Here is a 56,526-nt window from a genome sequence, read left to right on the forward strand (position 1 = left end):
GGACTACTATTCCAGAAGAGTGCTAAGAATATCATATTAATAATTTTAGGAAAATGTCAAAATTTTGTGCTTTATATATCTTTGTCTGGTTTTCATTGCTTATTTTTTATTGTTTGTTAAACATGGATGGCTTCTGAAGGAAACGGCAAGAAAGTTCGTACTTTTTCTCCTCTGGTAGAGTTCCTATTTCAGCTGAGTGAGAAGCTTTGACCACAAGTTCATTTTTGTCCCCTGTACTGTTGAGTTGACAAAAGCCAGTATCTTCCCAAGCTGCCATGCTAACTCCGTTTCTCTCATTCTCAAGTAAATGCGTTTCTCAGTCGTCACATGCTCAGCTTCCTCTTGATTTAAAATTTACTTTCTTATTTCATCACTTTTAATACTCTCAGGATTCCCGCAATTGTAGCGGTGCGGGGGCGCCGCGGCGTGCTATTTTGCATATAAATTACCCAGGATGCTTTGAGCCAGAAGGTATCCGGAAGCCCTGTAAGTTCATTGAATTGGAAATATATTTTTCTTATAAATTAAATAATTTTCCGTGTTTTTATTCTTACGTGTGAGGCTCATATTTGGAATACGTACACATATTTTTAAGTTTGTTTCCGTAATCCACCATGACTTATAAAGGATCAATATTGTAAAGCTTATATATCTACAACCACAAGAACAACCTTCGGTTGGTCCGCGAGTAGTGGTGTTTACAACTAATTGATCACAACCAGTTACAGATTTCTTTGTTCCTTCTCCACTCCCACTGCTTCACTTGACCAGCCTTTTGTTGGATGAGCGTTAATACCGGTTCCATCCTGTCCGTGGACAACCAAACATTTTTTTTTTTTTTTTTTTTGGTTCTTTTTTTTCGGAGCTGGGGACCGAACCCAGGGCCTTGCGCTTCCTAGGTAAGCGCTCTAGCACTGAGCTAAATCCCCAGCCCCAACATTTTTTAATCACTTTAAGAAATACTTATAACATCACTATCTGCCAGAATAATTAATTATAAGCATATCATCTACCGCGTTGAAAAGGAAATATTTATGTCAGATCCTCCTGTTTACTGAAAGCCTTAGGTTTATGTGTCAGAATGACCCATATTCATGCACCTCCCTGTCCCCAGTGTCAAAGAGAGGGCAAAACAGAGCAAACTGTAGAGCAAAATTTGCAGGTTGTAAAGTCATGTGCATATTGGTTTGCTTTCACTCCACATAGGAAATCAGTGTGTCTTCTGCATAAGTCTATTTTGAAGCAAAGTTAAAAAGATGAGGGAGGAAATGTGCAAGGCTGTTAACCTAGAAATAATTCTCCTTTCTCAATAGCAGGGAAACTGTGGTTTCCTTCTTTATTTCTTGGACTCTGATTCATGACCTTGGCGTCTTCCAAGCTTTTCTTTTAAAATGTTAACATCCTGAGACTGAAACAAAATTCCACTTCTGTTCTGAAATGATTGGCTTTTGCAAATCAGAATTCTTGTTTCAAGCTATTTTGTGTGCAACAATAGCAGGATATCTACTGTGCAACATTTGGGACATAATTATACTAAACATACTATTATTAACTGAAATGCAGACTCAGCTGGTGTGTAGTCTGAATGTGACCCTTTTTACCTTTGTGCATAGGAATCTTAGTCGCCAGTGGGAGAGTGTTGTGTATTGGGAGGAGTCCTGGGTATTTAGACTTTGAGACTTCTATTTCCTTGGATTGCTAGTGACTGTATTAAAAGAGCTCCAAGCAAAAGGTTCCCTCTCTTTTACCGTGCGAGCACACAGACTCCATCTACCTTTTGTCTTTCCAGCAGCTGCTCTGTGAGAACCCAGAAAACACATATCAGATGTTGTGCTTTCATTTAGTACTAGAAAGTTATATTCACATAAATTATCCAATCTAGATATTCTGCTAAAGTGACATAAGACACACACACACACACACACACACGGTATGCATCTTGTATTTTATCTGTTGCCCCTGTCTTAGTCTGGGTATGGATGGTGTCACATACCTTTGATCCAGCCTTTGGGGTGCAGAAGCAGACTGATCTCTGAATTTCAGGTCTGATCTGCATAGCAATTTCCTTCTTAGCAAGGGCAACCAATTAAATCAACACAAAGTTCTTTACTTTTCAGAGTTAGCATATTATATTTTGGGGTGACTGGATAATGTTATTGCAATGGCCACTCAATGTTTTATGGACATCATTATTTGATTTGTTATCAAGTCTAAAGGGATTATGCACTCCCAACTGTTATAAATTAGGCACTTTGCCAACTCTCAGCTACTCAGTGACAGCAGCGAAAGTCACAATCTGCTACCTGACAAGTGTCTGGAGTTTCCACTGTCCTAGAAGTTGCATATTTTCCCTATGCAGGCAGGTATCTCCCACCCTAAGTGTCTCTGTTTGTCTTTGTCTTTCTCTGTCTACCCCCACCCCTCTGTGTCCACACAAGGAGATGGCCTTTCGCTCTCCCTCTCTCTCCAATTATCCTGTTGCGTTAGATTTGTTGTATAGCGTGACCTCTTAGTGACACACCTTGGACCTGGATGGCTAAAGGTACCTTTTCACCACTTTATCTTAACACCAACACCTGAAAATTTCATTGCTCTTAATATTTTAGTGTTCCCTCTAACACACACACACACACACACACACACACACACATACACACGCACACTGGAAGTAAAAAGAGCTATTGAAGAAGAGGTTGTTACATATTGTGAGTTACCAGTGTAGTCTCTCAGAATCATAGTTTCTCATTTGTCCTACTAACCTCACTAGATTGCAAATAAGATTAGATTATGGAAGTAATCTAATTACATAAATATTAGATTATGGAAGTAACACGAAGGTATTCTATACCTGATAAAGAAAAATACAGTTATAAAGATTTTTCTTACTTTAGCTGGCACAATTATTTTCTCACAATCATCATCCTTTGTTAATTGTTAATTGATCATACAGCCATTAGCCAGCTTTCCTTTTGATATAATCTAGGAGGTTTTGTTCTCTGTCAGCTAGAGAATTATAAGGCAGGAAATGTCCTTAGCCCCACAGTGGTATCATAGAAATCTCAAATACCTCAGACAGCAGCAAACAAAATAAACAGTTGACAAAAGGAGTTTGTTAAAGTTAAGAAGCCACAGACACACAGCAGACACACACAGCAGAAAAAGGGCTGTTGCTGTTGTTTTGGTTTGGGGGGAAGGTACTGTTTTGTTTTGTTTTATTAGTCTCTGAAGACTTAATTTGGGTTAATCAGTTTAAAGAAAGATGTCCTCAGGATTGCTACTGGTGGAAGACAAGTGCTTAAAAGGCCTTTGCTTTAAGTTGCCAGGCTTTTGTCTTAGTCAGGAGGAGGAGGGAAAAGCAGGCCATCTTGGAAATTCACCACCTTTATTAGCTAGCCATGGCTCCTTACCCTATCTGTCTGTCTGCCCACTAGGAAGTCTGTGGAACTTAATCTTGTTTAAGTCTTATTAAATATCAGCCTTTGACCCTACTGATACTACTTTAAAATTCTTAAATGTCTGCAAAGCTTTTCATTTTGCTCTTTACTTTTCCTAAATGATTCAACCATTGTAGAAACTAAATGAAGCAACTCTTACCTTAAAAAGTGAGCAGGAAGCTACTCATAGTCACCCAGTCTCCTACCTTAGCTATCTTGGGACATGTAATGTCTTTGTCAATTGTTGCTATTGTATGTCTGTTTACTAATCTTGGTCTGTGGTTGGTTTCAACAAATTCCTTTTGTTATCTGTCTTATAGCTGAACAATCATGGAGTATTTTCATGTATGCCTCAACGATATCATAAATATAATGCCATGACTAGTGCAATTTTAAGATTAGAAAAATTGTCCCCCGCTCCCAAAAAAAGAAAAAAAAAAGATTAGAAGAAAGACACGTTTCAAAAGAAGACTAGTCAAGTGCAGTAGTGAGAAGGGGGGAAAGTGTAGAACAGGAGTTCAATCTGTAACTGACTGTGAACAATCAATTGAGATAACTCACTACCTTCGGACCAGCCAAGATCTCTCTACTCATTCTGAGCTAATTAAAGCCCAATTTATTCATTACCTTTCAGTTATGGTAATTTCTCTGTTGGGAGGGAATTGTGTATGTAATTTACATTCAAAATATAAATGTTATGTTCATATGTAAAACTCTAGAAGTATTTGGTCATTAATATATTTGGTGACTATTAACCATAAAGACTTGAAACCGATGATTTTGCTGAGCATCTTGGGAAAGACATGCAAATTTAGCATTCCGTCACTAGGGCGTTTCTCCTGGCCTGTGAAAGGTTCAGCGTCGTGCATTCCCAGATGACGTAGGGCAGATGGCCTCCTTTGTTGCTGTGGGTCTGCCAGGATCGGTCTTCCACTGGGGAGGAAGCTTCACTGGGCAGACCCTCGAGCTTTTTGCTCTAACTCCTTCAGCAGAACTGTGTGCCCTAAAACTAACCACTTTCCCGCGTGGGTAGTCTGCTTCCAGAATTACCACTACCTGCCCCTCCCCAAGCCCCATGTGACCAAACCCAAATAAAACAGGCCCCACCAAACCAGAGCAAGGCTAAATACCCGGGCACCTTGGATGCTTCTGAGGATTTAAGAGTTGATAAGGTCAGAAGGCAGAAACAAGACAGAAGCCAAGGCAAATGGAATCAATTGGGGGCGTGGGGGCGACCCAGAGAGGGACAGGGACAGAGAGATACAGAGAGAGAAAGAGCTCTAAAAGATCGGAGGTTCATCTGGATGCAAAAATTAGCCAACTGGACAGTAGGGGAATTTTGGAGCGAAGACAGAGTTGTAATGAAACAGGCTGAAAATTGTCAGATTGCATCGGTCATTCCAAATGGCAACACCATAAACGAAGAAGGTTAGGGACTCCTGTCTTATAACGAAGACTCTGTTGTTACAAATGTCCTTTTCCCAGAAATGTCCCTGGGACTCTTCAAACACCTACCTCAGCCCGAAACGGAAAACAGTGTTTCTTAGTCCAGTTAGGTGATGTCAGCAAACTTGTCCCATTTCCTGGAGACACAACATCCTTCATCTATCTTTACTTCCCTCCCAGGCTCTGCTCTCCGCTGACCCTCCTGAAACTTTCTAAGACCCTTCATGGTGCTCTGCAGTCAACGCTACTGTTTGCTTAATAAACCTCACTGTTCCGAAGCAGTCACAAATAAACCCTTCGCCTGAAGGGTGGTCTCTGCCTCTCTTGAACCCCCACCCTATCTAAAAACTCAACAAAATCGACAGGGAAAATATGAATGAATTTATAAAAATGATTTATTCAGGTGGGGCATTGTGACAGTCTCCATTGGTCCAGCATCCGAGGGAGGGAGAGAAATAGAGAGAGAGAGAGAGAGAGAGGGAGAGAGAGAGAGAGAGAGAGAGAGAGAGAAAGAGAGAGAGAGAGGGGCAGGCAGATCTCTGTGAGTTTGAGGCCAGTGTAGGGATTTTCAGGCCATCCAGGACTTTTTAATGAGAGCTTGTTTCAAAATAATAATACTAATGCATTATTTTATTTATTTATTTATTTATTTATTTATTTATTTATTTATTTAAGATCCATGTAGTAACAGGTAACCTGTTCTTTGCTGGGCTGCTGGGCTTTCCCTGGTAGTGGTAATGAAGCCCGCCATACCCATCTTCTTCCCTTATGTCTAATCTGTAACGCCCTATCCTCACCAGCATCTAAATTCTAGGGAGGCACGGTCACTGAATCTTCTTCCTTTGCCCAACACAATTTTTCGCTTGCAAAATCAGTGTGTTAACAGAGACTTGGGAGAGTAGGGGCTGAGGGAGTCAAAAAAAAAAAAAAAAAAAAAAAAAGAGCAAGTTTCTCTACTAGAACTCCTTCAAAGCTTCTCCAGCCTTGGGAATCAGCTTCTCTGAGGGCAGGATCTTTTGCCTGTTGCCCCATGAAATCCCCAAGAGAATGTCTCATTGCAAAAACAGGTAATGCTTTTAAATGGAGCAGTCTCACCTGGACAGTGGTTGTGTGTGCATTTAATCCCAGCACTTGGGGACAGAGACAGGCAGTCCTCTGAGTTTGAGGCCAGCCTTGTCACCACAGGGAGACTCTGGGACTGCGGGGCAGTTTCTACCCCATTTCCCTAAGTCCAAGCTTGATAAACCATCTCCCCACCAGTATCAGCATTTTAATAGAAGGAGCAGGGAGCAGAACCTGAGGGGCTGGGGCCATTAGAATGTCAGATCCAATTTGCTTCTGATGAAAAATCTTCTTCATTGTGCAAACAGCTCTCTGAGGACCTTGGGAAAGCAGAATTGCAGATTATATGGTACAGGCAGGTGTTCAATAAACATGTTGAAGGAATGAATGCATAAGTGAGGTTAAGGGATGTATTCATTATTTTTTCTTTTGTTGCTATGATAAACTACCATGGCTAACACAGATTACAAAAGAATGGTTTATTTTGGCCTATGTTATAGGGGGCTAAGAGTAGTCCCTCATGGCTGGTTCATTCACACTGCTTTGTGGGTGAAGCTTGAAAACATTATGCTATGAAAACCTGATACAAAGGACATGTGTTGAATGAAATTGTGTGCATTTCTGTGAAATATCCAGCATAAGCAAAGCAGAATGGAGATTGGTGGCAGAAATGGCAATTGTATAGCACTGAAAATTTACTGAATAAATGTTCCTGAGTTGTATGCCTAAAAACTCTTCATTTGGGACTGGCAAGATGGCTTAGCAGGTAAAAGTGAAAGCCCAATGACTTGAGCTCAATAATCCAACAAAAGAAGAGAGACTCCTGACATATTTCCTGGGGTACTGGCTGGTTTTATGTGTCAACCTGACACAAGCTGAAGTTGTCACAGAGAAAGGAACCTCAGTTGAGGAAATGCCTCCATGAGATCCAGCTTTAAGGCATTTTCTCAATTAGTGATCAAGGGTTTGAGGGCCCAATGTGAGAGGTGCCATCCCTAGGTTGAGAGTCTTGGGTTCTATAATAGAGCAAGCCAGTAAGTAACATCTTTCCATGGCCTCTGCATCAACTCCTGCTTCCTGCCCTGTGTGAGTTCTGGTCCTGACTTCCTTTGCTGATGAACAGCAATGTGGAAGTGTAGGCTGAATAAACCCTTTCCTCCCCAACTTACTTCTTGGTCACGATGTTTGTGCAGGAATAAAATCCTGACTAAGACAAATTGGTACCAGCATAATGGGATATTCCTGTGACATCTTTTTTTTTTTTTTTTTTTTTTTTTGGTTCTTTTTTTTCGGAGCTGAGGACCGAACCCAGGGCCTTGCGCTTCCTAGGCAAGCGCTCTACCACTGAGCTAAATCCCCAGCCCCTCCTGTGACATCTTGACCATACTTTGGGGAGGACTGTGGAAGGATTTTGGAACTTTGAGCTAGAAAAGCTATTGGAATGTTAAGAGCTCTGTGTGTGTGTGTGTGTGTGTGTGTGTGTGTGTGTGTGTGTGTGTGTGTGTGTGTGTGGGTGTGTGGGTGTGTGGTGTGTGTGTGTGTGTGTGTGTGTGTGTGTGTAGGGGGGTGTTGAGGATTTAGCTCAGTGGTAGAGCGCTTGCCTAGCAAGCGCAAGGCCCTGGGTTCGGTCCCTAGCTCTGAAAAAAAAAAAAAAAGAAAGAAAAAAAATATCCAATTTAAAAAAAAAAAAAAGAGCTCTGAGGGATGTTCTGTAGGAGCTAGGACGATAATGTTGAGAACAGTGCAGAAGATGTAGGCCTGGCTCATGAAATTTCAGAGGAAAGATTAAAGACTCTTATCAGGGTTGTTGCTATCTTGATTGTGACGGTTCTGTGGTTTTGGTTAGCTGGGGCTGAACAAAATTAGTTGTGATTAAGAAGAGACCAGCATTGGGGATGGGGATTTAGCTCAGTGGTAGAGCGCTTGCCTAGGAAGCGCAAGGCCCTGGGTTCGGTCCCTAGCTCCGAAAAAAAGAACCAAAAAAAAAAAAAAAAAAAAAGAAGAGACCAGCATCATGGAGGTGAAATCTTCTGGGAAGTGTTTTCTGAGAGCACAAAGAGTCTGTGTTCCAGAGATAGCTGTGGCTGGACTTGGTAATGTGTCAGGGTCACCAGGTGGTACTGGTTTTGAAGGCATAAAGGGGTCATGAAGAGTTGCTGAGTGAGGCCTGGCACTGTGAAGGCCATTGGTGAAGGTACAGCCTCAGTTGCAATTGATGGCCCAGGACTCAAGGGGTCATGCAAAGGAGTTGAGTCTTGGCACCATAAAGAGAGCCTATGAGAAGCTATTGGTGAAGCCTAGTTACAGCAGAAGACAGCGGTGTTTTGGAGATGCCAGTACCATGAGATGACCAAGAACAGCAGCAGCAGTGGAGAACAGACATCTGGAGCCTAGAAGACAAGGTGTGTGCTACAAAGGGCAGAGCTGGAGAAGTGACCCGACATCTGGAGCCTAGAAGACAAGGTGTGTGCTACAAAGGGCAGAGCTGGAGAAGTGACCCAAGTCCTTCTGGAGCCCAGAAGATCATGCATGAGTGGATTCCAGACATTGGATGGTTAGAGTTTGATTTTTTTTTTAAATATGACTGTGCCCTGATATTTTTCCCTCTTGAAGGAGTAAAGTATTTTAGTGAAGCCCACAGTTAAGAGACTTTGAATTGTAAAAAGACTGAATTTTAAAAGAGATTGGATATTTTAAAGGGATTGAATTTTTAATATGTAAGAATTTATAAAGACTATGGGACTTTTAAAGTTATTTTGATCTTGGGGATGAATCAGAAAATAAGGGTTGAGGTTTAAGAGTGATGTGTTTGTGTGTCAACTTGACAAGGGGTCAATTATACTGGCTGGTTTTATGTGTCAACTTGACACAAGCTGAAGTTGTCACAGAGAAAGGAGCCTCAGTTGAGGAAATGCCTCCATGAGACCCAGCTGTAAAGCATTTTCTCAACTAATGATCAAGGTGGGAGGACCCAGCCCATTGTGGGTGGTGCCACCCCTGGACTGGTAGTCTTAGGTTCTATAAGAAAGCAAGCTGAGCAAGCCAGGGGGAAGCAAGCTAGTAAGTAACATCCCTCCATGGCCTCTGCATCAGCTCCTGCTTCCTGCCCTGTGTGAGTTCCAGTCCTGACTTCCTTTGTTGCTGAGCAACAACGTGATAAGCTGAATAAACCCCTTCCTCCCCAACTTGCTTCTTGGTCATGATGTCTGTATTCAGGAATAGAAACCCTGACTCAGACACCTGTGGTATCCACAGAGTGCTGTAGCATGTTTTCACTCACACACATACCATATACCCCTACAACAACAGTAATTAAATCATTTTTAATTTTTTACCTTTTTTAAAGATTTAATTATTTTATTTAATTATTTTATATAATTATTTAATTTTTTTAATGTATATGAGTACACTGCCGCTGTCTCCAGACCAGATGAGGACATTGGACCTCATTACAGATGGTTGTGAGCCACCATATGGTTCCTGGGAGTTGAACTCAGGACCTCTGGAAGAGCAACCAGTACTCTTAACCACCAAGCCATCTCTCCACCCCTTTTATCTATTTTTCAGTTGTTGGGTTTTTTTTTGAGACAGGGTCTCCCTGTGTGATAGCCCTGGTTGTCCTGGGCTCACTTTATAGACCAGGCTGGCCTTGATTTCACAGAGATCTGCCTACCTTTGCCTCCTGAAAGCAAGGACTAAAAAAAGGTACGTGCCACCACACCTGACCCTTAATGTCAATTTTTAATCACTGGTCAATTTCATCTCAATTTTTCTTTGAAAAATTCTATCACCTGGCTGGGAGGTTTCCTCAGTTAGAAAGTGGTGGCATATTGGATAGGTCTCTAACAAATACTCGATTTCAGTTGAGTATGGTCTCTAGTGCCCACCCTACATCCTCTCGGTCATCTTATCTATCCATCTTTAACATCTGTTCTTTGGAGTTCTGGAAGTCCTGCCCTGATGGACGCTACATTGTTGCAGGAAGCCAATCTCTCTGGCTCCTAGTCGGGGTTTTCCTACCAGGAAGGTACAACAGTACAAACCAGACCTGCACTCAAATTCTAGCTCTCCTCTGACCAGACAAGCCCTGAGCTACATTAGTCTCACTCCTCTCTGGCTTCAGCCTGGAAGATGAACGAATACCACAGAGCCTCTCTACCAGATCACTTAGCCCTTCTCCAACACCAGGTCTGGCTTTTGCTAAGTGTCCTACGTTGTTTCTCTCTCTCCTGCTGATTGTATTTCTTCCCTGCCAAAAATCATTAGTAGTTCTCCACTTGAGGTCAAACTTCAGACTTGTAGTAGAAGTATGAAGATGACTTAGAAATTAGGATTTGTACTTTAAAATTGTCTTTCTTGGACCAATGAGCTAGTTCAGTGGTTAAGAGAATTTGCCGCTCTTCCAGAAGACCCAAGTTAAGATCCTAGAACCCACACCAGGTGGCTATAATACTAGCTCCAGTGTATTCAACACCCTTTTCTGGCCTCAGTGAACACCCACACTAATGTGTACATAAACACATGTACACACCTAAGTAAAAATAAAGTCTTTTAAAAATGTGCGTGTGTGTGTGTGTGTGTGTGTGTGTGTGTGTGTGTGTGTGTGTGTGTGAACTGTGACATGTGTGCCTGTGCCTGGTACCTGCTGAAGTCATTGGACCCCTGAAACTGGGGCATGGATGGTTGTGAGCCACCATGTGGGTGCTGGGAACAGAACCTGAATCCTCTGGAAAAGCAACAAGCACTTTAAACAGCTGAGCCATTTCTCCAGCCCCCCAAGCAAAATCTTTAAAACAAAGTTGTCTTCCTCAACTCTAGCTCTCAATAGGAAATAGCACGCTAGTAGTGAAAATGTCCTCCCCCACATTGATTGGCCTTTGGCTCCAGGAGTGTTGATATCAGTCTGTGCCCTGCTCTAAGTAACTCTACTGTATAAAACAGCAGTTTTTTAAAAGATTTATTTATGTATATGAGTGTTCTATCTGCATGTACACCTGAATGCTAGAAAAGGGCATCAGGTCCTATTACAGATGGTTGTGAACCACCATGTGGTTGCTGGGAATTGAAATCAGGAACTCTGGAAGAGCAGCTGGTGCTCTTAACCACTTAGCATTTCTCCAGGACCCTGTGGAAGGCATTTTTATCAGTTACTGTATGAATATGCCGGGTGTGGTGCACATGAGCCATGGCATGCCTGCAGAAGTCAGAGGACAACTTGCGAGAGTCAGTTCTCTCCTTCCACTGTGAGGATCCTGGGATCAAACTCAGATTGATACCAGGTTTGTCAGCAAGTAATTTTACCTGATAGGCCATCTCCTTGTGACTTCATTTTGAAGATTGTGTGCCTGTATAGGATAGCACTATCTGCCTAGCACTACCCACATGGCACAAACTAACAAATGACTTACTTCTGGGAGTAGAAAGAGTGCCATCTTATAAGTTTAGTGGAGGTGAATTTGGACTAGAGGAGAACATTAAGTGTACATATCATATCAGGGAAACCAGGCCCAAGAACTTACTGGACACACCAGACTAAGGGAAGAGCTTAACTCTTCTACCTGGAACTCATAGAGATGGAAGTACCTAGCACTGTGATGCCAACAGTCCCCACAAACCTGTGTGTTTGTGGTGTGTCCCAAGAAATAACAACCTGGGCCTGGAGAGATGTATCACAGTTAAGTGATAACTGAGTTAACTGCTCTTCCAGAGGACTTAGGTTTGATTCCAAGCATCCAAGTGACAGCTTAAAATTGTCCTGTACCCTCTTCTAGCCTTTGTTGGTGCCAGACATACACATGGCACACAGATAAACATGCAGGCAAAGCACCCACACACACAAAATAAAAAATAAATCTGCCAGTGTTGATTTTGACATGGCCTACTGAAACTGGTGTCTCTCCAGTCTCTAGCTCAGCTGCTTGGTCCATGCTGTCCATACACCGACCTGTTCCTTTACCTAAAGTAGGACTGGGTGGGTCCTGCCCTTTCCCTTTGAAAGACCCCAGCTTAACAGCAGTAACGCCATTTTGCAAGGCTGTACTTAAGATGACTGGTTCAGGGAAAGGTTAGAACACTGAGTACACAGCAGCTGCCAAGCAGGATGTGTTTGGTTGAAGGCCTGGCAACAGGACGACTTCGGTTGAGCACCTGACAATAAAAAAAAAAGCCCCGGGAGAGGTCCCACACCCTGGTGGGGGGCCGAATCAGTCGTTATGTTCCAAGAAGGTAGCTAGGAAACTTGCCCCCGGGCTGAACCCTTGGGGGGCCGAGTCAGCCGTTATGTTTCAGGAAGGTAGCTAGGAAACTTGCCCCCGGGCTAAACCCTTGCCATATTAGAATCCACCAATTATATCCCTGTAACCATGCATCTGCTTCTGTATGCTTGCTTCTGCTCCCCAAAATCCTATAAAAGCCCATCCTTGGTTCCGTGGGGCGCGCCAGTCCCCCGAGTGACTGAAGCGCCCACAGGTGCCTGTGCCTGTGTATCCCGACAATAAATCAAATCCTCTTGCTGATTGCATCCTGTGGTGTCTCGGTCTGGTCTTTGGAGTTGGAGGATCTCCATCCCGAGGGAAAGTTCTCCCTGAGAGCTTTTCACCTTCTGCAGCTTGCTCACAAACCTGCCACACGTTGCAGTCACTGCAGCTGCTCCAGGGTATTTGACCACACTGTGAACCCTGAGACTGCGGTATTTACTGGGGGAAAAGACTTTCTAGCTACATGGCTTAGCCCTTAGCACACACCTTTTATCCCTCTGACTGGAATACAAATACACCCTAAGTACACACCTTTAATCTCAAACAATGAAGGTAAAGTTAGTTTGTAGAAGGATGCACCCATGTTTGAAAGTGATGTGTAATTGAGTGGCAAAGTGACAGGTTAGAGAAAGATTTCACAGAATAAGCTATGGCCAACTCTCACATGGAGAGGAAAAAGAAGCTATTTAAGGGACATAAACAGAGACAGGTTGCAGAGTACAAGCTAGACACAGATGAAGACAGAACAAGCCAGAGAATGAGGAGACAGAATAGAACGAATACCTAAGAGTTTGAGGTCAAGCAGAGCAATTCAGGAGAAGCTGAGAGAGAGGGAGAGGGGGAGGGGGAGGGGGGAAGGGAGAGAGAGAAAGAGAGAGGGAGAGTGTGTTAGTTTGTTTGGAGAGGTGTTTGAGCTAGAACAGCTGAGTTGAATCAGCCAGCCAGAGTTCAGACAGAACAAGAAAGGGTGAACTTATTTAGCAGCAAGTTTCAGAGGCTGAAAACATATTAGGCCTAGATTAGATTAGTACTAGGCCTAGGTTAGCAGAGAGACAGTAAGCCTTGAAGACAACCATTACTTCAGGTGAATAAGACACTTTTACAGATTCTTCAGATCACACATACATTGCATTCTTCTCATTTCCCAGCTTTGGTTTGGAGGCCTCTTCAAAGCTGCTTTCTCTGTTACTCTTTGTAGCCGTTCTTCAACCCACATATATACATGTATACAGCTATCTATAAATTTAATGTGATGTGTAATGTATAGTCTGAAAGTTCTAATTAGCAATGAAGATTGGAAATAAAGAATCTGCATTCACCATGGCCAGGGCTACCAAAGAATGCAGGACTATCTAGCTAACTGCTGTCCTTGAACCTATGTACCTTGAAAATGTGTTATACATTATGACACTGTGGAAAGAAACAAGCATATCCATGTTCATGCTTCTGTCATAGCACACTCACAAGGGAAAAGGATGCTTGTGTGTGTGTGTGTGTATACATATACTCACCAGAACAAGGGGCTCTGAATCAACTAAGCAAGGTCCATAGGAGCTCAGAGACTGAAGCAGCAAGCACATGATCTACAAGGGTCTGCACCAAGTCCTCTGTGTATATATTATACATTAGCTTAGTCATTTTTGGACTCCTGACTGTGAGAACAAGTGGGTCTCTGACTCTTGTGCCTGCTCTAGGGATTCTTTTCCTCCTGGTGGGTTGCTATGTCCAACCTCAGTATGACAGTTTTTGCTTCATCCTTTATTTTGTTACTGTAGAATTTTAGCAGACCCATTGTTTCTGCCATGAATTCGAGTGATGGCACCTAGGCTTTGAAGTAACCTTTTGTAAATAGTGATTGTTGTCTTAGGTTTTATGGAGTTGCTTTTCCTGAAAGATTAACACACCCTTTGTGTAACTTAGTCTGGAACATTTCTGGTGAACCAGGAAATCTTGTATGGCTGAGAATTCCTTAGGTAATGTTTCCTTCAGACAATTCCTAGATCAGGTAAGAGATTTTGGTATGTGGAAACTGACTTGCCTTTTGTTTAACAATAAAGAGCCTCTGTAGGCTAGAGTGATGATGGCTCAGTGGTTAAGAACATTGACTGCTTTTCCAGAGAGGTCCTGAGTTCAATTCCTAGCGTGGCTCACAACCACCTATAATGGGATCTGATACTCTCTTCTAGTCTGTCTGAAGATTATGTATTCATAATAAATAAATTAAAAAAAAAAAGGCCTGCAAGGCAGTTAGTTCATCAGAGGCTGATCTGCCCTGCTGCTGAGAAGCAGTGTCTCTCCCTGATCATGCTGTGTACCTCAGAATCTCTTAGAAGCTGGCTTTTTGTTTTTTGAGACAGGATTTCTCTATGTAGCCCTGGCTATCTTAGAACTCACTCTGTAGACTGGGCTGGCCTTGAACTCAGTTCCGCCTGCCTGTGCTGGGATTAAAGGTGTGAGCCACCACACCCAGCTTTCTATCAGTTATTGGGGTTATCTTATCTGCCCCTCCCCCCCAACACTATTAGCAGCCTACTACAACTTTTCTACCACCCCAAAGTTTCTAAGTTGTGTCAGATGATTTTATTTTAGCAGCGGAACTGGTTGGAGGAACCAGCAGTGGCCATACTCATTACTACCCGACATCCTGGTGTGTCAGAAGCTGGAATGGCTATGTCTGTCCAGCATGAGATACTGTTCAGTCTGGACACAAACATGGCTCTAACATCAGGCAGAAATACCATGCTAGCCAGTTGTCGGGGGTGGGGGTGGGGGTGGGGAGTGAGCCTGACTTGGTGTCATCAGCAGGGAGAAATCAGAAACAAACATACTGAGAGTCACCTACTTTTAAGCTAAAAGTTGTCTGAACAAGAAAATAAAAGGCAAACAACATGGTTTGGCAAAGACTTTTAAACTTTAAATTAAAAAAAAAAAAAAAAAGATTCTTAAACAGAAGATCCAAAACTTACTTGTTTGAAGAAATATTAAAGCAAATAGTTAAAAAAAAGACCCAAAATGATAAAAATAGATGTATCCTCCATAAAAATCTGATCTAAACTATCAAGTCATTCATGGCTATTCAGTATCAGAGCATGAGGTGGCATTAATAAAATATAACAAAAAAGGGTCAAGATCCTGCCATTTCAGTGACGGCTTGCTTGCTTGGTGGCCAAAGCTGTCCACTACAGTGTCTGATCCCTCCACCTTCTGCACACAGCCAGGCCTTAAAGCTCTTCCTTGGTCCTGCTCCTCTTTGTGGCATGTTCATCGATAAACTTGCTCAAATGCTCCAGATCTCTGTTGCCACCCTCAAACTTAATTGGGTTCTTTTTGTCCCCACTGGGGGCAAAATAGATGGTGGGGAAGCCCTCCACCTTGTATCGGTCGTTGGTGATGTCATTGGCAGTAGCATCCATCTTGGCGATGACCAAGTCCTTCTGGCCCTTGTACTTCTTGCCTAGGCTGGTGTAGACAGGCTCCAGCTGCTTGCAGTGCCCACACCACGGTGCATAGAATTCAATGAGGACGTCCTTTTTGGGGTCCATCACAATGGCATCAAAGGTCTTCCCCACTACCACCCTGACTGGTCCCTTGTTGTTCTTGGGAACTGGCTGTGATTTGATAACTGGCTTTAGTTTTCCTGCCAAACACAAAGAGAGGAGGAGACGTCAGTACACACCACACCATGGATCCTGCTACTCTGTAAGAACAAGGCACAGAGGTGATTTGAATTACTGGCTACCAGAAGTTATTAGTCCCACTCACGGTGGGGAATTAGTCCCTGTAAAACTGGAGAGATGGCTCAGCGATTAAGAGCACCCGACTACTCTTCCAGAGGTCCTGAGTTCAATTCCCAGCAACCACATGGTGGCTCACAACCATCTGTAAAGAGATCTGATGCCCTCTTCTGGTGTATCTGAAGACAGCTACAGTGTACTTATATATAATAAATAAACAAATCTTAAAAAAAAAAAAAAAAACCTTCCCCAACAATGGGCAATATTCTATAATAAAACTATCTTCTATTCTCCCAGTCCCTACAAAGTCCAGTCTAACAGAGACACTGACCGATGCAGGAGAGCTACTGAGAGCTCTAGGACTGAGTCCAAAAACCCTGTGGGGAAAACATCAACTTTGTGATGCCAAAATTGAATACCCAAAATGGATAAGGGCTGTGGTATACTACCAAGTGGCCAGCAATGAGAATTAGGTGCTTTGCTCAGCCAGAACAATAAAGACCTGGAATCCCATAGCAAGTGTTCCTTGTGTTCAAAAGCTTGTTACAAAGAACTCTGAAAAGTTTCCAAGTCATACTTGCCCCTTTTCCTAAAAATAAAAGCAAAACCTATTAACTAAACCAAAAACAAATGAAAGGAATCATGAGGCACAGTGACACATAACTACAATGACAGCACTTTAGAGCTCAAGGCAGAAAAATCACAAGTTTGAGGCCAACAAAAGATACAGTGAGGCCCTGTCTCAAAAAGCAAAAACGATCAAAGAACAGAGAATCTGTCTTCATTCTCCCAAGCCTGAGGGAAAGGAGAGGGAAAACCTAGAGTGAGACTCCTGAGTACAAGTGGTGGGCAACAGAGAGGCTCCAAGTCAAGTTCTGAAGTCAGAGGCTTTAGCTGTACCCGACTCTGCATTATCGGGGATGGATCTGAAGGTGCCTCCTGGAATCCTCGTCTCACCATAGGCTGATGCTACTGAACGAGCCCTCATCTGGCTTTTGCTTTCAAAGCAAATACTAGAAGACTTGCCAAAACAAGGAAAAACTATCCTCCCAAATGTTCAAAATAACATTTAAATTGTCTCAGTTCCTCAGAGTTTGGGGGGGCATATTGGTCCTTCTTCAGGTTAAGTCAGAGAATGAGTTAGAGAGGACTTAGGAGTGGGAGGGGAGTAACAGGGACCTACTGCGCCTTTTCTGTAGGCTATGGAGAGATTAGGTGTCTCGGTGTCTTCCTCTATTGTGTGCAACCTTCTTTTTTAATCATTCATTCTTGACAAAGAGTTCTTTGCTGGCTTGGAAGTTCCAGGAAGTCACCTGTCTTTGTGATACAGACATGTGTGGCCCCAACTTACCTTTTTTGAAAGCCATGACAAATTCTTGGAGAGCATCTGAATCAAACTCCTCTGGCTCCATGGCAAACTTCTTCCCACTCTCATCTAGGATGGCTGCATTGACGTCCTCTCCACTCTCACTCAGTCCCAGGTCCTTCACCTCTGTGGCATAGTCTTCTTCATCAGCAATGGCGAATGTGTACTCAGGGAAGTCCTTGGCCACCTCTAGGACTTTGTTACGCCAAAACTGAGTAGCTGAAACAGACACAGGCTGAGGGCTAAGTGGCTGGGCACAGTAACTTTCGTGCCCTGGACTGTGAGACTCAAGATTCTGACACTAATGTTCTCTGACAAGACCCAGAGGGACCTCAACTGGACAGAAAAGGATTTCTGGTATTGTGATACTGTGTGAGCAGGTGGCTTAAGGAAAGAAATCCAACTAAGTCCCAGCAGAGCTGGGTGCTGGCAACCCAGCTCTGTCTGAAGAGAGAAGCTAGTTCAGCATCAGATCTGCTATATCATCTCTAAGACAGTTCTAGACTCTTTTTAACCATCTATTTTCTTCATTGTTTATTTTGCTTTCATTTTTATTATACTATAAGTAATATAAATATGCTATTTATATTATACACTATAAGAGTACACGTGTGGAGATCAGGGAACAATTTGTAGGAGCTGGTTCTCAGTCTACCATGTAGGTCCTGGGGATTGACCTCTGGCCCTGAGGATTGGCCATGTTTTCACCTGTTGAGCAACTCTCTAACCCTAGTTTTGACTCTTAACTCCCCTTTTGCTAAATCAGGAAGGAAAAAGCGTACTATACAATTCAGAACTCAAAATCTTATGCTATAGGCAAAAATATGCCCACTGACTTTAAGAGCCCTAGAGCAAGATTTCTAAAAGTGATAGCCCCCACCCTAGAAAGGCATTGAGGGTCTCTCACCAGTTCTGTAATCAAAGCTGAAGTCCACACTGTAGTATACAACCACCAGGGGGCGCTTGCTGTACCGCTTAGCATCGTTAGAAGTCTTCCTGTGGCCCACTAGGGGCAAGGCATGTTTCACCACATAGTCCTTAATGGCTGATGCCTCTGTGGAGCCCTGTTTCAAAGAGGGCATAGATGAGAGCAAGCACAATGAAAAGGCGCTTTAGCTAACATGCCTTCAGCGTCACTGTCAGGCACAGGTGTTTGTTTTGAAATGTTCAGGAGGGCCAGGTGAGCTCACTTGCCCCCCAGCCAACACACCTTCTTCTGACTGGAACTCCAAAGCCCAATGAGAAAAAACTGCAGGGTCTTAGACAGTAATCACACATGGACTGACAGCAGGTCTTTCTACATTCAGATAAGGAGCTCCACAGGAGCCCTGAAATCTATTTTACAGAGGTCAAGGTGAGATAAAACTCCAGCTAAAAAGTGGCCAGGCAAACCTCTGCAGCTGGCCACAAGAAGCCACACCTTTAATCCTCAGATTGTACTAAAGAGCAGCGAAGCCTCACATTACAATTTAGAGCCAGACAAAGCTACACGGTTGGCAAACTGCTCAACCACCGAGACCACCTCTTTTCCCTGGGGCTTAGCACACTGGTGTTTCAGACACAAACAGCTATACTTAACTAGGCTCAACACTGAACTCCTTTAATGATGGCTCATACGGTTCTTCCGGTGAGATGTTTTATCAGTGTCAAAGGAACCCAAGCTTACATGGCACCTAAAATATGTGTCAGAGTGACAGTTTCTAAGGGGACACAACTCAAGTTTTGGAGACTGGAGGTCCCTAGGGCTCACACTTAAGACTAAATCAACTCCTTTCCAGATACTGTCTCACAACCACCAATGTAGGTACAGCCACTGTATAGCTGAAGAAACTTGCACAAGCTTATTAACCTGCTTTCTCAGAGTTCTACACTTGTCACACAGCAGAGACAACACAATGAGCCCAGGGTCCCTGTATAGATGGGGAAGTCAGGGAGCCGATGGCAAAGCAACCAGGAAGCTGCAACAAGGCATAAGTTTTAGATCCAGGTGGTGAAGGACCAAATGACGTCTTTTGTCTTTTTCTTTTTTTTTTTCCAGAGCTGAGGATTGAACCCAGGGCCTTGATGCTTGCTAAGCAAGCGCTCTACCACTGAGCTAAATTCCCAACCCCCCAAATGAAGTCTTTAATCACATCCCCATCACCTGAGACAGGGTTCACTCAGGAAGCAAAACCAAGAGCAGGGAAGCAGCAATGGGCTGCAAACTACACGGAACTTAACCTTGTAACCTTTCTGGGCTAAGCATCCCTTTAAGAATGTGCTGAACTGCTAGGAGCAGTGTGGTCTCCAGGCCCTGCATTTCAGAGGCAGAGGAATCTCTGTGAATTTGAGGCCAGCCTGTTCTATACAGTGAGTTCCAGAAAAGCCAGATACACATATTGAGACTATTTTGAGAAAAATTTTAAAAGATAACATACCAAGGTACTCCTGGCAAGCCTCTGGGGATAAACTACTATCCTATCCTTATGTCTCCTTCAATGCCTGCCCTTAGATCTATATTAAAATCTTTCCTTTTAAAATAAAATTTCAACTTCACCTCAAAATCCCAAAAACCAACCAACCAACCAACCAGCGACCTGGGCCCTATCCTGGGAGCACAAACATATGAGAGTAGTGTGTGACCATGAGGGTCTACAGTCTTGCACAGGAAAGAAACCAATGGGTCTGCAGACCATGCCAGGAATGAGAAGGATAAGGACCAAATACACTGTGATCTTTCTGAGGTTGTGTGGTGCTTTGAGGAAGAAGTGCCCCCATGGGCTCATGTATTTGAACGCTTGGCCACCAGGGAGTGACACTACTTGAGAGGGATTAGTCCTGGCCTTGTAGGAGGAGGAAGTTTATCACTGCGGCTTTGGGGTTTCAAAAGCTCAAGCCAGGCCTAGTGTCTGATTTTGTCTGTGGTCTTTGGATACAGATGTAGAACTCTAAGCTTCTTCTCCAGCACACCTGCATGCTGCCATGCTTCCTGCAAAGATGAAAATGGACTAAACCTCTGAAACTATAAGCCAGCCCCAATTTTAGAGCTGCCTTGGTTGTGGTGTCTCTTCAAGCAACAGAACACTGACCAAGACAGAAGTTCATAGCTGCCCACGTGGTGTTGACTGCTTCCCTTCCCCCAATTCTTTCTTTCCTCTCAGTGTTTTGCCACTGGGAGTGTTACTGCTGCTCAGGGGAGGCAGACTGCAGTTCATGATGCAGCCTCCAGGTGTCATTCTCTGAACCAGAAGAGATAACTTCTGAGGAGCTCTGGTCCTCCAGCTGGGGGGGCAAAAGGTTCCTTGGAGTTCCAATCTGGCTGGAACAGCCAAAGTGTTATAGCTCTCAGGTAGCAGGAGCCTTCTCCCACTACCAAAGCAGCACTAATGCAGCAGTGGCAGCCCACAGCAAGCAGCAGCAAGAAACAGAACCACCACTAGAGCTGCCTGCAGGAAGCAAGCAGCCAGCTGGAGTGGCAGCTGCAAGCAGGGCATGTGGGGGTGGAAAGGCACCAGCCCAGCCTGCTAGGTCAGTCCAAAACCTAGAGATGAATGCTTCGCCAGGAGACAAAACTCTAACCCAGAGTGTTACAGTTCAATAAAAACAGCCACTCTCAGACAATTCTTGGTGAAGTAACTCATGTACTTTATTCCATATGGATAGGGACCTTATAAATATTTTGGGAGAAGGGTGTGATCCAGGGGTAAATGCTTACCATTGGCTCAGCGTGAGATGTTAGGGATGCTCTATTTGTATGGGGAAGGACTCCAAGTGTTGTCATGGCTTCTCAATGGTTATGTGTTCTAGGACAAGTAGAGCTTGACAGGGAGCTAGCCCCATGCCTACCGTTCTCAATTCTGACATTTCCCAGGATTTTGGCCTTGCTCAATCTTACTAGTTCTTCTGTCTGGTGGCATGGTCCAGTTGCCCCAGAGGGTCTCATAAAAATCCAGAGCTCAAACACCAGGAGTCTCAGCACAATGGGACCAGCATCATTAGAGAAAACTACAACACACCTACTCACTGATTGGTTTCCTATCCTCTACCCTGAAGCTTACAAGTGGGGTGAGAAGAAAAGGCTGGGAAAGATGGGGTGAATGGAAAGGAGTGGAACTCTTCTAGAATTAGAATAAGAACCTTGGCCTTTTTGGATGAGGTGTATCACTGGGATGGGTTTTAAGACTATGAAAGCCAGGCCCAGTTTCTCTGCCTCTGGATGAAGATTTACCTCTCATCACCTGCTCTGATGTTTGCTGCCTCTCACCATGCTCCCTGCCAGGATGATAATGGACTAAACCTCTGAACCACAAGCAGGCCTCCAGTTAAGTACTTTCCTTTTTCAGAGTTTGGTGTCTCTTCACAGCAATACGAACAGTGACTAAGACAGGTAAGCCACACCCAGTAGGCAGAGAAAATTCTCCACAGTTCAAAGTCCAGATGCTGTGCAGGTCGAATGTCAGAACCTGGCATGGTACAAGTGCTTCCAACCTCTGACGAGCCCTCACTCACCTGAACATCCATCACATGCATCCTGGGCTCATACTTGGACTGGAACTTCTCAGGCTGCATCAGCACCAGTTTCCCCAGGGAGACTTTCAGGAACTTAGCTATTTCAGTGCTGAAAGTGTGGTGAAATTTGTAATCTTCTCTCAGGGTGTTAGCTGACAAATTAACAAAATATATTAAATCGATTAAATAAGTTTTATGATCCTCATTGGTCAAGCAAGTGCCTGAAGTGTAAATTCTGAATGGACAGTATGCAGCTCCTAAGCACACAAAGGAACCAGTTATAAAGTTCAGCACGAAGGCAGTGTCTAAGTGTCCATCTCTCAGAGAACATGCAGGTAGCACATACTCTTAGGACCTTACCCAGAGGTTCTGAGCTCTCCTCCTGAGATTAAGAATTCTGCATTTAGCTAAAGCCCTGGTGTACTGGCTGGTTTTGTTATTCAACTTGACACAAACTGGAGTTATCACAGAGAAAGGAGCCACCCTTGAGGAAATGCCTTTATGAGATCCAGCTGTAAGGTATTTTCTCAATTAGTGATCAAGTAGGGAGGGCCCAGCCCATTGTGGGTGGTGCCATCTCTGGGCTGGTAGGCCTGGGTTCTACAAGAGAGCAAGCTAAGCAAACCAGGGGAAGCAAGCCAGTCAGTTAATATCCCTCCATGGCCTTTGCATCAGCTCCTGCTTCCTGACCTGTGTGAGTTCCAGCCCTGACTTCCTTTGGTGATGAACAGCAATGTGGAAGTGTAAGCTGAATAAACCCTTTCCCCCCCAACTTGTTTCTTGGTCCTGATGATTAAGACACCTGGCTAGGCTGGACTTTCCCTGGGCAAATATTTCTTGATTAATCAAGAACAGATGGTAGTTAACTAACCAGTGAAGACCAAAAAAACATGAATTAAACTGAGCTCTAAAGTTTTGACAAAACACCAGACTGAGCTATGTGTAGCTCTTATCTCTAATCCCAGCATCTGGGAAGCAGCGGTAGGCAGATCTCTGTGAGCTTGAGGCTAGTCTGGTCTACACTGTACAACCAGGGCTACATAGAGAGGTCCTGTCTCAAAGCAAACAAGTCAGCAGCTTGAATTGAAAGCATGCACAACCATTGCTATGCCACAGAGAGATCAGCACAAGGTGACAAGTGACACGCTGAAAGGGCACTTAGTGATGAAGTAGACTACACTAGTGCTGTGTGAAGGGGGCAATGAGGAAAAGGTGGTTAAGGAAGATCCTAAGACTCACAAACACTGGCCTGATGGAGTCAGTCTGTGACCAGACTGAGAAACTAGCAAGAGCCAGGACCTTTTTCAGGCCCAAGTCAGAGGTGTTGTTCCAAGGTCTGAGCTGTTCTTTCCAGGAGAGGAGGAAGGCAAACAACTTGAATTAATGTGATTGTGAGATGGGGGAGTCGGCACAGTTGGTCTCACATTTAGCATGTGATTATACACTCCACCAACTATGCTGGCCACAGGGACCTGCCCAACAGCCCAACCAGGGCTGGAGAGCTTATGCCCTCACGTACTCACTCCCTTGGTTCTTCCATCAAGCATTTGCTACACCAATGCACTGTTAAGAGCTCTTGCTGTTTTTGTGTGCTACACTTTGAGTCCAGGACCTCAAGTACACTAAACAAAAACTCAACTATTATGCTAATTTTATGCAAAAACAGCCGACTTCCCCAAAGCCTCAGGAGTCTGGCAGGGCCATACTCACCAGCATCCTGATACTGCAAGTAGCCTGGGTCACCGACTCCCTGAAAGACTCCAAGGATGACTACATCATCTCCATCCTTCAGAAACTCCTGGACCTGCTTCAGGGTCAGAATCTCCTTGGAAGGAGGTCCAGACTGCTCAACCATGTAGTCAACAATTCCTAGGAGCAGAGCACATGTCTGAGGGAGGTCCTTGAAGCTGACCACATCCTCCAGCTCCCAGCTGTACAAAGGACATTCCCTTTCCACACACTGTGAGAAAGGCAGCAGCCATACCATATTTCTCTCGTGGACCATTGTAGTCAAAAGGCCTTCCTTTGCGGAATATTTTCAAAGTGGGGTAGCCAGAGACATCAAACCTCTTAGCCAGGTCTGTCTGTTCGGTGGCATCAACTTTGGCTAAGGGAATTGGGGGAGAGCGCTTGCTGAGCTCCTTGGCAGCCTTCTCATACTCAGGGGCAAGTTTCTTGCAGTGTCCGCACCTGCCAAAAGGAAGTCAATTCCATCAGGCATCTGTCCCACATGAATTCATTTATTAGCTAAACGAGGTACAGAAACCAATCCCACAGTCCCAAGGAACTCAGTTACATCCACCGAATCTTGGAATGTCTCCTCGGTGAGAATGATGAGACAGGCCCCACAGACATGCTAAATTGTTAGAGCATGAGATTCCTGTCATTGCCATTCACATCCTAGAGGCCTGTGTGTGTAGACAGGAGCAAAACACACTGTGGTAGAAAGACAAGGACAAAAGCAAGAGAGCCAATATCCTAAAAAGGGAGAAGATTTAGGACCTGGGGGCTGTCAAAAATATAAATCAGGAATGGCTTCATTGAGGAGGTGACAGCTAATGCTATTTTGGCCTTTATCTCACATTAAGTATAGACACGGTAACAGGTTAGCTGAGAGGTAACAATGTGAATGACACAGAGACTTAGAGTGTAACAAATTCTTAGTCTTCAAACCAACCAGAGCAGGAGATGAACAAGAGCAAGAGGCACTTGCAATTAAGATCATGATTGACACAGACTGTCAAGGGGCCAGAGCAGCAGAAGAGCACATGCCTATCTGACTGGCACCCAGGTTTATTTAACCTTTGGCAGCACACACACCACCATGCAAAATATTAATTAGTTAATTAATTCCACAATCTATACCATGAGACCCTGATAACTTGTATCTGCTCTTAGGTTCTCAGGTCCCCCTAGTTAACATAAAAACTGTCTTCTCCACATCCTTGGGAAACTCAATTAATTAAAGGGTACAACATGTAAACTATCTGCAAGTAAAGGATAACTCTCTTCTTAGGTACCACGAGCATAGGAGGTGCTTAATGAGCCTGCTAGGTGCACAGTTTGCTACACAGAGCTCCTGAGTGGTCATTGTGGAGACTGGAATGAAATGTCCCGTCTCCCATTTGAATGCTTGGTCCCTTTTTGGTGATGCTGCTTGGAGAAGCTTAGAGGCTCTAACCTTGTAGGAGGAAGTATGTCACTAGAAGTGGGCTTTCAGAGTTAAAAAGATTCCCACCATTTTCTACTTTGTCCTCTCTGCTTCGCTCTTGTGGGCCTCAGCTTCCTACCTCTGCTGCCAGGCTGTCCGCTGCCTTCATATGGACTCTTATCTCTCTGGAACCATAAGGCCACACAATCTCCTTCTTTTATGCGCTGCCTCTGTTATGGTCTTTCCTCACAGCAAATAATAGGAACAGTCATAAACCAGAATGGTGACCCACTAGTACAATGTCATGTCCCACCTACAATGTCAGGCCCCCTCTATAGCAATGTAAGGACTGGCATCTCTTCAGCACTGGAGCTGGGTTACGAAGGTGCCACTGGCTTGTCTGCTCCCCCAGGGCACTACATTATTTCCTTCCTTCTCCTCCATTTTTTTTTTTTTTTTTGGCCACCCCTTTGTGTTGTCATTGCATCTGTATACCCAATAAGGAATAGATATAGTGGTTTTTGCTGCAGAATCCAGAAAGCCACAAGTTTGGGTTCACACAGGCCCTGCCCAGAGCCAGGGCAGACTAGCCCCTTGCTATGCATCAGCCACAGCCTCTGCCTGCTGATTCTAAGACAGCAAACTTCTTTCCCTTGCTGACACTCTGGGGCCTCATCCATGCAGACACCTGCGGGCACTCTTATTTTATTTATGCATTTATTTTTGATTTTTTGAGACAAGGGTTCGCTGTGTAATCCTGTCTTTCCTGGAACTCTCTGGAACCATAAGGCCACACAAATTCTATAGTGCAGGCTGGCCTCAAACTCCCAGAGAGCCATCTGCTTCTACCTCCCAAGTCCTTGGATTAAAGGCTTGCCCCACCACCCTTTAGCCCAGTGTTCATAGCCACAATTCATAATATAGACTTTATTCTAGTCTAAGTGACCCATGCAAACAAATGCTAAGTCTGCTCAAAAATCAAAGCCCCTGGCTAAGGAATGAAGAATTTACCAAGATGGTGCCACAGATTATTTCCTGGGAAGTCCAGAGGCTCTCAGAGTTATAGTCATCTCCCTACAAGTATTTTTCCATTCAGGTAACACATGCCTGAAATTCCAGGACCCAGGAGGTCGAAGCAGGAGAACTGCTCCAAGTTTTTAGGCCTATCTAGGCTATATAGCAAGGCCATCTTAAGAAACCAAAAAACAAGCTTACAAGATGGTTCAGCAGGTAAAAGTACTTGTCGTGCAAGGCTGACAACTTGAGTTCAATTCTCCAGAATAAAAGTGGGAAGAGAGCAAGTATTCCGCAAAGCTCTTCTCCTACTGCCACACACACTAATGAAGTTTAAAGTAAGGACTTGCTTCCTTCCATATGCATTCCTCCTGTGATTTCCCTTATAGTCCCAGACTGCTGCCTCAACCTTGCTTTGCATTAACCTTGCTGGCTGTGCACTGCAACCTTTCACCAGTGCTTAGCAGAGTTCTGGACACTCAGTATCATAATTTCATGAAGCTGACTGTCAACATACCATGGGGCATAGAACTCCACCAAAATGATGTCTGCATTATTTACAACATCGTCAAAGTTCTCTTTAGTCAATGTAAGAGTGACTTCAGGTGGAGGTGTCCAATCAGGCTGGGAAACTTCTCTGACTTTGGCAACAATTTCTAAAAAAAATAAAACAACAGAAAACCATGAGACTGAATGGATGACCAGGATGTCCTCTGAGCACCTGCTCCAGTGCTTGCTGCCTCTCACTGTGCTCCCAACCATGCTGATGGAATAAACCTCTGAAACCCTGAGCAAAGTCAAGTACCAATTAAATGTCTTTTCTAAGAGTCCCCATGGTCACTGTGTCTCCTCACAGGATCAGAACAGTAACTACACAGATACATATTAGTCAACCCCGCAGCATGTATAAACTATTTACAAGCTTAATCACATACATATTAGCACCAGGTCACAGGCATCGTGAAATGTGGGCAAAAATCTAGAAAATTTCAAACAGCAGAAGCTCCTACTGCTTGGCCTGCAGCAGAATCACCTGGGAATTGCGCCTAGGGACTGGGAAGATGGCTCAGTGGGAAGTGTACCTAGGGGCCGGTAGGATGGCTCAGTGGCTTGAGGCTCTTGTCACCAAGCCTGAACACCTGAGATCAATCCTCAGGACCCATATGGCAGGAAAACCAACCCCTGCAAGTTGTCCTTGGTCTTCATAGATACACTGTAGCATGCCCATAATCACCATACATGCAGATTAAAAAATGTAATAGTTTTTCATTCAGAAATGGAGTCAATAACTGGAGCAGAAAATAATACATTTTTAAAAATAGAGACTAGCCAGGCTAATGGCACACATCTTTAATCCCAGCACTCAGGAAGCAGAGGCATGGGGATCTCTATGAGATCGAGGCCAGCCTGGTCTAGAAAGCGAATCCCAGGACAGCCAGGGTTACACAGTGTGACCTTGTCTCAAAAATAAAAAATAAACAAAAATAGTTAATATAAATAAATAAATAGACAGATATATCTGGGCCAAAGCTCCAGAGGTAGCGTAAGGGTAGCATATTTACGTATCATGTGAGTTACTCTGGTTTGATCCCCAGCAGAAGAAATAAATAAAAATAAAAAATAAGTGGTTCTTAGGACAACGACTGTAAACTGTCCTTTTTACTACAGATATCACCAAGAACCAAGGAGACTGCACCCACACACAGAGGCCCTGAGCCAGTTTACCAGGAAACAACCATTATGAAAATCACTGGGGAAGGAATGAATGGGATGGCCAAGGGGATGGAGGGGCCCACTCTAGCACATGCAGCTCTAAAGGTTTCAAAGCAGGCTAGAAAGCCTGGTATCAAAGCTGGCTGCCTATTATTTTTTTCCTTCCTTTATATTTTTTCAAGTATGGATGCGTATTCAAAAGAGGGTCAGCTCACATCCTAGAGCAGTGGTGTTCCTTAGGTACCATTCCCCAGCAGCTCACATCCTGGAGCTCACCTTCCTGGGTCCTGGAGCCGTCATAGTCAACAGCCTGTCCCTTCTTCAGGATCTTGATGGTGGGGTAGCCACTCACATCGAATTTGCTGGCCAACATGGATGCTGAGGTCGCGTCAATCTTTGCAACAGCAATGGGAGGATCATTATCCTTCAAAGTACTGGCAATTTTCTCATATTCTGGAGCAAATTGCTTGCAGTGTCCACACCTGAGAAATTTAAGAAGAAAAAGAATTACCTACATCCAAAGAGACTGAAATCCAAGCAAGTCATTCAAAAAACAGAGGCTTTATTGGAACGACTTGTAGTTTAGATACCATACACACAACAAATTGCTTTTGCAATAAAAAAAGACGTAAAATAGCTGATATATAAAATACAAATAAAACTTCAAAACTGCTAAAAGGATCACTTACCTTCTAGAAAGTAATGATTTTAAATCACATACTAAATAAATAATGTGAGATCACCTCAGAAGTGAAACAGAGAGTGCACAGAAGGAAAAGAACAGAAGGAAGGGACTATGAAATGCAAAACAGCACAAGAGAAGCGGGAGGAATTTAACAGTTCCCATGCACGAAAGCATGAAGGGTAAAACAGGAAAAGAGCTCTGTAGAAAAGAACAAAAACAAGATGACAACATAACCCCTTGGCCAGCAGCCTGCACCTGGAGCTGCCTCTGCCAGCCTGTTCAGAAACTCACTACTATTCTATGATGAGTGCTGATGGGAGGCTACCCAATGCTAGTCTCCAGTTCCCAACACCTCGACATCAAGGTGAAGTTCTAGATCTGGTGAGATGGCATGGCAGGTAAGTCACTTGCCACCAAGACTGAAGATCCCAGTTCTAGACCCTGGACCCACAATGGTTGGAAACATGACTTCTGCACGTTGTCCTTACTTCTACAAGCATGCTATAGCACACGCACAAAATAAAATAAAAAAATCAAACAAAAAAGTAATAATAAAATACAGAACTGTCGAGCTGCAAGAGCTCGTGCTTACCACGGTGCATAGAACTCCAGGAGCACTGTATCTTTGTCAGCCACAAAGTTATCGAAGTTTTCATCGTTTAGGACCCAAACACCATTTTCTTCCTTAACTTCCAAGTCATCTTCATCTTCTTCATCTTCCTCCTCGTCGTCGTCATCCTCAATGGGATTTTCTGAATCTGAAGCATCTGACCAGAAAATACCCACGCTGGTTAGGAAACTCAGGACTTTCTCCTTTACAACTATGCCAAAGGCCCAAATCTTAATTAAAATAGTCGTGGTGGCTGTGTATCCTTCCTCTAGAGACCCTGCTCCACCTCTGTACACTAACCATATGGCTACTTTACATTCTGAGTAGGGACATAGATGTAGGGTCGGCATGCCATGAAATCAAAGCCCACTCTCCTGCCATTTTCCACAATCTCAATAAACCTTTCCCAGGACACTTTACTTGCCTGTCCCCTCTAAATGTGCAGATACCCAAGATTTACTCTCTGGTACATACATAAATTCTACTTCTGAAATAGCTGTTATTTCATATTCTTTAAAAAGAGCCCACAGAGCTGTTCCTTCAGGAGATGGCTGGAAGAGAAGCATGTTTTCCTTAGAAAGCCAGCCTTGAGTAATACTCTGAGAGGAAGAGACTTTGAAAAAATGGCAACTTTACAGACTCAGGGAACCATCGCGTATACCCACAAAAAAACTATACTGGGTTGGAAGCAACACACTGCCCCTCCCCACCCCGCACCCCCAGCCCCAGGATGCAGGAGTGTATTCCTGTGTTAATTTTTAATTCGTTCTTTCTAAACTGCAGATACAACAAAGCATGAGACTCTGGGGCTTCCCTGACTAGTTTCTCCGCTGCCTATCATGGCGGTCAATGGATCATGTGCAACAAGCACACTATTCCTTTCTCCCTGAAGCCAGAGTGTGTCAAAGGGCCAATTCTTTTTTCAGGAGCTCAGTCAAGAACACTGCCAGTTACTGTCTGGAACTGAGTCCACTCAAGGCCTGAAACCTGTTACCAGGATCCTGGAACCCCTGAGACTTGTGGAATGTATTAAGTAACCCAATGCTGGCTCTATAATTGTGGGTACATGGAGACTCTTCCTAGCCCTCCGTGTTTCATCCACACAGCCCCCACATTGATCTTCCACAACTCTGAAGCTCTGGGGTTGTTGGGTTAGCTTTGATCATGATTAACAGACTTGACCAACCTGCAAAATCAATATAAAAATCCTAGCTCCCTCTCACCTCTACTACTCATCTTACTCATTTTCCCCCACTCCATGACATTTCCTGCATCGTATACCCTTTCCTCAACTGAGGCCTACATTCTTCCTTTGTTAGATGTAAGAGAAATAGCTCTAATATGCCCACTTTCAGAGTAAAAACAAAGCTGGCTTGTGCTTTTCTTGCCCGTTGCTTCCTCCTTCTGGGCACCATCAAAACAGGTGTTGAGGACAGAGAGGAATTAAGGGGACAGGCTCTCAGGTATTCAGGAGGAGCAGAGAAGAGATGATGTGGGTCCCTGACTGAGTTTGACATTTGACAGTGCGAGGGCTCCATGATATGTGTTTTTTGGACAACTCCATAGGAAACAGAGAACAGCGTCCTCAACAATGTTCTGTTCACATCTTTCCAGAATGATCAGGAACCGGGGAGACGGGGAGGGTAAACATGTCGCACCAAATATAACAATCCTCTGCTCTGTGGTGCTCAGAAAACAGTGCCTGGTCTACTGACATACTTTGAAAGAACCAGAATTAAGTCATAATACACAGCTTGTGGATATTAGTGAAAGCCAATTGGCTGCTGTCCCAGGAGGCTGGTGTCCAAGCTTATTCTCTTACTCTCAAATCAGGCTGAATTCACTCTCGATCGAGACTGATAATCTATACCATATGTACTGACATTCACACCAACCAATCCTTGAGGGCCCTCAACATTTGACACTAAGTTCACCGAGCTCAATGCTGCTGGTACTTCAAGAGCTTTGCCTACTACAACCTAACAGGAAGCACCTACTGGCCAATGCCAGGACTTCACGGACCGTTACACAAGTAGCCCACTAATCATAGTGGCTTTCTAAAAGACAAACTGAATCGGTCCCACTCCCTAAGTGATCTGCTGGATGGAAGGATGCATTGCAACTTCTGCCTGGTGGCCACCACATCAGTGCATTTAGGAGGCTGGAGAAGGTAGGTAGGATTTATGGTCATCCACATTCATCCTGGCTGCAGACTATTTGTTCTAGTCAGGGACTAGAGAGAAAGCATGAAATTTTGTGCCCCCTTCAAGCTAGGGAACATGGCTAGGAGAGGAAGGGAATCTGGATAGTCCACCCAGTTACAGGAAAACTTATGTGTACCATGAAAGTAACCTAGCCTGGCGGTGGGAGGCATACCTCTCTCTAATCCTGGCACTCAGAAGGCACAGGCTGGAGGATCTCTTGAGCTCAAGGCCAAGAGATCTTGGAACAGAGTGAGTTCCAAGATAGTCAGGGCTATACAGAGAACTCTTATCTCCAAAACAAAACACCAAAAAAACAAAAACAAACAAACAAATATAAAGAAAAGAATCAGAATAAAAAAATCAAAAAACCTGAAACCATGCATGCTTGGTTATCTCAAATTAAACTTTTAAAATTTTAATGTGAGATTTTGTTTCTGAGTGTTTACCTCTAGGTTTTAAGTTTTATTTCTAAGATCTCGGGTAAGTATGTGCAAATGCGTGCAGGTTCCCAGAGGCTCCGTCCTGGAGCTACAGTTACAGGTGGTTGTGAGCTGCCTCATGTTTGTTGTTGGGAATCAAACTCAGGTCCCCTGGAGGAGCAGGAGACACTCTTTTTTTTTTTTTTTTCTGGAGCTGGGGACCGAACCCAGGGCCTTGCGCTTCCTAGGTAAGCGCTCTACCACTGAGCTAAATCCCCAGCCCCGAGACACTCTTAACCACTGAACCATTTCTCCAGCTCTTGGGGTTGTTTTTTGTTGTGATAGAGATCAAACTTAGGGTCTTGCACATTTGAGGTAACTGCTACACCACTGATTTTCATCTCTAACCACTAGTTTTTTTAACCCTATCTACCTCCCCTTGATTGAACTTCACTTTTTTTTTTTTTCTTGGAGCTGGAGACCGAACCCAGGGCCTTGCGCTCTACCACTGAGCTAAATCCCCAACCCCTGAACTTCACTTTTAAAGTCAAACATTCTAGCTTAGAAAGCAGATCCAAACCTTTCGAGTACCTAAAGGGATGTGATCTTTTTCAGCATAAACCAAATGAAATGTCTCATATCCATCTTCACACCCTGTCTACAACAACCCCGATGAGCACACTGCATCCCTGACCAGGCCTCACACTGGTAGTTACTTTCTGTAAGGATAGCCCCACTTCTTCATCTTCCTTGCCAAGGAGAAGCTAGTACTGGCTGGACAGAAGACAATCATCAGGCCAGCATCAAACAGTAAACAGTGAACAACAACAAAAAGAGAAAGTTAAGTAATGCTCAATCACTATAGATGACCCACCCTTTGCAGTGCTGGGGATGGAATCTGATACCTTGCACATATTGGGTAACTGATTTATCACTAAACCACATCGCCTGAGGACAGCCTGAGAGGGCTGTCTTTGGCCTAGACACTCCAGAGATTCCTGGGTTCACCAAGAACAAACTTTCCCCAGGAAAAGCACCAGTGACCCAAGGCCTTTGACATCCACTCACACAGGCCTCTGAAGAATTCACACCACCTGGCATTTGAACCCTTGCACGGAGGCAGGCAGAGCTTTTGGGTTCAAGGAAGCCTGGTCTATATGATGAGCTCCAAGCTACATAATGGACCCCTAAAATAGACTACGGTCTCACAACCAAGTTTTTTTTTTAACACGTTCTTAAAGTATACACTCAACTACACTGGTTTCATGTGCTACCCACAAAGTCTATTCTGCCATGAAAAGTAAAAAATTTGCTTAAAATGCAGAGTCTGCCTTCTTTCTGTTTCAATATATTTTGGGTCTCGATAGGAAATGAGCACTCAGTCAGCAGTCTCTTCAATTTCTACTCTTTCCTACCTGGGCAAAGACTCATAAATCAATGATCCACGTGAATCTTACTCAACCTAAGAGTATAAAGTTCACATTCCCCCTACACGCTAAACTTTAAAAATGGGGTTTATTTATATTAGACTAAACCTAGTAGGCAACAAGTTAGTGGTTAGAAGGGTAAAGGAAAGGTGTCGATCAGACCAGTTCTCTAGGAACAGTGGTTTAAATAGTACTTCCTAATTTCAAAGTTCTTATGTTTTCGATTAGAGGATTTGGAAAAAAATGGGTGCAGAAATAATGTCTAGGAATTACATATACTGTTCCTACTAGAGTACATGCATCGCCAGGCTCAACCCTCAAAACCCTGTGCAGCAACTGGCAAAGAGGCGCTGAATAAAGTGTTTGTATAAGGAATGGTAGCACCAGTTTACACAAAAGACAAAAACAAAGCCTGGGTTATTCCTACTTCTTGATATAGATGCCCAATATCTGCGACTGCCTCTACCAGGTCCTATTAGCGGCCATCCCGCCTACCCGCCTACGTCTCGTTTCTAAAACCGGTTTTAGAAAGTATTTCCTGGAGAGTATTCTTCAGGAAATTTTACTCGCCAAAGCGGCAAATCTCGAGGGTGAAGAGACCAGTTGCGAATCAGGCATTTGGCACGTCCCTCCACGTCCTAGTCTCGAGTAAAAACTCATGAGGCCCACACCCCTTGCTTGGGCACTACACTGAAACTCCAGCAAGTTCGTTGCTCCTGGGTCACTAATTCCGCAGAGGTGTGAGCGACGCACCTTGTCAGGCCCCAGCAAGGTTTGCAACCCACCAGAGCTGCTCCCACCCAGCTCCGGGCCGCCCACTCACTCACCTTCGTGCGCATCTTCGGCGCTCGCAGCAGCCAGCAGCTGTGTCAGCGCCAAGAGCAGGACCAACAGCCAAGCTTTCCGGAGCTTCATGGTAAGGTGCCGAGGGAGGCCTGCAGACACCCACCACAGCGAAGCACTCGCCGACCTCCCAAGCGACGCTGGAGCGCACCAAAACCTCCAGGAAGTTCAGCCCGGTGATTGGTTAGAGGCAAGGAAGCCGCAGGCCGTCCAATCCCCGCACGAATCAGGGCGAGAGCCGTGGCGCCCCGCCCACACCGGCCCCACCCCGCAGCCTGAGCCTTCAGCGCTGGCGCGCACCTCGGCTCTGCGTTTAAAACTCCGAGCCTTAACGTGAGGTGCCCCCTTCTGATTGGCTGCGCCGCGACCACCAATCACCGGCTGCCACTCGGTTTGCTTGGAGCGCCCAAGTCGGGAAAGGGTGCGGGGGAGAACAAAGGCAGCGAGCCCTGTACAGGGAGGCGGGGTTTGAGCTCTCCTAGAGGAAGGATTGGTTTGGAGGCCTGCTCCCTTTGGCAGGAACTTGGCAGGAAGAACACGTGTAAGAAACTCCGAAATGGTGGGCTGCAGGTGTAGGTGCTTTCTTCTGAGTCAGTCCTTGAGTGGGAAACTAAAATGGACAGAACTACTCTTTTGGAAAAAAGAGAGATCAGAGATCCTGCCTTTCCCTGTTTTTTTGGCTTCTTGGTTTTTCTGTTGGGCATATAAGAATTTGAACTTCTTACCTGGATATTAGGTTGGAAGAGGAATATGAAATAGATTAATTGATTCAGAGTTGGGTGTGCTGACTCCAAGTCTGTGGAGGCAGAGACCCATGACTTTTAGTGATATCCTGTTGTAAAAAGAGAAGAAAGAAAGAAAAAGAAGAAAAGAAAGAAAGAAAAATTAGAACTAGGACTCCACGACTAAGTCTATGACTAAGTCAGATTCTTCTCTGAACGTTGCCTTATGATTTTCTGGGGGGAAAAAAGAGAACCAATCTAGTGGTTTAGATCTAGAAACCGTTGAGTGTTTTTGGAGAAGAAACTAGGTTTGCATATCAGGAAAAAAGGCTGTGCTGGTATTAGGGTTAACACCTGTGGATTAACATCTGATAAGACATAGAAGACAAATGAGGCTAAATAAGTAAAACTCAGAGTCCTGCAGTATTTTCTTAGACATACAAGAGGAGAAAATGAGCTATATTTATGACTATTCTCCTGGGTTGTCGTTTTAGCACTATTAGGCTAGGTTCCTAGGCCAATTTGAATGTGTGTTTTCCTTTACACCAGCAGGTTTCTCTCTAGAGAAGTAGTCTATTGGGACAAAATCCTCACCATTTATATTGTCTATCTACTGGTGTATCTGTGACAATTCCAGCATGCATGTCCACAGCCAGTTCAGATGATATGTTTTGAAAACTAACAAGACCAAACAGGCACACAAACTATATGCTCTAGACTCATGAGGCATATGATCGATCCTGTCTAGTTAGACAGCAAGAGATGACTACAGTTTCTTGTATTTTCTGTAGAACTCAGTGATGGTTCTACTTTTATTACTATTATTATTCTTGATATAATTCTATTCTGTAGTCTCAGCTACTTTGGAGGCTAAAACAGATCAATTTAGCCCAGAAATTCAAAGCCAACCTGGGCAAGAGAATAATGCCTTGTCTCAAAACAAAACAAAACCAGATACACATAAATATACAACTTCTCCACACAAAACAAAAATATCTCCATTTTTTAATATTTCATTTAAGATTTATTATGTGTAAGAGTGTTTTGCCTGAATGCATGCATGTGTACCATGTGGATACACACACCTGGTGTATTCAGAGGCCAGAAGACGGCATCAAATTTTTTGGAGCTAAAATGTGGATTCTTATGAGCCAAACTTGATCCATCTCTCTAGCCCCTCATGTATATATGTTTGTTTGCTTTGTGGGTTTGTGTTTACTTTTTAGTTTTGTTGTTGGTTTAGTTTGGTTTGGGTTTTACATTTCATGACAGGATGTCTCTATGTAGCCATGGCTGTCCTGAAACTCACTTTGTATACCAGATTGGCCATGAACTCAGAGATCTACCTGCTTCTGCCTCCAAGTGCTGGGATTAAAAGTGTGTGTCACCAGGCCCAGCTTTAGAACATTTTTATTTTATTTTATGAGCATAGAAGTTTTGCTTCGCGCATGTCTATGCATTGTTTACATGCCTAGTGCCTAAGGATGCCAGAAGAAAGTATAGGACCTCCCATAACTGGAATTACAGAGGGTTATGTCCCATTATATGGGTGCTGCAAACCGAACTGAGGCTTTCTGGAGGAATAGCTAACCCACCTCTCTTTCTCTCTCTCTTTTTTTTTTTTTTTTTTTCAGCGCTGGGGACCGAACCCAGGGCCTTGCGCTTCCTAGGCAAGCGCTCTACCACTGAGCTAAATCCCCAACCCCCTTAACCCACCTCTCTTAACTCTTCACTTTTATTTTTAAATTATATGTTATGTGGCATGTGAGTGCAGGTACCTGCAAAGGGTCAGGAGATGACACTGGTTCCCCTTTGGCTGGAGTTATGTCTTGTGAACCATCTAACATGGGTGTCATAAACTGAATTCAGGTCCTTTGCAAGAGCAGTAAATGGTCGAGAGCCATCTCCCCAGCCCCAAGTTTTGTTTATTTGTTTCTTGGATTTTTGCTTGTTTGTTTTTAGACAAGGTCTTAAAACATAACTCTGATTAGCCTTAAACTTGCTACATGGACCAGGCTGGCCCCGAACTCCTAGAAATCAGAAAGCCTCTGCCCCCACAGAATTGGGATTAAAGGTCACCAGGCCTGCCCCCACTTCTTTAAAAAAAAAAAAAAAAAGATTTGTTTATTCTTATTTATTTAAGTACACTGTAGCTGTCTTCAGACACACCAGAAGAGGGCATCAGACTTCATTACAGACGGTTGTGAGCCACCATGTGGTTGCTGGCAATTGAACTCAGGACCTCTGGAGAGCAGTCAGTCAGTGGTCTTAACCACTGAGCCATCTCTCCACCCCACCCCTCCCTTTTTGGACATACCTTCAAAGCTAGCTGCTTAGAAGCTGTCTGAGCCTATCTACGGTGTTCTTTTTCTTCATACTCACATTCTGTGTTCGTGTTTTAGAATATAATAGTTCAGCAGATGCCACTGTAATTGCATTTCCCTATAGCTAAATACTAACTGCTTTTAATGTTATAGGTCAAGATTACCCAACTACTTACTGTAACACAGGGCTGGCAAACCTGATTGTTTTTGCAGAGGATCACTCTTTCTTTCTTTCTTTTTTTTTTTTTCTCTCTTTTTTTTTTTTTTCCCCCGGAGCTGGGGACCGAACCCAGGGCCTTGCACTTGCTAGGCAAGGGCTAGCGCTCTACCACTGAGCTAAATCCCCAACCCTAGAGGATCACTCTTGATTAGCTACTTCTAACTTCACAGAAATGAATTGTTGGCTCAGTAATTTTCTTTTTTCTTTTTCTTTCTTTTTCTTTTTTCTTTTTTTTTGGAGCTGGAACTGAACCCAGGGCTTTGCGCTTGCTAGGCAAGCGCTCTACCACTGAGCTAAATCCCCAACCCCAGTAATTTTCTTTTTGTTCCAGAGGTACTGATCACTAATGTTTTTAATCTCACAAGCTGAATTAATCCTTAAGTTTCATTTTGTTTTCAACAGTGCTGAGGATGGATCTGGGTCTTACTGTCATGTGTACTACCACAGAGCCAAATCCAACCTCTTAAGATCATACTCCTTAAGTTTCATTGTTATTAAATGGCAGAGTATTCTAAGTATTCGGTATTTTTACTAAAAAGACAAGCGCTATTGGAATTGGTAGAAATGAAGCATTGAAATATAAATAAAACCTAGTAATATTGTGAAATTTTACCACTTCATTTGCTCATGTGGTATCTATTAAAAAACCTGTATGCCAAGTAGTTTTCAGGGTATAATATTATATATGTTTAATAATATTTTATGCTATCTGAGGAAGCATTTTAAAAGTCAGGTTCTGTACACTTAGATATTATGTATTTATGTCAATAATAGCCCCAATAAATAAAATAAATATTTAAAAAATGTAAGATTCCTGGATTGGGGAAATGGCTCAGCAGATTAAGACATTCAACCTGATGACCTCAGTTTGGATCCTCAAAACTCAAATAAAAACTGCATGCAAAGGTGGAGAGATGACTCAATGGTTAAGGGTATGTAATGCAAGCTGGGGATTTAGCTCAGAGGTAGAGCTCTTGTGAGGGAGCTGAATTCCACCACCAGCACTCACAGCGGGTGGCTCACTCCCTGGAACTCTGCATGTAGAGGACTCTGGCCTCCTAGAGCACACGCTCTCAGTTGAGTAGAGCCACACACATACATATAATTAAATAAATAATTTAAAAATAAAAAGCTGGACACCGTGGTGCATATCTGCAATCCTAGCATTTCCTCTGTGAGGTATGAGGCAGAGGCAGGTTAATCCCCCTAAAGTTCACAGGCCTACTCATCTGGAGTGCACAGAACAGAGACAACAAAGGTAGAAAGAGAAGGCCAACACCAGTAGTCCTCTAACCTCTATACAAGCACCATGGCACAGGCACTGTCCCCCCATACACAAACACTACAGATGAAGAAGTAAATATGAAACCAACAAAGAAGGCTGGAGAGATGGCTCACAGGTCAAGAATACTTGCTGCTCTTGAGAAGACCTAGGTTTGAGTCCTAGGACCCACATGACAACTTGAAACAGTCCATAACTCCAGATCCAGAGCATAGGACACACTCTCCTCTGGCCTCTGTGGGCACATAATTGCTAAAGTCAGTGTCATGCAGTCTGACTCGAAAGCAGATTTAAATTTTCATAATTTTCTTGTTTTTAATATAAAAATATGTTGGAGTTTATATTTCAATGTTTCATTTCTACAAATTCTAATAGTGTTTGATTTTTAGTAACAATACTAAATCCTTAGAATACTCTGGCATTTAATAACAAAGAAACTTAAAAGGTTGAGACTTGGCTCTGTCAAGTGGAGTTAGGTTTGGTTTGAGGTTTTTCCTGCATACAGACCATGACATGGTTTCTAGATTTCCAATTAAGTGCAGTACAAGAATCCCTGTCCGGGAGGGAGGCCTACAGAAAGTCTCAGGGAGTTGTGTTTCCTTACTTGGGGGACAGAGGCAGTGGGTATCTGAGTGGAGGCCAGGTTGGTCTACATAGTGAACTTCAAGCCAAGCAAGACTATATAGTGAGAACTGGTTGGTAGGTGAGAGGGGGGGACTTCAACATGGGGGAACCTTGACACAGTAACCCACTGGGTCTGAGGCTGAGGGGACACTTTATGTAACAATAGAGTTTAAAATATAAATTTTAAAAAATCCTTTCTGATCTCTATAGTTCTACAAGATGTGAGAATATAAGTAATTTGCATATTGTGATACCTCTGTTTTATGCTTTGCCTATCCTCTAGTCAGTTGCTTAAATATTTATTCCTTGAGAGTCTTTCTTCTGCTTCAAATAGCATCTCCACGCCAGAACTCCCAAATCTAGCCACTGATTCAGCCCCTGATCTGCATCCAGACCTCTCAACTTTGGTTTTTTGTTTCCACAACTCAGATTATCATTTTTTTTTCTTTTTTCTTTTTTTTTTTTCGGAGTTGGGGACTGAACCCAGGGCCTTGCGCTTGCTAGGCAAGCACTCTACCACTGAGCTAAATCTCCAACCCCCGTGATTATCATCATTTTAAAAGCATGCTACACATTAATCATCAAGAACCCCGAGGAGAAATTTCAACAGTCACATAAAATTCAGAGAATTCATCTTACCAGTTTCAAAATAAATGAATCAATAGCAAACTCAAAAGCATATCACAAGAGAAATAAAATTCACTGTATTTCACTCTGGAAAGAATGAAAGAGTAGAGCTGATATTAAATAGACCTCCCGCCCCTTTGTAACTTTGACAGTGGTACTGGAGGAACTTCTTTCTGGCTTAAGATGGGACTTCTTGAATTAACTGCATTTGGGTGAAATGCACTTAAAGTAATAAGAAAAACAAATATCACTTTTTACCAAGGAGGAGGAAATATAATTGGTGGTATTCAAAAAAAGGGGGGGGGCATCCTGAAGGCCCTACCCATCCAAAATATAAATTTAAAAGCCCCTGTTCCTAGTGTTTCCCACTAGGCTTAGCCACCATTCTTCAGGCTGCCCCGGCAATTAAACTTTGGTCCTAGAGCTGACAACCCCGCCTACCTCAACTCCAGTCAGCCTCTATCATTGCAAACAGTTGGCTAAGCCTTTTCTTAACTTCAGGCTCACTTGGAACCTGACAGGATTTTGTGTGTACTCGGATGTGCTCAGCCAGTTTGGACTTATAAATGAAGCCCTTCCCACAGTCACTGCAGGCAAAGGGCCTCTCAGGCCTGTGGATACGCTGGTGCCTGAGCATGTGACCCCTTTCCCGGAAGTTTTTATCACATTCAGGGCAGTGGAAAGGTCTCTCGCCTGTGTGCAGGCCCTGGTGGCTGAGCAGCTGAGCCTTCAATCGGAAGCTCTTGTCACACTTGGGACACTGAAAAGGCTTCTCTCCTGTATGTGTCCTCATGTGTTCCACGAGTTTAGACTGTTTGGCAAAGCCCTTCCCACACTGGCAGGAGAACGGCATCTGTCCGCTGTGCAGCAGCTGGTGCATCTTCATGTCGGCCTTCACACGATAGCTCTTGCCACACTCTGGACACTGGAAGGGTCTTTCTCCTGTGTGTAGGCGCTGATGGCTAAGCAGCTGCCCCTTTAGGCGAAAGCTCCTGTCACACTCAGGACACTGGAAGGGCCTCTCTCCACTGTGGACACGGAAGTGCTCTGTGAGCTTAGATTGTCTTGTAAAGCCCTTGCCACATTCCCCGCAAGAGAATGGCCTCTCCTTGCTGTGGGTGCGTTGGTGGGCCTTCAGGATGCCCTTCAGGCGGAAGCTCTTGTGGCACTCAGGACACTGAAAGGGCCTCTCTCCACTGTGCACGCTCAGATGCTCCCGGAGCTTACACTGATAGGCGAAGGCTCGGCCACACTCGCTGCAGGAGAAGGGCCTTGCTCCACCATGTTGTAGTTGGTGGGCCCTCAACCTGCTCTTCAAATGAAAGCGCAGCTCACACAGTGTGCATTGAAAGGGTTTTTCCTCTGTGTGAAGCCGCTGGTGCTTCAGCAGCTGTGCCTTTTGGCTAAAGTTCTTTCCACATTGGGCACACCAGAAAGATTTCTCCCCGCTGAGGATTCGGGTGTGTTCTGTGAGTCTGCAATGTCTGGTGAATCCCTGATTACATTTTCTACAGCAGAATGGTCTTTCTCTACTATGCACATGTTGGTGGACATTCTGTAAGCCTCTCAGGCAGAGGCACTTGTTGCTTTCTGGACACTGCAAGGATTTTTCTCCTGGGTGTTCCCTGCAGAGACCTGCCTGCTTAGACTGTGAGAGGAAGCAACTGCCACACTCTGAGCACGAGCAGGGTCTGTCTTCACCTAGGATGCAGTCACACTGCAGGTACTTCAGCTTGCTACCAGTGTGGCAGCAGTCCTCAGAGTCTAGACTGGGGCCTGGCTTCTGTCTTGAAGGCACACTGGTGTCTTCTTTCCAGAAGGCTGGCCTTTCTTGAACCTGCTCGCACGGGTGAACATTGCTATCTATTGGGAAGCTCGTGTCACATTTGGGGTGCTGAGAAGAGACTTGCTTGAGGTGGTGGCTACAAAGGAGATGCTCATGATGGAAGCACATTTTGCACTTAGGGCACTGGGGTGGTCTCTTCCTTAGATGGAGATCTAGATGTCTCACCAAGGACTGCTTCAGGCAGAAGCTCTTCCCACATTCAGGACATGAGACGTCCCGCTGCTGTTTAGCATCAGCCTGTCTGCTGAACTTCTTCCAGACCCTACATGACAGGCTCTTGGAGTGGCCCTTTTGTTGCTTCACTAAGTGATTCTTCTCCCAAGAGTTTTCCCCACAGACCGAACAAGAGTGCTGGGTACTCTGCCAAGAGGAAACTTTCTGCAAGCCAGGGAGAACCAGAGTTTTGTGACTTGAGAGCACTTTTCTTTGGGCAGCCTCACTGGAGCTCTGCACTGAAACCAAAGCCTCACCATGTTGGGTTTGTGCGTTTACAAGACTGATGCCTTGATCAGGTCTGAGGGAAACATCTTCCCTTTCTCCTAAAGCAAGTCCTAAGGAATGCTGACTCTCCAGAGGATGTATGGGAAATGGGAAATGGCATGTGACTTCTCTTGACTTCACAGCTTGCTGGCTACCTGAAAATAAAAACAAAAATTCAGTAAATCTTTTATGTAGGGCATGACTGAAAATCATCATCAGTAAAGTGATTCATAAACCAGTCAACCTGTGGTGGTCAGAGCATTCGGTTCCCAATCACTACAAAACCACAATATGTGCTCCAGCTTTCTGACCAAAGTGAGTTTGGTAACCATTTGCATAAACTAAACTGAGCAGGTATATGTTATAATAAAAGTAAAAAAAGATGAAAACGGGGCTGGAGAGATGGCTCAGTGGTTAAGAGCACCCGACTACTCTTCCAGAGGTCCTGAGTTCAATTCCCAGCAACCACATGGTGGCTCACAACCATCTGTAAAGAGATCTGATGCCCTCTTCTGGTGTATCTGAAGACAGCTACAGTGTACTTATATATAATAAATAAACAAATCTTAAAAAAAAAAAAAAAAAAAAGAAAACGTCAGTCTCGAAGATGGGGTCTAATGGCTAGAAACGGACTTCTCAGGTATGAGTCCCACTTGGCCACAGTGGAAAACTTGCCACGCTAATTGCTTCTGGTTTAGGGCTCTTTATCCTGTAAAGAGCGGGAAATCGGGCAGAAGAGATAGGTGGTTTAAGAGTACTGACTGCTCTTGTAGAGGACCCAGGTTCTGTTTTTTGGCACCCACGTGATGGCTCTAATTCCAGGGGATTCAACTCCATCTCCTGGTTTTTTCAGGCACTGAATGTACAAAGAGGATATAAAGTCACTCAGGCATACACACCACATACACAACTACTAAAATAAACTGTTAGTGGTTTGTTTTTTTTCTTTTGAGACAGGGTTTCTCTATGTAACCCAGGCTAGCCTGGAACTCGATAAGTAGCCCGGGTAGATTCAAATTCGAGAGATCTGCCTGTCTCTGCTTCCCAAGGGCTGGAATTAAAACCATACACTACCATGCTTGGCCTAATAAAATAAATTTTAAAAATAAAAACAGGAAAACAAAAATGCATAAAGAGGGTTGTGAATAAATTAATGTGGTACCAGCCGTATTGTATCCTCCATAACTGCTGAACAGCATTACGACTGCAGGAATATAAATGTTCCATTTTATAAAACAGTCTCCTTAGAGTCACAATGTGAGGGTAGCAAAAATATCCTAACAGAGCCCTAACAAATACCATAATCTACCAATATAACAAATTTTATGACTTGACCAAGGAAGAGTCACCCTGAATGTGGATGGCATGATTTTATGGGAGGGGTCCCAGACTGTATAAATGAAAGTGGGGAGTATGGGGAGAAAACATCGAGCACAAGCATTCACCTGTCTCTGCATCCTGACTGTAAATACAATGCGGTCAGCCATCCAACATTCTTGCCACCATGGTCTTCCCAACACGATGGACTGCATCTTGCAAATAGTGAGTCAAAATAAACCCTCTATCTCTTAAGTTGCTTCTTGTCATGGATTTCGTCACAACGAGAAAAGTAACTAATACAGAAAACTGGAACCAAGGACTGCTATCACTGCTGGAGTAACCTGAGCACATGGCTCTTAGGCCACTGAAACTGGTTTATGGAAGGAATGTGTAAGAGTATTGCATTTCAGACAAGTGAAGTCACAGAATGACATTACCAGAGCTTAGCAGGCCATTCTGCTGAGAGTCTGGAAGACCAAAATGCCAACAAAAATACAGTCAGCACACAGAGGCTGTCGTAAATGTGATCTAGAGGAGACTAGCTACATCTCAAAGTTGGCAACGGAGCTTGGCAGTGTTATTCATGTAGTAATGGTTTCTACCAGCATGAATGATACAAGAGGGGTCATGAGGGCTTGCGGCACAGTTCTACACAGCTTCTGAGGTTAGGCAATGTGTGGCAGGGCCAGATTCCTGCAAGGAATCTCTGAAAGATCATGGTGTGAATCTGGGAAGATAAATTCTAGGTTGTAGTGCAAACCCAAGTAAGTGTAAGAGATGGAAAATTGCAGGAAGAAGCCAGAGCTGATCCAAGAAAGAGTCAATATGAACTATAGGGGCAGAGCTAGAGAAATGATGATGCTCAAAGCCAATGGAGCCCAGGTGACTCTTTCATACCCCTAGATGATAGATTTACCATTTGCCCTGCTAGATATGGTCTTGCTTTGCTCCTCTATTTTTTTGCTATACCCCCATTCCTCATTTTTGGAATAGGAATGACTATACTGTGCCATGCATATTGGTAGGATCTGACTTCTCTTTCGACATAGGGGCTCATAGCTGAAAGACTGCTTTGGTCACAAACTCAGCTTTGTTCTTTCTCATTCATTACAAACAACAGCTTCCATCAGTGTCCATTTCAGCACCATATACATTATTCCTTCCTAACGCTATGTTGTAGGTTCTTGTGTTTGCTGCATTGTATACACCAAGAGTTTAAATATTCTGCTCAAAGTCACTGTGATGCTTTAAATGAGAATGGCCCCATCGACTCATATGTTTAAATACTTGGTCCCCAGTTGGTAGAACTGTTTGGCAAGGATTAGGAGGTATGGCTTTATTGGAGGAGGTGTGTCCTGGTGGTGACCGTTGAGATTTCAAAAGTCCATACCATTCCCAGTTGGCTCTCTTTACCTCTGCTTGTGGACTGAGATGTAACGTCTCCATTACTACTCTAGTGCCAGGCTTGCCTGCCCTGGTACCACATTCCTTGCCATGATGGTCATGGACTCTAACCCTCTGCAACCATAAGTTTCCCCACTCCCCAAACAACAGTAGAAAAGAAACTATGACTGTCCCCTAGAAAAGGAGAGATCAGACTCAGGCTTCAGAGTTCATGTGCCTAATCACTATGCTTCACAGCCCTTCTCTAAAATGTATGTAACATGAAGCCTCAGGAAGAAATAGGAAAAAAAGTCAGAGAAGGGGGAAAAATCTGAATGTGATGTGTTTAGGTTAAGACCATAGTTTCTTTTTGCTCCTTTTTTCTCTCTTCTCCCTGCCCCTTCTTTCTCTCTGTCTCTCTCTGTCTCTGTGTCTCTCTCTGCCTCTGTCTCTATGTCTCTGTCTTTCTCTCTCTCTGAGACAGAATCTCATATAGTTCAGGCTGGACTGGAACTCACTGTGCCAGTGAAGATAACTCTGAGCGTCTCCCCAGTGCAGAGACTGCAGGTGTGCATCGCACCATCCATTAGGATGATGAGCTCTTAGTACTCACTCTCGGGTAACTGTTCCTCAGTGACTCGATGAACACACACATCATCTACAGAACAGCGAATTCCTCTGTCTACTTTCTGTCCTTCTCCCCAGCTGCCGAAGTTCTCTCTCCCAAGTTCCATCCAGGATATTAGTTCTGGTTTGGGCAGTCCATTATCTGTATAGAAAAGTCAGATAGGATAGTTTGGCTTGAGTGTTACAAAGCACATAATTTTTTAATTTCTCAAAATCTACTTATGGAGCAATATATGAGATGTCAACAAATAGACTCTAGGTTTTCATGAAGAGAAATACAACTAGCACCCCATCTGTCAGCACTTCCTGGCCTGTCTAGAAATTACACCAATTGTGACCATTTTTTGTAATCTCCATGTACAAAATGATTTTATATTTAATTCAGAAACAAAAGGGTAAATGCTTAAGTATTATTATTACTACTACTATGTAGATCAGGCTGGCCTCGAACTCACAAAGCTCTGCTCTTCCATATTCTTCTAGAGGACCTGGGTTTAGTCCCCAGCACCCACACGGCAGCTCACAACTGTCTATAACTCCAGAGATGAAAATACTCAAGAACAAATAAAATTTTTTTAAAAAAAGATGATACAGAGAAACCCTGCCTCAAAAGAGAGAGAGAGAGAGAGAGAGAGAGAGAGAGAGATGCTAACTGTGTGTGTTATTAAGTTTATCAAGTCCACAAATTGTTTTTCAAAGTGGCAATTTACTACCTCACTTGCGTCATATGTTGGCCATATGGATGCTGTCAAATATTTTCCTATCTCTAACACAGTTTGGTATCTGACCATCTTCCATTCTCTAAAAACAAAACAAAACAAACAAACAGCAAGAGTAACAAAACCTGCCTCCCTTGCTTTTGGTCCTTTGTTCTGTGCTTCTAATAACCAGTTTAGAGACCTTGAGAAGTCATTCTGAGACTTCGAGTGGAACTGTTGAATATACAGATTGTTTTGAAACAAACTGACAGAGGCTTAAAGGGTCTACATAATTGACTGTATGACAGAGAGGAGGGACAATCTGAGGGGATCAATAAAAGCCCGAGTAAAGGAGAAAACAATTACAAATCAAAATCATAGCAGGTCATGGCCTAACCATAAAGCAAATCAAAATGAAACATGATTTTTAATAACTGAGGAGTATGATAAAAAATAATTCATTGAACTTGATGCTCTGGAGGCATATTTGGGGACAGCAAGGCTGACAATGTAGACTATATTTCTTTCTATATTGACAACTTTTACTGGTTCTGTGTAAAATAAAATTAATGTCATAGGTTACATGTTTTAGGAAAAATTCATAGACAGAGCCTGGGAAAGTTAACAATGATGAATGAATATGTTTCAGAAACTTTATAATATGAAGGCAGATACGCTGTTATGAGTAAACAGGAGATATGGAGGGAGTGTAGGAGAAGGAATTACCTTATTTTTAAATACTGAAGGAGTTAGGAGATAAAGAGTTAATGGAATATGCATGTTTTACTGTTATCCCTTAGAAGCTTGTTCTTTTTTTTTTTTCTTTTTTCTTTTTTTTTTGGAGCTGGGGACCGAACCCAGGGCCTTGCGCTTGCTAGGCAAGCGCCCTACCACTGAGCTAAATCCCCAACCCTCTTGTTCTTTTCCTAATGAGAGACAGAAAGGGAAATGGACTCAGATGGCAGGGGAGGTGGGAAGGGGCTGGGAGGAGTAGAGGGACGAGAAACTGTGATCAGGATATATGTGAAAAAAGAATCTATCTTCAATAAAAGGGGAAAAATAAAAAGGAAAAAATTAACAATACACTAAATTTAATTTCTTCAAATCCTTTTAAAATTAATCCAGGGGCTGAACAGATGACTCAGAGGTTAAGGTCGCTTGCTATTCCTTTAGAGGACCAGGTCCTTTTAGTTTCAAGTCCCAGCACTCACGTGACAACTCACACCATCTGTAATTTGAGTCCAGAGGGATCTAACGCCCTCTTCTTCCCTCTGTGTGCCGTATACATGTGGTACACAGACATACATGCAGGCACTTATACATTTATACACATAAAACCACTTATACACATAAAATATTAATAGGAAAATTTAAATTATTCTGGCACAAAAATAAAGTTAATAACACATGATCTAGACATTTAAATATATTATTTTAAATTATAAACCTATTTAATAGGCACACATAAAAAACTAGGAAGGTGAAAAATAAAAGAGGGATGGTATAAGTAAGACAATATTTCATATTAAGCGATCAGTACTACTAAACTTAACAAATAAAATAATGTGTTGCCGTTTTTTAGCACAGACGAAAACTACTTTACCAATGAAAACAGAAATGATTAAAAGCGTCTGACTTGGAGCTGGAGCAGTGTCTCAGTGGTTAAGAGCACTGGTTGGTCTTCCAGAGGATGACAGTTTAATTCCCAGTGTCCACACATGGCTCACAACCACCTGGAACTACAGTTCTGGAATGTAACACTCTCTTCTTGCCTCTTTGGGTTCTGGGCGTGCGTGTGATGCACAAACATACACACGGCAAAACACGCACACACATACATTTAAAAAATAAAAAAGCAAACCCAGAATCAAATGGGAGGCTTTCATCTTTTACTTTATGCTTCTCCCAATAGGCTCACTTCACGCATGCTTTTTCATGTGTGCACGCTGTGAGGGGCTATATGGCATGTACACAGAAGGCAAGGAACAGCCTGGGGTATTGGTTCTCAGGACACTGTCCACCTTTTAAATTTTGTGACGGGATCTGTCATTGATCTGAGACTTTGCCATGGAGGTCAGGTTCTGCCAGGGAGCCACCTGTCTTGACCTTTGACCCTGCCCATCATGGTATTACATAACAGATGAGAGCTGCTGCACTCATCTTTTTAGGTGTACTCTGGGTGTGCAAATTCAGGTCTTCATGCTGACAAGGTAAGTGCTTTACCTCTTACTTACCGAGTCATCTCTCTAGCTCCAGATTCATTTTAAAAATGCATTTGATAAGAAAAACGAGCCAGGTGTAAGCAAGAACATCCTTTTTGAGGCAGGGTCTCTTTGTAGCCTTGCGTGTCCTAGAATTCTCTATGTAGACCATGCTGGCCTGAAACTCACAAGATTCACTTGCCTCTGGCTCCCAAGTATTAGGATTAAAAAGTGTGCACCACTAGGACCCACAAATGTGTAGATGTGTAGCACAGGCTAGTCTCAAACTCATAATCCTCCTGCCTCTGCCTCATCAGTACATACCAGGGTGCACCACCACCACCACCACCACCACCACTGGCTGGTAAATACCTTTAACCCCAGCACTCAAGAAAAGCAGATCTTTATGAGATTAAGGCCAGGTTGGTCTCTATAGTGAGTTCTGGGACAGCTTCAGCTATACAGTGAGACCTTGTCTCACAAAAACTATGAAACAGCAACAGAAATCCAATAAACAAGAACTTTAAAGGGGCTGTAAGTACATGTCAGTGGTACAGCCCTTGGGTGGTACACGCAAAGACCTTGGTGTCATCTCTAGAATCACACACAAGAAGAGGAGGGAGGAAGGAAGAAGGAGGAGGAGGAGGAGAAAAAGGAAAAAGAAGGAGAAGAACTAAAGGAGTACCAGAGTCAGGTACTCTTAAACACCTCAGTGTACACTCTTCCAGAATCACACTACAGGGAAGACCATTTGCTTCTTGCAATCTTCTTTTTCTTTTTTCTTTTTTTTTTTTTTTCAGAGCTGGGGACCGAACCCAGGGCCTTGTGCTTGCTAGGCAAGCGCTCTACCACTGAGCTAAATCCCCAACCCCTGCTTCTTGCAATCTTAACTCCACTAGAAAACTGCAAGGAAGCCAATCTCTAGGTTAAGGCACAGGGTACTTTATGGGCACAAGACAGGTGTGCTTCTCAGTGGAAAATCGGGCAATCTCAGAGTAAATTGTGATGTTTCAACATACATCTTGGCTACCTCTGACTATGATATTACATGTTACCTTAAATACTTTCCTGCAAGGTCTACCTCTAAGTAAAAGCAGGTAATGTGTATTAACAACAACAGCAAAGAGATTTAAAAAAGCCTTTCTGGGTTTGTATGGAAGCAATCTTGCTACCTAACAGGAGTATCAAAGTGACAGGGGCTCTCAGCAGATCCCGTTGCAAGACTCGCCACAGAAGTTGAAATCTCCTTACCTAGAGAGATGAGAGTCTCATAATTGGTTCTCATGACTTGCTTGTAAAGTTCCTTCTGCCATGTCTCTAGGTGCTGCCACTCTTGCTCAGAGAAATAAATGGCTACATCTTCAAAAGTCAGCGGTAACTGAAGTGAAAGACATCATACAGATACAGTCGTGATTGCTACAGAAGACCGCAGTTCCTTCTCATCAATAATTTGAGACCCAGGGAGTGGACAACTGTTTTTATTTTGTTTTGTTTTGTTTTTCCTTTTCTTTTTTATTTTCCGGAGCTGGGGACCGAACCCAGGGCCTTGCGCTTGCTAGGCAAGCGCTCTAAAACTGAGCTAAATCCCCAACCCCAGGACAATTGTTTTTAACTCAGCAGACTCTTGCAGAAGTGATTTGTGGGTTGGAGAGATGACTCAGCATACCCAGCTCCCACATAGCTCACAACCATTAGCGACTCTCCTCCTAGGGAACCTAATCCCTTTTTCTGCTCTCCAGAGACATTGCATGCGCATGACATACAGACACACATGCAGACAAAATGCCTATATGAATAAAATAAAAATGAAGAAAACGTTTAATTAAATAAGTAAATGAAGCAATTAGTCTCCCCCAAATCTAAGCTGAGACCCTGCTATCACCTTTACACTCATCTTTTACATGTCTCAAACTGAATATCTGTATGTATGGGTGGAATATACACTACAAAAATGAAACCAAACCACTGCAAAACTCCATTCACTTAATACGTCATGGTCATTTATTCAGACCAATACAAGTGAGTAAACTTACACTGTGGTAAATTGCATTATTACATTATATTCCACAAGGGACAGAAACACCCCCCCAGTGGGCCATATACATATACTGCTTGTTTCCTCTCTGTAAATTTTATTTATTTATTTATTTATTTATTATTCATTCATTCTAAGGCAGGCTCTCACCTGCTTAGGACTGGCCTCCCTGTCTCTCCAGTGCTGGGATTAAATACATGTGCTGCCATGTTTGGCTCCCTTCATTACAGACAATGCTCTGAGGTGTTTCTTTGTATATCAGCCCTTTTACTGTTGTAGAGTCTGAACTCCAGTGTTACTAAATCAAAGGATATAAATAAACAACCTGAGTTTTATTTCGTGCATGTGTGTGTGTGTGTGTGTGTGTGTGTGTGTGTGTGTGTGTGTGTATAGGGAGGGTTCTCTATGTGAGACTGAACCCAGGACCTTGCACCTTGCACAGGCTAGGCAAGTTCTCAACCCTTGAGTGACGTCCTAGCTCAAAACTGTTTAGTATTTGTGTTTATCATGGCTGACTAGAGAAGCAGATACTTCCTGATTCTCATAACACAGCTATGCAAATTATATATGTTAGTTGAAAGACTCTCTTTATAGGACTGTAACCCCACATTTGATGACCTTTTAACAAGCTTAGCTTTGCTATTGGTATGCCTGCTTTCGGTGGCTATTAAAGTATGCATTGTTTCAATTTCTAAGTTTATATTCATCTTTTTGTTAAAGTCAAGATGGTCTTTAGAGTTGAATTTAAAAAGTCTATTGATTCACTGACATTTATATAAGAAAGCCAATATTTTAAGTTAATGCAAGTTATTTGTATTATAACATTTACTTTAAACCAACGATTTTGTCCTGGGTGTAGTTACATAGGCCTTTCTTTATTCTGAGCATTCAGGAGGCAGCAGCAGATCAACTTCTGGATTCTAGGCCAGCCTGGTCCACAAAATGAGTTCCAGGACAGCCAGGACGGTGTAGAGAGATCCTGTCTCAAACAACAAAGAACAAAACCCACTAATTTCTGATATATTAAGGAAAACAAAACAGAATTTTATATCTGCTTACATGCAGTGTTTTTCTATGAGAAATACTAGGTTAATGGTTTTCATTCAGGGCAATTAACACTCCTTAGGATCAGGAGGAGTGCTACTGGCATCTAGTGGTTATCAGCTAAGAAAGCACAACCTAAGCCCCACACAGAGAAGTAGCCACTCTTCTATACCAGAGTGTGTTCACACACCCCAACTTTCCCCCACTAAAGTGCTAACGTATGTATTCTGGTGGATCAGATAGAAATATCAAAGAAAAACTGTAAAGCTGTAATTGGTTTTGGTTTTTGAAACAAGGTCTCAATTTCCAGGGTTGACTGGCCTAAAACTTGCAGCAATCCTCCTGCTTCTGCTTCCCCAGTACTAGGTCCAGCTTCCAAGTGTTTCCTTTAGGAGTAGAGTGAAAGTTTCCCCCTTTCCTACCTTAAAAACAAAACAAAACAAAACAAAACACAAAACCCTACGCTGAAGTCATTAAAATTTGTAGTAAGAATGAACCTTCAACATTTGAAATGTAAATAAAGAAAAGATCCAACTTAAAAAAAAAATGAGCCTTCAACCTGTGAAATTGTGATGACGACGACAACAACAACAGATTCGTGCGCATTTTGCTGTCATAATTTAAACTGCAAGGGTCCCACAGCAATAGTGTACTGGCACATGCCTAAGATACTAAAGTATTACATTAGAGCATACATCCACATAGCAGGAGAGTTGGACAACATATCCTCTTGATTAGGAAGAAGTATTGCAACCGAGCCTTATTATCTATCTTTTAAAAATTCACAAATATCTGTCATTTCGTGAAACGGAAAGTGATTTTATGTATTAATTGGAAGAATATTTTATTACGCTTATTTTTCCATCTATAGGTATGGCCACCTTCCATTTACTCAAAATTCTGTTTATAAATGTGCTACCTATCTTTTACATACTTAATCCTGAAAACCTGTACATTTGTTGAGAATGTACAAGGTGTTTTATCTCAGCCTTACTTAATAACCAAGAATGCTTAATAGAGCAATAGTAACACCATAATAAAAACCCATCATACCCTTTAAATCCTGATTTCAACAAAACATGAAATAATCAAACAGTACGTGCTCCGAGCAGATTTTACTACCCATTTCTACCCTCCTAGTGTGAGATCCTCTCTCACACACTCAACGCGAACGCAATGGGCGGCAGTCTGCGTGCGGTCAAATTATGACACTGTAAACCCGCAGGACACCACTGTAAACGTGCGGAAACCCACCCCCGAAGGCGTTTGCTCTGCTGGTGAGAAAAGGCTACGAAGCCGCTGCGACGGTGGCGCAGACAAACGCCGCGCAGAGGAGGCTTTGTTGGGAAAGGGGGGAATCCCCGCCGCCCCCGCCCTACCCCTGCCTAAGCTCTGTCCGCGCCGAGCCCTTACCGGAGCGGGTCCGGCCATGGCCAGCGCGGACGCGCCTAGCCTGAGCTTTGTCCCCGGCGACGCCCACGTTCCCCGGCGACAAAGGAGGTACCCGCTTCGCCGCGACCCCAGGTCGTCACTCCCACTCGCCCCAAACCCACCTCCCAAGAACGCGGCCGTCGCCCCGTCCTACAGCGCCCCCTGCGGGCAGGAGGAGCAGCACAGCTCAGCATCGGAGCATCCAGTGGCCACAGCCCACTTTTCTTTACAGTGACAAAGAGAACACAGAGTAGAGAGAAGGCTGAGACCTCCAGAACGGCTTAGAGACAAGCACTGGGCGCACAGGGTCCATCTTTGCAATGGGCTCTGGAGTCAAGACGGGGAGATGAGCACTAAGACTGACAAGAAAATGACCAGAAAAGGGGCCTCCCCTCGGAACAGGTTACCACTAAGGGATACACCTGGCAGGGCCAGAGGTACTTTTTCACAAATCCTGTCCATCCATGTTGAGAGCACTCCACTGACCTGAGCATGTGTGTAGTTCCTTCCCTTGACTGGAGAAGCCCTAGGAAATAAGGGCAACCACTTCAGGCTTCTGCTGCAGGGCACAGGTGTGAATGAGGACAGAGCACCCATAGCATCTAAGCCTTGGATTCTAAGGGAAATACACAAAGGGATAGAGAAAGATACAGAAGGGACGTGGGAGAAATGGAAGCCCAGGAAGAGAGTAAGACACAGAAAAGTAAGAAAGGGAGAAGCAAAAATAGAGGACAGCTAATATCTCCAGATAATTAACTTCAAATTGTTTCCTGATGTGTTATGGGTCTGGCTCAAGTATCATAAAGAAAAGGCATTGGCAGAGAGTAAATAGAGAAATTAAATACTCCCTGAGTAGTTATGTCGGAGTATAAACGTACCTATTTGGCATAGAATAATGACATGAACATATAATACATACCAATTGAATGGTTTCTTTTAGAAAATATCGTACGGGGGACTGGTGAGTTAGCTCTGTAGGCAAAACACTTGCTGCTATGGCCTGACACTTCAATTTGATTCCAGGGATCAGTGTAGAAATGAAAGAAGAAAAACCATTCTATAATGTGTTCTCTCTGATTCCCACAAGTCATCACCCTCCAGCACACCCCCCACCCAAAGCACACCATTACAATGAATTTAAATGTATAGTAAAACTGACTTTTTTTTCCTTCTTGAGGCATGATGTCACCATGTAGCTCTGGCTGTTCTTAACGATGTATTCCAGGCTGGCCTTAAATTTCAACATCCACCTGCCTCTGCCTCCCTGGTGCTATTAAAGGCATGCGCTACCACTTGTTTGTTTTTATTTTTAAAGATTTTATGGATAGGGTTTATGCCTGTAAGTATGTCTGCATACTGTTGGGATTCAGGAAATTGCCACATAAATCATACACACACCAATTTCAGTTAAGCAAGAATAGTTTATTGAATGCACACCATGATACTGGATGGTGGCCAGGACCACAAGAAGGAAAAACCTAATTGTGGTATCAGTCTGCTCTCAGGGTAGACTTTTTATAGGAAAAAAACAGGTTCAAAAGCTTAAAGGGCAAGGAAGGGAGCAGTTGGCTTACCAGGAAAAGTATTATCAGCTAATCTTTAAGCTGATTGATCCTGAGTAAGGTTAGAGGGTGGTGGGATGGGGGTGAACAGAGTAATTTCAGAATATTGAGATAACACACATTATAATGTTATATTATACTACGTTATATTATAATCATAACTTTTTGGTTTATTAGTAGCATCCTTCAGTGTTAGCCACAAAACCCACAGTGAGCTCATATGTAGGTAACGGGAAGGGCTACCTGGTGGTTGGCTCTGACTCAAGCTATTTTAGACATAACAGTTCATATTGACCTTTGATTTGATGGGTCCTACATAAAGCTTTGTGGAATTTCTTAAGATTAACAAACTTCATACAGATCATTTAAAGAGAACAAAACAGGGGGTTGGGGATTTAGTTCAGTGGTAGAGCGCTTGCCTAGCAAGCACAAGGCCCTGGGTTCGGTCCCCAGCTCCGGGGAAAAAAGAGAGAGAGAGAGAGAGAGAGAGAGAGAGAGAGAGAACAAAACAGGGTATATGGTCAGGATGTCCTTGCTGTAAGCTTTCTCTGTGTCAGTGACTAGCAGGCATGTTACAGCAACAATATGAAATAGCTGGCAGGCATGAACAAAATGGCTACAACTATTCTGGGGCATGGGGAAAGGTCAGAGCATATCATGTACCTCATGTAGGCAGTGCCGTTGGAGGCCAGAGAGGTCAATGAATCCCTGGACTGCAGTTAAGCCAGTTGTGAGCTTCCAGATAGGTTCTGGGAATCAAAATCACAGAGACATTTCTCCAGAGCCCCAAATGTCTGAAGTTTTTACGAGGCAGTGTCTCATTTAGGGGAGGCTTACTTCAAAGTCACTTTGTGTTAGATGATGTCCTTAAACTTCTAATCATCCTTCTCTGCCTCTCAAGTGCTGGGGTTACAACTCTGTACCATGCATCTGACTTGTTTCCCGTTTCCTCAGTACAATGGGTTTGTTCCCATCTTTGAACATCAGTTCAAGGGGGCTGAAGAAGTGGTTTAGTGGTCCTGAGTTCAGTGCCCACATGGTGGCTCACAATTCCCAGCACTCACATGGTGACTCACAGTCATATGTGATTGTAGCCTCTCCCCATGGGATCCAATATCCTCTTCCTGTGGGTACACATGCAAACAAAACACCAGCTGAGACATCTTACTGGCTTATTTATTTATTTACTTATTGAGATCTATGTAGCCCTGGTAGGCCTGGAACGCACTGTGTAGACCAGACTGGCCTCAACTCACAGAGATCCTGCCTCTGCCTCATGAGTGCTGGGATTAAAGGCAGGCACCACCATATCCACCCCCTTTTTTTGAGACAGGGTCTCTCTACATCATCCTAACTGTCCTGGAATGCACTATGGCAGACATCGTGCTATAGTAAGTAAATGTCTTAAAACACACAGAAGCTAAAATGGACCAGAGTTTCTTATTTATTTATTTTTCTGTGTAACACTAGGATGTTAATTGTAGTATGTAGGGGATAAATGTGTTACCAGATAAATGTTTGGAAATTATGGAGTAGGCCCCCCCACCCCCAGGTCATTTGAGACAGATCTCTCTACATGGCCCTGGCTGTCCTGAAACTTACTATGTAAATGAGGCTGGCTAGGAACTAAGAGATCCATCTGCCCCTGCCTCCAGAATACTGGAATTAAAGATGAACCACAACCACACCCAGTGCCCCTCTCATTTAAAGAAAGATTTGCTTATTTTATGTATGTGAGTGTTTGACCTGCATGTGTGTATGTGCATCATGTGCCCTCCAGAGGACAGAAAATGGCATAAATAATATGGAACTGGGGTTACAGCTGGTTGTGAGCTGCCATGTGGATGCTGAGAACTCAACCCAGGAGTTCCAACAAACCGTTTCTCCCATTTCTGCAAACCCTCACCCCCACCTGCCTTTGATGCCAGCACTCAGGAGGCAGAAGCAAGCTGCTCTTAAGTTCAAGACCAGCCTGGTCTACCTAATGAGTTCCAGGCTAGTGAAGGCAAGACCCTATCTCAATACACAAGTAAGTAAATAAATCTGTACATATGTGCAGAGGCACGGAAACCTTGCCTATCACTCTTAGGAAAGCAATACAGAACACACCACACCTTGCAATTTTACATGGATTCTGGCTTGTCACCATGTCTGGCATTTTTATGGAGGTTTGGGGATCAAACCCAGGTCCTTTTTTTTTTAAGGCATTTAAAAATATTTAATTTTTTGTCAGATATGGTAACAGAT

The 56,526-nt window shown here is 43.6% G+C and overlaps 2 protein-coding genes across 8 annotated transcripts; both read right to left on the reverse strand.

Annotated features, from left to right (window-relative positions):
* Window positions 1-15,091: 15,091 nt before the first annotated feature.
* Pdia4 (protein disulfide isomerase family A, member 4) lies at window positions 15,092-34,141 on the reverse strand. The gene is given in 10 exon segments (NM_053849.2): window positions 15,092-15,836; window positions 17,285-17,518; window positions 18,207-18,363; window positions 21,788-21,939; window positions 23,498-23,656; window positions 23,772-23,977; window positions 26,470-26,608; window positions 27,942-28,147; window positions 28,943-29,117; window positions 33,838-34,141. Coding segments are annotated over 10 exon segments (1,932 nt in total). The 5' UTR covers window positions 33,926-34,141; the 3' UTR covers window positions 15,092-15,420.
* A 5,565-nt stretch (window positions 34,142-39,706) lies between these two features.
* Window positions 39,707-52,999, reverse strand: Zfp786 (zinc finger protein 786). 7 transcript variants are annotated; one of them, XM_087655409.1, is made up of 6 exons: window positions 52,700-52,844; window positions 51,072-51,221; window positions 49,459-49,585; window positions 45,295-45,450; window positions 40,811-42,133; window positions 39,707-39,970 (listed from the first exon to the last, which is right to left on the reverse strand). In XM_087655409.1, the coding sequence occupies exons 3-6, from the start codon at window positions 49,490-49,492 to the stop codon at window positions 39,900-39,902; spliced, it is 1,584 nt and encodes a 527-aa protein (XP_087511535.1). In that variant the 5' UTR covers window positions 49,493-49,585; window positions 51,072-51,221; window positions 52,700-52,844; the 3' UTR covers window positions 39,707-39,899.
* Between the last annotated feature and the right edge of the window lie 3,527 nt (window positions 53,000-56,526).

The sequence above is a fragment of the Rattus norvegicus genome, chromosome 4 (assembly GCF_021556685.1).
Source record: "Rattus norvegicus strain SHRSP/BbbUtx chromosome 4, alternate assembly SHRSP_T2T, whole genome shotgun sequence".
In the NCBI taxonomy this organism is placed as follows: domain Eukaryota; kingdom Metazoa; phylum Chordata; class Mammalia; order Rodentia; family Muridae; genus Rattus; species Rattus norvegicus.

Excerpts from the sequence above, each read along its gene's own strand:
- Zfp786 (XM_087655403.1), bottom strand. The coding sequence starts at position 49,492 with ATGAGAACCAATTATGAGACTCTCATCTCTCTAG. Across the intron at positions 45,451-49,458 it reads TGAGACTCTCATCTCTCTAG|ATAATGGACTGCCCAAACCA; the intron begins GTAAGGAGATTT and ends TTTTCTATACAG. Across the intron at positions 42,134-45,294 it reads TGAGGAACAGTTACCCGAGA|GTAGCCAGCAAGCTGTGAAG; the intron begins GTGAGTACTAAG and ends TTTTATTTTCAG.